At 32.6% G+C, this 72,089-nt stretch overlaps 4 protein-coding genes and 1 long non-coding RNA gene across 9 annotated transcripts; 1 reads left to right on the top strand and 4 right to left on the bottom strand.

The window, feature by feature from the left end:
• Positions 1-3,746: 3,746 nt before the first annotated feature.
• On the bottom strand, positions 3,747-4,803 carry LOC113401205 (uncharacterized). Its single transcript, XR_010309182.1, has 2 exons — positions 4,685-4,803; positions 3,747-4,494 (listed from the first exon to the last, which is right to left on the bottom strand). It is a non-coding gene; the product is annotated as an uncharacterized LOC113401205 (long non-coding RNA).
• A 24,556-nt stretch (positions 4,804-29,359) lies between these two features.
• Positions 29,360-43,974, bottom strand: LOC113401119 (PHD finger protein 14). Of its 5 annotated transcripts, none has more exons than XM_064215312.1 (21): positions 43,641-43,974; positions 43,395-43,562; positions 42,943-43,082; positions 42,758-42,866; positions 42,048-42,176; positions 41,780-41,862; positions 41,328-41,482; positions 40,673-40,825; positions 40,229-40,344; positions 39,051-39,169; positions 38,573-38,758; positions 38,096-38,286; positions 37,471-37,577; positions 36,895-37,048; positions 35,753-36,539; positions 35,135-35,246; positions 34,911-34,981; positions 34,745-34,798; positions 32,171-32,298; positions 31,453-31,561; positions 29,360-29,628 (listed from the first exon to the last, which is right to left on the bottom strand). In XM_064215312.1, the coding sequence occupies exons 1-21, from the start codon at positions 43,648-43,650 to the stop codon at positions 29,608-29,610; spliced, it is 3,102 nt and encodes a 1,033-aa protein (XP_064071382.1). In that variant the 5' UTR covers positions 43,651-43,974; the 3' UTR covers positions 29,360-29,607. The 5 variants fall into 5 exon arrangements, with proteins under 5 accessions (XP_064071382.1, XP_064071384.1, XP_064071385.1 ...); XM_064215314.1 differs by having other exon boundaries at positions 37,471-37,520; XM_064215315.1 differs by lacking the exon at positions 36,895-37,048 and having other exon boundaries at positions 35,753-36,000.
• Positions 43,975-44,418: 444 nt separating this feature from the next.
• On the top strand, positions 44,419-55,172 carry LOC113401332 (tubulin-specific chaperone D). The gene is made up of 18 exons (XM_064215288.1): positions 44,419-44,944; positions 45,125-45,284; positions 45,699-45,822; positions 46,193-46,443; positions 46,833-46,987; positions 47,483-47,690; positions 47,816-48,057; positions 48,463-48,732; positions 49,490-49,628; positions 49,920-50,102; positions 50,499-50,735; positions 51,153-51,428; positions 52,104-52,251; positions 53,044-53,284; positions 53,726-53,894; positions 53,994-54,133; positions 54,423-54,575; positions 54,827-55,172. The coding sequence occupies exons 1-18, from the start codon at positions 44,585-44,587 to the stop codon at positions 54,947-54,949; spliced, it is 3,579 nt and encodes a 1,192-aa protein (XP_064071358.1). The 5' UTR covers positions 44,419-44,584; the 3' UTR covers positions 54,950-55,172.
• Positions 55,173-56,184: 1,012 nt separating this feature from the next.
• LOC113401287 (putative defense protein 3) lies at positions 56,185-59,829 on the bottom strand. The gene is made up of 3 exons (XM_026641132.2): positions 59,525-59,829; positions 57,926-58,136; positions 56,185-56,322 (listed from the first exon to the last, which is right to left on the bottom strand). The coding sequence occupies exons 1-3, from the start codon at positions 59,721-59,723 to the stop codon at positions 56,232-56,234; spliced, it is 501 nt and encodes a 166-aa protein (XP_026496917.2). The 5' UTR covers positions 59,724-59,829; the 3' UTR covers positions 56,185-56,231.
• A 243-nt stretch (positions 59,830-60,072) lies between these two features.
• On the bottom strand, positions 60,073-68,904 carry LOC113401281 (uncharacterized). Its single transcript, XM_026641120.2, has 10 exons — positions 68,450-68,904; positions 67,614-67,751; positions 66,701-66,904; positions 64,467-64,638; positions 64,098-64,214; positions 63,416-63,675; positions 62,550-62,754; positions 61,998-62,205; positions 61,133-61,313; positions 60,073-60,901 (listed from the first exon to the last, which is right to left on the bottom strand). Exons 1-10 carry the CDS (start codon positions 68,516-68,518, stop codon positions 60,092-60,094), a joined length of 2,364 nt encoding a protein of 787 aa, XP_026496905.2. The 5' UTR covers positions 68,519-68,904; the 3' UTR covers positions 60,073-60,091.
• Positions 68,905-72,089: the final 3,185 nt, after the last annotated feature.

Genomic DNA, 72,089 nt, shown 5'->3' with positions numbered 1-72,089 from the left:
CTTGACCAATGAATGGAATTTAATAATGAGGGTTGGAAAAATAATAACAAACGAACATAACTTTTAATAACTATTTAATATATAACAAAGTAGGAATTGAAGTAAAAATCTCTCTTTTAATTTAGCTTTTTTGTACGGTATAATATCTCATTATTTACAAAATACAAGTTTTCTTCGAGAGGTAAAACGAAACGAACAACTTATTATTAGTTAAATCTATTTAAATATTGAGCTACCAACATTTTTAGTTAGATTGCATTTATTTAAAAAAAAATACAAGTTTAATTTTATATCCTTGCTAATTAGAGTACCGTAGTCAAATAGATAATCAAGGGTCGTCGTCGTCATCTTCGTCCATTATTGGACATAGACATATGACAAGGTGCGCTCTGCCAAGTTCCCGATTCTCCGAATTTGTGGACTAATCCTGCAGTTAGTGTCCACTGTTCGGCGTCGTACGTCAAGACAGGTAAGATGCATTCATTGACAACTTTAATATTTAAATATTGCTGTAAAGGCGACGTAAAGGCTTGACGAAACTTGCCAAATGATGTCCATCCCAAGAATATTCTTCGATCGGTTTCTTTCTCAAAATTGGTTCCACATACCATCTGCTAGACCTTTGGTATATAGAACATTTTAGGTGCTTCACAACAATTTACTATTTTTGTATGTTGCACCTGATGGTGATCGGTCACCACCGCATCTAGTATGTCGCTTTAATAAGAAATATTACCCATAAGGTGGTAAGATGTTATGTCTCTAGTACCTAAAGTTACACTAGCTTACTCACTCTTCAAATAGAAACACAACAATAATAAGTATTGCTGTTTGGCGCTAGGATATCTAATGAGTAGGTGATACCTACCCAGACGGGCAAAAACAAAACCCCACCACTATATTTTTATTTAATGGAAACTAATAATTAAGAAAAAAGCAGCTTACTATATATTTCTGTAAGTCTACGGTTAATGTAACTGCAAATAGATTTCTACAAAATATTTCAAAGATTAACTACGGAATTCTTCGTTGTCTCGGTCTTTCCTGTAAGATCAACATTCCAAAACGGCACTAGTTTTTACAAATTAAAAAGCCTTAAGAGAAGTTATTTAAGTAAGAATACACACATACGTACATAATAATCATTGAGGATTAAATTCTTGTCATTTTTTTTAATATCTACAATCTGAGACATATTCATATTATACAATATATAAACAAATATATATTGGCTGGCCAGTTGGTCTAGTAACTAGTTATAAATAAATATTGGACAACATCACATACATTACTCTGATCCCAATATAAGTAGCTAAAGCACTTGTGTTATGGAAAATCAGAAGTACATCAGAATCAGTACCACATACACCCAGACCCAAGACAACATAGAAAACTAATGAACTTTTTCTACATCGACTCGGCCGGGAATCGAACCCGGGACCTCGGAGTGGCGAACCCATGAAAATCGATGTACACACTGCTCGACCACGGAGATCGTCAGAGTTCGATCAGATCGATCCTGTTTTTAGTTGGTCGTCCTGTTTTCAAACGCCGTATAGAATTGCCACGTCACCCGTCAAATTTGGTATCTTAACAAAGTTATACCCTTTTTGATACCTGTTGTATTAATTATGGTATAAAAATTTTCGATTCACTTAATTGTTATTTTAACGTAAATCAATCATTAATTCATGAAAAATCATACATAATAATAGATATAATTTTGTCATCATTATTGTTATTATCATTTTATAAAAACGCAAAACAAAACAAAAAGAATAAATTACGTAATTACAGATAATTATGAATTTATATCTCATGGCTATCGGACTAAACATTATTCATAAAACTTGCAAGAAAAATTATTGTCTCTGACATTTGTTAATTGAAATACGGGAGTTGGCTGGATTTACGCGGACTCCTTTGTGATAAAACGGTGTATTGTGGCAGCGTTCGCTTCCAGATCAAATTAAACTGGACTCAAAGTGAGCGCCGTTGCTTCATTAAGAATGTAATCTCTGCTCCTGGGTCTATTAGTAAATTAATGTTTAAGATTACTAAATTGTCTTAATTTTAAAATGGCAAATAATTGTATGATTTACGGAAAGTTTGATGTAATAAAATATAACATTTAAATTAAAATTGTTCATTTTTATTTCGATTTTTAAAATAACAATAAAATAAGCAACCATCGTTTTCCGATTTGTTTAGCCAGATTAATTTTAACCCGCAATTTTCATCAATTTCTGTGAAAAATTTCTCATAAAATCCATAGTGAAGACTGCTTAATTAAACATGGCTCACAAGAAGCATTAAGTCATTATACAAAACTCAACTTTACCAGCCATCACAACAATCCTTCAAATTACATATAATTAGAATTACCAAATTTACTCATATGAAGGGATATCGTAATTTTTTCGATGTACATGTGTATTTATTATGTACATGTTAATTTTTAATGCTACATGATGCTGACATGCTATATTTTCTAAAATACCAGCCATTTTCTTTGACATCATACAGCTATAAACTACTAAGCCGATTATAATGTATTTTCACATGTTTTCACGAAGAACGCGAGTTTCAAATAGAAGACAGCATGTGAACTATAATCATTTTTCAATTTTCCTGCTGTTAGAACATCAGTCTCACGAATATGTAACATTGTAAGCCTTTACTTTATAATGCGATCGATTGTGGCTTAACTTTTCTTTACAATACTTTAATTCAAATCAATATCTTAAAATTTCAATTTCGTTTACCTGTGTACAAAATAATATTTAAAGATATTTCATGCTACATTGATATCGATTTAAAATAAAAAATCTTTTCAATAATGTTTAACACACGACAGATGTATTTTTTGAAGTAATACTTAATAAAAAAAACATGAATGAAACCAGTTATAAATAATACCCTGACGTTACAACCCGTCTGTCGTAAATGTCCCGCTGCGCTGCTCGGCAAAAGTATGAATTTGAACCTTCACCACGCTCTTTCACTATGAGCTCTTGAATAAACATGTGTTGAAAATTCTTCCGACATATCTAAGTTTCTCGCGTTATTTTAATTTACCATAGAGAGCCGAGATGGCCCAGTGGTTAGAACGCGTGCATCTTAACCGATGATTTCGGGTTCAAACCCAGGCAGGCACCACTGAATTTTCATGTGCTTAATTTGTGTTTATAATTCATCTCGTGCTCGGCGGTGAAGGAAAACATCGTGAGGAAACCTGCATGTGTCTAATTTCAACGAAATTCTGCCACATGTGTATTCCACCAACCCGCATTGGAGCAGCGTGGTGGAATATGCTCCATACCTTCTCCTCAACGGGAGAGGAGGGCTTAGCCCAGCAATGGGAAATTTACAGGCTGATTATGTTATTATGATCATAGAGCACGAGATGAATCAAATATACATATTGAATACTTGGAAAAGGCTACTAAAATTTAAAATTTAAATAAAACATACTTCGTTTATTGACCGGATTTTCTCGAATCATAACCTCATGAGCATGATACTATTTGTATATATATACTTGTTATTTAGTGAATTTTATCAGAGTATAGTCAGAAACTACACGTCCCTATGTCAAAGCGGCTTGATACATTTTTAATTAGCAAACGAATGAAATTTGTATTTGGATTTTATCCTTTAAATAAAATAAATGGATGACTTTTAAAGTAATTGAATTATGGTACTGTGGTCTAATAAAGTATACATAAATGTAAAAAAAATTAAAATATGTGTTAATAATATTTAATCTCAATTTGACAAGAATATACTTTTACTTTAACGTATTGTTCCGTTGCTCTCTTTACGTTCCTGTATAAAACTGTTTTCAGTGAAGGCAGCTCTGTTCACAAAACGTTTTATTTCTTTAGGCGCTGCACGATCCTCTATTTTTCTCCGTTTTTACAAGCGACACAATTCGGCTCTAAATCGCATCGGCAAACTTTAAAAGGGAGTGATCCGTCGAAAACCTTATTGTAATTCCATAAAACTTTTACATTACCTTCGATATAAGGATTCTCAGATTTGTTTCTTATTTCAAATGACTCGCAGTAAACCGTATCTCCAATCAAAGCCGCCTGCAGTATAACATCTTCGCCATTTAAATTAATCTCGCACTTCCACGGCGTGAAAGCCATATAAAGATATATTTGTGTTATTTTTACTGTTATGATGTCTTTCTTACCGCTTGCAAATGTTAGTTCTTTCGCTTCTGCAACCCGAGGGCAAAAGTCTGGTCCAGACATGAGAGCAGGAATTTGCGGTGGATATATCACGTTGTCGTTGCCGCAAAGTTGTTTCGTACATAAACTTTTGGTGACACACCATGTGCAAGTATTCTTAGAGATACATGAAGAGCAAGATGTAAATGTTCTACAATGGTCTTCTTTCGAAGTTATCACGATATCTCCTGCTAGGCAAGATAATACTGAAATTGAAAGTATCAAGACCACTATCTTTGGATGTAACATTTTGTATCTGTAAAACATAAAGATGCTCCTGTAAATATTATAATGACAATGGGGACAAAATAGTTATAATTTGTATTTTTAATTTGAGTAAAAATATATTAAATTAAAAATCATTTCCTTTTTATCAAAATTAATTAATAATTGACCAATTCCGCAAGACTATTGTGCATACTGCACGGCTGTGCAGTTAGACTCACCTCAGTCCGATTATAAACAAATTTGATTGCTCGATGAATATTGTTTATCATCAGATGAATCAAAAATTTACTGAGAAATAGTGACGATTGACGTCTCACTATATATAAGTGCCGGTTATCAATGAACGCAATATAAGAAGCATATAGCATTGCCGCAAAACTATTTAATATCAAACTTCAACGACTGTTTGAACGTCCGTCACAAAATATACTTTAATTTCGTCCAAAAAATCTACATAAATTTACCTTTTCACATAAAACGTTTAGAAGCTAAGTATACAATATTTCAATATTAAAATGACTTGTATAAAAACATCGAAACTTTTTGCATTTTATACTTTGTGGTTTAAATGTTATCAGACAAAACTCGATGTGCAATGACGTCTAGTTAACTCAGCAAGTACTAATCTTTGTCAAAGGTCAATCATAGCGTGTTATACTTATAAATAACATTAAGATAACAAATACGTAATGAGATCGTGATCGTACCTACACAAACACGTGTTAACTATTAACATGACCTCTCATAATGTTTAAACTTTCCAAGATGTTCAAGGAACAGCCCGTAAATGTCAGTTCGACTAAGATATTATTTTTCATCCATATTGTATTACCGTATCATAACAGGAACTAATTACATCCTAACTAATAATACAATGCGAAAATGAGATTGTTTGTTTGTTACACAATCGAGTTTCAACTACATAACTGATCATCATTAAATTTTTCACATAGTACCATAAACCAGTTTTACTCGGAAGTACAGAAAAAGGCATATGGTAACTAACACCTGCCCCAGTTTACGGCCACTTAGGGCAGACCAAATTACAGCCTGAATCTAGTAAGTAAAATCAAAATCAAAATATACTTTATTCAAGTAGGCTTTTACAAGCATTTTTGAATCGTTATTTAACAAACTATATTAAGTGAAGCTACCACCGCTTCGGAATGTAGATTCTCCCTAGAAGAACCAGCAAGAAACTCAGTAGTTACTCTTTTTCAACGTTCAAAAATACACTCATGTTAGTTAAATAAAATTATATATGTATGTAATATATCCTGTCTGGAAGTCAACAAGTGTTAATTCCACACTTTTTAAATAAAGTTGATGATAAAAAATGAATGATTCCCAAAAATTTCGACACGAATTATGTGCATACATTTAATTCTATACGTTCACAGCTATTTTAATACGTATTAATTTCTTTCTTACACTTGGTACCTGTTGATTCAATATCAGCGTACTCGAACGACAATTTCCATTAACAAAACCTACTAGCGTTTCGTGTTTAAATTAAATGTACACACAGTAGCGAGGCATCCTGATTAGACAGACATTTCCAATTAAACTGTTTGTATTTCATTCCAATACTATTATACACTGTTGTTCGACACTCTTATCGAATTGAAAGAAAAATATTTTGATTAATAAGTTATTCGTGTCATTTCTGATATTGACTGTAGTACTGTAGTTATATACTGTGGAAGCATCCACTCAACCAATTTTGAGCTACGGTGGCCAAGCTCAAAGATTACCTTTCTGCGCGGGAGATAATTTAATGCAAAAGTAATAATTATTATTAATGAATATTGACTATTATACATAGCATTCATATTGCATTCCGTATAACCATATTTAAAAAAAAAACAAAAGATAATATTATAAAAACTAAATGTGACACTGTCTGGTAAAAAAAACATACAGGCACACTAAATTAAAAAAAACATAAATTAAGGTTAAGAAACACGAAAGATACGAACAACATATGTGGAGCTGGAAATATAATAATAATCTAAATAAATATTTAAAAAGTATCTGGCAAACCTAGCATCTCTATTGACCCACTCTTTTTATTCAATAGAAGTACAGTTCGAAATTAACAGAGAGTGATCACTGCATGACCAGCGGTTTTTGTTTCTATCCGTAGCACGAGAGTGTCACACTGCCAACTTCCTAAATCCAGGTTGCTGCTAAATATAATACGTAATAACTCAACAACTTTTGACCACAACCTTTTATCTAATTTAATAGTCTCTCATATTACGAAGTTTTATTATATGAAATTACAAGAATATTCAACTCACGCTCGTCACGTTAATAGTTTTAATTTAAAGCGAGTGAAGTGCATCTAGTTATGTATATAATAATAAGTAGTAAATACTAAAACCTACTCCGAAAGTCGCTACAACTTCTGGTATAAATTTCATGTATATTTATCTAGATGTTTTTGAGTTAGGCATTACAAAAATAAACTAATTTATTAGTATAGATGTACATTATATACGTATATAATAAAATATCTTCAAAGTAAATATGAAAGAATGTTAATAAGGATAGGTGATGATTAATCAAAGAAATAAATTCTGATTTAAAATTTATAGAACCGTAACGTTAATTAGAATGCAATGAGCGCAAATGCTTTATACATAAACACTACAGGCGGAAACGACGCCATCTTAGTGGCGCCGCGACATCCTTTAAACACAAACTACGTCCTTCCGACGTACCGCACGTCAAGCGATGCCGTAAAGAAATGTTTATTGAATCACTAGTCTGATAAACCGAGATAGACTTTAAGCATTTTAAATGACAATCTTGTAGTTGTTGGAAGCGTTTCAAAGACATTCTGTTAATAACTTATTGAATAGAAGGAAGTATCTACTTACTAAAAACTAATTTATTAATTTCAGTCCTCGATCTCGTACATTCCTCTTCTTTAATTGAGTAGCTCTTTACAGAACATATAATTCCTATAAAAATATATATAAAATAAGTAAGTAGTAGACCAGCAGTAACTTTAAATTTTATTTAAAAAAGAAATAATGTTTCATAAAATAAATCATAAAACTTTATTGTATGACTAACTTTATAAAATACAATTACGTGAAATATAAAATCATTTAAATTTTAAATCCTTCAGGTAACAGAAATATTCAACGCTATTATAAAGGACTCGTCACACTGAGATACCTGGCTACATATCTTCGAGTGACGGGTTTACGACACAGTTTTACCAATAACGAGTACTGATTGAAGCCCGTAAACAAGCAAGCAAGCAGGTAGATATTCCGTAAACTCGAAATAACAAAAAATTTAAAATATCGCCTTGAAAACATGGTGATCATCAGTAATGGGAGCAACCAAGCCACTGGGTTATTTTTTTTTATTTGAGCCTTGATATTTCCTATACTGCCCACCATTTTCGGTTTTAATGACTCCCTATGGGTCTTTATTCGACAACTGCCTAGTGTGATAGTAGCCTAAGTTTTTCTCGAGTAACAAAGCAGCCGTCACGTTACAAATAACGCGAAACGCTTATGTTATCTGTGTTACATTTTACCATCACTTCCAAGTCTCTTCGTAATTACAAAATTCCTCTCATATCTTATAAGACGCTGTTTATTTAGGGCAGAGTAACTTTCCATCCTACATTTACTGTAGTTTTTCGCACTCAAGATTTTAGGTTAAAATTATGTATTTACACATATTATACTTCAATAAAATTTCTACGTATTTCACGTTTCTTCATTCTCTATCTAGAGCAGTGATTCACAAAGTGGTCCAGGTGGACCCCCAAGGGGTCCACGGGAGACTTGCTGGGGGTCTACGTAGGCGTGAATAAAAAATGGGAGTCCATAAGATGTTAATGGGGATTCACGAAAATGAATCTGCTTCGATAGTAAAGAGCAAAAATGTAAGCATAGTTTTTATAAGGGCCTACCTACATTGTTTGAAGTACCTAATTAAGCAGATAATATTTTAATAAGGCAAGCGACTGTTACTTGTCCAAACTTGCGTATTCGATATTACATACAATTTCGTGTACAGACTTGCAAAGCGCTATCCGCCCGACAATGCTTAATGCTTGTTCAGACATGAACTTGATCACCACTATAAATACTTGATGCCAAAGGTACCTATCTTTTTTTTTACGTCATCAGTTTAACAAATTCATAGATTTTAATTGCTGAAATACTCGTAGGGTTACTAAGTATAGAATTAAAAGCACCAATATTAAACAAATTTAAATTTAGTTCATATTTTAGTGTTTCTCTCAAACTGTGGTTACGGACACATGCCAATAGGTTGGTCCACGAGAAAAATAAGTTTGGGAACTACTGATCTAGAGTAACAGTTTAAAAATATATATAAAAATAAATGTATTTTTTTCTTAAAATGTATATAGACTGTATAAAACGGCCATTAATAATAGTTTTTTTTAAAGAATATATAATTACTTTTTAACAATATTAAAAAATTAAACAGCAGTATTAGGTAGTGCTATTAGCCATCTGGTGAAATAACTACCCTTTTTAGTGTGATAGTATAACTGTCACTTAAATTTTTATTTTCACCCAAAAAATTATTATTATTTTGTTTAATAATATAGATAATTTTACTTTTAATTTAATTTATCAAAACACAATTTTTATATAATATTATTGATTACATAAAAATCCGAAGTAAAGGAAGAGCTTAAAAACAATACCTACTGTATTTCAACTCTGTTAAACTGACCTATGTTCTTTTGCAGCATTACAACATTATACGTTAAATTAACATTATTTGGGTAGTGTGCAGTAATTAAAAATATTTCTTTACCTACAAACCTCTGCGTTTAATTAATCCAATTTTTAATAAAATAAACGTAACAAATATATCATTTGTACTTTTAGCTTCCTTTCGTCGTCTCATGAATACCTAGACATCTTGTAAGCCCGACCGTCACTCACTCATACTAATGGGTTCAGATATTAATTTGAAGTGGAGGGGCGCACCTACGTGAATAAATATATTATACTCATATAAAAATTATATTATATATCTATGAATATTACCATTAATTCATTCTATTTAATTACTTAAATTTTTATTCAATAGTTTTAAACATACCTTAAATGAAAGCTTAATTTTTTTTTCAATTGACGCATTCTATAAAAACATCGCAATATTGTTTGATACAGGATATTCATAACAAGTTTATAAGAACGTAGAAACGAGGCTAAGTTATACCCTACCAAGAGCCAAAGGTATATTATCTGACCCAAACACTGAAATGAAAGTATTACAATTAAATACGTTCAGCTTCTTTCACATTTCTTAACACATTTGACAAATTTGTAAACAAACACAATAATGTGACAGAAGATTAATCAAATATAAAAAAAAACTTTATCACGTTTTTTTTTCTAGTCATTATATAACACTAAGCCTCATCGCGATTGAGGTGTACAAACTGTATATAAACCGGATAATATTTAATATATTTATTAAGTTAAATATTATTTGTACAACTATCTGATATGTTGTATCATTGTGTGTAATTTCAATAAGCTCGTACTAAAATATGGTATTGATAATAAACAATAAAATAATATGATACAATGAATAATTTAAGTTATTATGATAACAAACAACAAAAACTTATAAAACTTCCAAAATAAAAAATTATAGAATACATTTTTATTTTAAAATTAAAAGGCATAGCTAAAGACCACAAAATTAAAGCGTTTGAAATACTCAACGGCCATTAAAGTCTCACCCTGTGATTGAAACAAAGAGCTTCCTCATTTTCATCTCCAGCTACAGATTAAAAAAGCAAAACTCTTGAAACCATAGAGAAACTTCTATTTTTTATTAATTAAAAACATTACCTTCGGTGAGTATGTGTTGTGCTTGTTAAAAGTAATAATTAGTCAACATTGCATACAATAGGTAATGAGTCGAGGTGCGCCCTAGTGGATAGAACACGTTTAGAACGAGTTTATATATATGATTAATTTAAACTTATAATTTATCTCATATTCGGTGCTAGAATGAAAAATTCCTGAGAAAACCTGACATTGTTATCCCCCGGCTGACATTGGATCAACGTGGTAAAATAAGTTCAAGCCTTTGTTTAAATATGAAAAGGCCCAACAATAGTACATTTACCGGATGGTACTCATGTATAATATAAAACTAATCTAATAGCACCGGATGCGTTTTTCTTGAATGAATAATTAAAGTCCATGAAATATATTTTGAAGAATATGTATATTTACCATCGCAGTAACAATTAGCAATTCTTATATGTTTGAAGAAAACACAATCACGCGGCACCGAAACATATGCATGGTTTTACATACTAACGTAGTATAGCGCGGCGTTTTCGACTTTTATATGATCGAACGTCCAGAACGCAGACCAGACCAAACCAACCAGACCGAGGCACAATGGTATGAATCTATCCAACTTCGAGACTTCGGACTACTCCTTAGAATTCCTTGAAGAAAAAGAAACAACCAATTTTTATTGGCTCGGACTGAGGTTGGAAACCCAGAACCTTCAAACCAACCAACCAAACCAACGAGGCTATCAGATATACCTATATTATAAAACAATAATATCCCAAAGTTGAATGAACCAAATAAATTAATGTATTTCGTAATTTTAAATACTTGTTAAGATAAAATTAATCACCGACTCGAACGATTTCATTAAATAACTTGATATATCACCGGAATAGCCGCTGGCTTTGAAGACAAAGGAAAATTTGATTAAATTGGAAAACTGATCTCTAAATCGTTGGATTTGATTTATTATATATTCTAACAGCTACAAGTTATTGAAATAAAAAAAGTGATGTAGATATATATAATAAAAAATAAATATATTCAAATTAGTTTTAAATTTTTTCAAATTACATTTTTTTTTTTCTAATAGTCTATCTATCTAATAAAAATAAGAAGCAGGTAGGCAGAAACAGTAATAAGGAAGACAAGAGTAGTTAAAATTAGAACCTAAACAATTAATTAAAAAATTAAAAATTAATTAATAACAAAAATGATTACATAAAACAAATTAACATATATTGATTTAATAATTCGTTAATGATCGTTTTAAAACTTAAAAGGGAACATGAAATATATATACATAATCAGCCTGTAAATTTCCCACTGCTGGGCTAAGGCCTCCTCTCCCGTTGAGGGGAAGGTATGGAGCATATTCCACCACGCTGCTCCAATGCGGGTTGGTGGAATACACATGTGGCAGAATTTCGTTGAAATTAGACACATGCAGGTTTCCTCACGATGTTTTCCTTCACCGCCGAGCACGAGATGAATTATAAACACAAATTAAGCACATGAAAATTCAGTGGTGCCTGCCTGGGTTTGAACCCGAAATCATCGGTTAAGATGCACGCGTTCTAACCACTGGGCCATCTCGGCTGGATAAAATTATTTTGGGCATATTTAGTTTTTATAAAAAATATTTTCACTTCCAAAATTCAGGGACACACATTCATTAAAATTTGGAAAATGTCGGGCAGTTCGTATTTTTTAATTTTCATAAAACAACAAAAGTATTTGCTATTTTTGCGGATAAATATTAGCTTCTGTGTTATAAATATATGAATCATAACATTGAACTTCAACAAATTTCTATCGTAAAAAATGTATGATATATTATAGACCTTCCATTTCGTGTGAAATTTTATTTTTTGCAAAATTTTTTATTAATGCACAAGAATACTAACACGGATAATTACTCAAAATCTTGTTCTTCTTAGTGGGAACCAAATCAGAAATTATAGAATTTATAGTTTGATAGAAGGTGTCAACTGCACGGGTAATATCACAATCGTTAAATACATCGTACCAATCTACAAACTCCAAAGCTACATTGATCGCAACATAATCTGCTTGACTAAACAAAGGTATTGTACGTGAACCATATTTATCGCGTTTAGATGTAGACATCGATACACATGACATCTAAATTTTAGTCACGTAAACTTAGATTTTAATAATAAAATCCAATAATTACATACATGTCATTTAGTATGACGGTTAGTATTGAAATCTTAAAATTTATTTTTCAAGGCAAATTACATCAAGTGTCTTATGATATTATTTTGTATTACATATACCACTGTAAACAACATATTTTTAAAATCAGTTATTATTGTACTTATAGACTTCATTTAAACTAATAGCCGTTCTTAGAAACGTTGTGTACCGGATGTTTTATTGAACAGTAATGTCTCCCTTTCTTTCTTCATTGATTTGACATTTGAAAAAAGAAAACACACAATCTAATCATAACCGAAGATTGGACCGAAGGGTTAAGGTTAAGGGGCCCTGGCAAGCAAAATTAAATATTTTCATGTGCTAAATTTGTATTTATCTGGTGTTTATGATGAATAAAAAAACTGTCACATGTCACTAACCCTAAACCTAGAAGCAGCGTGATGGTCTAAGTTCTAATTTTTTTTGTCTAAAAGGAAATAATGCCTTAGATTAGCCGTAGAACAGTTACAGGCTGTTATTTTTGTCTTTTATTTATTTAATTTCAAGACAATTTTGATAATGCCTGAATTATATTCTGGATATTAATATTTTCATTTAAAGATTCTCATAATCTCATTTTCTAATAGTAATCTCTAAATATTTAGAGTTGCATCCATCAATTTCAATAGCAAAATTTATTTAAAAGAGCACATACAATTTTAAAATCTATCATTAAATATTGATATTTAAATTTCTCCTCACTGAATAATTTAACAACTTATCTCTTTTTCAACTTAAAATCGGAGCGTTCGTTCAGTGAGTATTTACGAATATGAAATCGTTATAGTAGCAGCCATGCAGGCGGTTGTTTGCTCCGACAGACATTTTGCAAATATAATTATAAGCAGATACTTGATTATGGGGCACGACGCTTCGAAAAATAAGACATTGAATATTGAATCAAGTTTATTAATATAAATGCAATAGGTTTTTTTTTTCAATTAATAAACACTGATAGAATTTGTCTGCACTTGTCTTTGTCTCAACAAAACTTTTTTCACCAAAGGTTGTTTGTGTGTTTATGACAAAGATAGAGTGTCATCTCTTCTTTACGCGTCGTTCAATAAATTAAAATAAATAAATATCTAAAGCAGGTTTAGCGTAAACCGAGAAAATAAATATCTCAATGAACACACAGTAGCAATACGGCAACCGCAATCACTCAATCTATTCATCAAAATGTACTTAATTCTGTTAGGCTCATACAAGTTCCTTTTAATCGACATTTTATAGGATTATATTAAGCTGCAAGCTATCACCGGTTTGTAACATAGAATATACTGAAAAAACCAACATGAAACTCAGTAGAGTATCTACTTTTCCGAGAATTACATTTATCGAGTAATAAAAATATCATGAAACTGTGTATAGTATAGTAAACAAGAGATGTCAAGAAAACAATCACAATGTTGTGTAATTGTTAGTGATTATCTGAAGAATTGCAAAGTTACGTACACAAAAGTAAGAATTGTTTTTGACGAAACATAACAATTCGTCTTTTCAATGATTTCAGTAACAAGGTAATCTGTGGTAGAACACGAAGACATTCAGATGAGGTATCTCGATCTGTGTCTTGTTAGCAGAATATAAATATAGTTGCCGTTTCAATCTGTAATGTGTAATACTTTCTGTGGCCTTTAGTTTGGATGCCAGTTTTTTGACGTCAGTTGATATTCTCGTCTGATAACTCTCACTATATCTTTAGGTCCTCGAGTATATATTTGTTACTCACGTAGTTGGGTATATGACTCTCAATGTCTTGCCTTGAAACTTTTAAAAATCTCTATGTTGCTATTGCTAGAAACATAACAATGATGGAAATTTTAACAAATCATTATTATATCTATATTATCAATATATTTGAACAACGATTTTGAGCTACGAGTGACGTTACATAGAAGTGAATTCGAAAATTACGAAACGTTTTTAATAAGCACGCTTCTGAATTACGACTCATAGACAATTCTATCATCCGTCAGCAAAATATAAAGGATATAAATTACCAACCAGATACCGAATTTCATAATTTAGGCCGCCGAAAACGAAGTTTGAATTAGTTTTGATGTATACATCACATGTTTGTTTTTAATTAAATAATTACTTATTAAAATAATGGTAATTGAAAGCTGAAGCAATGGAATAATTTATAGCAAAGTGAATTGTGAAATTTAAATTAATTTATGCAATATTATTAATTAAATTATATAATTATTTTGTTCGGACACTGTGTTGGTCATTCTCCTTTAATTTAATTAATGATTACATTTAATTTGTGAGTTATCATACACATTTAACGGTATGCGTATGTTATCGGAATCAAAAAAAAGGAATCCAATAAACAAAATTCAATCCAACGAAATCCATAGCATATTTATTTAGAATGCGTGACCAGTTATAAAAATACAGCTCCGTATAACAATTTCAATAAAGCAATTAAATACCTACATAAGTGTAAATCAATTTAACGTTAGAAAAAAAATACATAGAATTAATCAAAATCTTGGTATAATTCAACATTAATTAATGCTCGATTAATATCGCAATCCTGTCTTAATTCCTGTCTTCGCCTGCGAGGAAGTTGCGTGTACTTTAAGGAGTCAAAGTAGAAGTTGTGGAAGTACTGAGAAAAGTACCTTATAATCTTAAATAATAATATAAACGTGAAAGTGAGTTCGTTTGTTTGTTACGCTTTCACGTTATACCAACTTAATTTCTTCATGATCGGTTCTCAGGGTAGAGAATAGGACATACTTACACGTCTAAGCCGCAGGCGGCAACTAGTCTTGAATAAAAGTAAAAAGTAAAGTAACAACCTGTTCCCCCACGCTACTCCATTGGGCAGTTGGGTACACATGTGGCAGATTTTCATCCAACACATGATTCCTTGCAATGTTTTTCGTCACCGCTGAGCACGAGATGAATTATAAACACAAATAAACCAAATGAAAATTCAATGTTTGCTGGGGCTTAAATTCGCAATAATTAATCAATATACATTTATTAATTTCTAATGCTGAAAAGGAAGATAATTTTACGCTCGATTTAATCCGCATGCAATTTGTTTTGAGTTTCCACTTCATCGTATTTGATCCAAGATAAACTTTTTCCTTTCATAAAATTTAATACGATTTAAATCTAGCAGAACAAAGTCTTTATGATAATTAATCTTTTGTTACTAAAGTTAAGTGGGTTTCAAGCCTTTATTTATACTTAATGTATATTAATCGAACTTTTTCAATGTTTGGTTTGGATGTTCAAGTCTCTGCTAATTTTGTGTGTGTGTGTGTGTGTTCGAAGCGATACAGTCATATTATCCTTTATGAATCGACTGTAAATTATTTTTTTTGTATTTCTAAAAAAGTCTAACGATATGTGTATAAAATGTAAAAGTTACAAAATGTGTAAAGAGGAATTTTAAAATTACCAAGACAACATCTCGTACGAGTATTAATTCGGAAAAGCTAACCGCTTAATGTAAACACACTTCGTCTCATAAAGATATTTGTTCTTTGAAAAGCCCAATGTCGATTTATGAAGTAAACATTTAGAAATACAGTCTTCATAATATGTTACACATACAGCAATGACGTTAAACATTTCTATATGAACTATAAATTCTCTACTTTTTTTACGCTTTTTTATATTCGAGTAGAAGTAACAAAGTTAGAAAACTAAAATTCTTTTTAAAGAGATGAAGCAATCCAAGGTAGGCATTATCGAGTCTTGTCCGGACCGCTCAGGTGTTCCCTCTATGTATTTTTCTCGTCTAATGAACACAAAGTTGACGTCGGAAGAGTGAAAAATATCTCGTTATAAGAGAAGATTCTGCTTAAAAACTAAAAATAATAAAATTATCTTTACCTGTCAACGAGCTGCTGGTGCCTCTATTTTTTGTCGACGAATTTACTATCTTTAACAAAATCTTTTAAGTTTATGTTTAGCTGAGTTATTACTTATAATGGAGCAATATGTTATATAAATAATAATAAATAATTCGTTGGCAATCTTATAAATAAACCATGAAGATTTAGATTAGTTCAAGCCCGACTCCGACTATTAAAAATATTTCCGTCGAGAAATTTTCAGTAGAATCTGAAAGTTGATAATGTTTACACTCCCGTACCTTAGAAAGGACATAAATTCGTTGGTTCTGGGACTGAACTCTTTCCGGTCTTATACACCATAACTGCAAGTTACGAAGTCTCTCCTGAGAATGGCCGTGGTGGCCTGAATCAATCAGGTGGACCTCAAACACAATAACGTCTTTACACATATGTATATAGTATGTTTAAGTGGAAGTATCCCTTATAATTGAACAATATTCGATGCAAAACGTTTAATAAAAATATTGTAAACATTTTCATCTTGCAAATTTAAAAATGCGAGACGGAAAAATATATTATTTAAAAAAATTTTTGTTTTTTTTTCCACAAAAATGCCTTAAAAAAAAAGACGTTATGTAACTTGTCCTGCAGATTATTTTAAAAACATAACCATTTTATCAGCTCTCCAAAAATGTATAACAACTAGGAACTTAGTTCAAAACAACCGAAATATAATGACCACAAAGGACTCTGGTGGAAATTCGTATTCTTATTCTTGATACTTTTTTTTAAATAAATTTTTGAAGTTGCATTTTTGACTTATTTTGAAAAAATCTATAAAATGTTATAACTCAAAAATGGTTCACTTTTGCATCATGCATATGGGGGTTAAAATAATCGCAAATAATCACCCCTATCACCTCCTAACGGGAATACGTCGAATTACCAATAACCCTGTATATACATGACCAAGCTTACAATTGACACTATTGAAAAGCCATTTATACGAATGAGTTATATGAAACGATCATCTTCATCATTGCATCAAGGGAATTTTAGGTTTTATTTATGAATAAAATCATATTTATGTTTAAACTGTTTAGCAGAAGTATATTAAAACTATATTGTGATACAATATTTTATTTTAACAAGTATTATTTTTGTCGACGGCGAAGGTCGTACGGTAAAACTTAAATTAGTTTATGGTTACTCTTTTCTTTAATATAAGTAATATAAGTTGACGTTGGAAGAGTGAATTAAGTATATTCCGAAGTAAATATATACGAATAAGTTAGCTTAGCCTGTCTTTCGTAAACTATTAAATAATATATATCTATACTTCTTGTTTTCCGTTGTTTTTATGTGTAACATTTCTCTTTTCGCTTTCCTGCAATCTGTAGGAGTGATTTCGGGGAATGGAACGGAATAGGAAGGGCAGTGCACGATGCTAGAGTTGGCCGTCAAATGGTACCAACCGAATTTCCGAAAGGATATAATGTTATTGTCACTTATTACCGCGGTGAAATGTCAATATGATGTTACACATATTTTTTTAATTTGGAATAAATAAACAGTAAAATTTAACAATATTATCGTTTGATAATATTTTACAACTAGAATTCTATAAAAACTTAAAAGGTATAGTCGATAAACGAAAACAAGAAATTGAATACCAAAGTAGTACGTACGAAGCGAAATAAAACGAAGCAATACGGAAGCAGTGTTAACTGTTAACTCATTAGTTTTATCTGCTACTCGTTTCAATTTATAAAAGCGAAATTCAAATACCAATCAATACGTTTGAAACATCAAAAGTATCGAGCAAGTACAGAGAATGATTGCCTAAAGTATTTATTCCTATATAATGGAATGTTTGTGTGAAAAAGGTAATTAACACAATATAAATAATTTTGTAATAAGGGAGTTCATGGATGACAGAATACCTTGAATTAAACGGTTGCCTCCTGGCTATTATTTTGTTTTATTGAAAAAAATCCTGCAATTATTTTCTTTTCCGAAACCATGGGAGTCTCTCTGACTAACAATAAGTATATTAATAAGAACATATTAAATAAATTCATTTCATTTTAAAACTCTTGAAGTGAATTAATCAATCCTCTAAATGTAAGTAAAATATTTTCCTACTGTATGAATATAGTACAATAGTAGGTATACCTCGAATATACTCGTAATAACTTTGATGTAAATCATGTTTTTGAATATAGCAGCTAAACTAGGTTCATGTTGATACTAATTTAAGAGACATGAAGGTAAAAAGAGAAATTCTGTCTTTTCATTCGTAGAAAATCGATTTCCAATTTTAAAGGTGTGGGGAAAATGAGTGCTTATTCATGTTGCATTGCAAGTGTGCAACCACTTAACCAAACCACTTCTATATTTTATTCTTTTGAATTGCTTATTCTTTGTTCTCTTAATTTATCAAACTGTCTTTTGTAAAAATAATATTATTGCAAGAGCAATATTCAATCAATAAACTAATAATAATTATTAATTTCCTTAAGCAATAATAATATGTTTGTACAAATACATAGGCTCTTGAAACTGAAGATTATATATCGACAAATTGCATTTCGAATACAAAAAAAAATTACATAATTAACTTTGAACAATTTTTAAATCTTTCCAAAAATAAGAACCGACTACAAAAATGTCTAAATGTACATTTCTAATAAAAAATTAACGTTCAATTAAATTCAGACGAGACCACCTTGGGGCTATTATACTAAAGCTATCGCAAAAAGAACCAGAATGTAATACTATACGCATTTATCCAGAAGAATTATTGTGAACCTCTTCCATTTTTGAAGTCACTAAAAAAGACATCACTCCAATCGTAAAGCAATAACGCCATACATTGTAACATGCTCGGCGTACGCCAATTTTAAAACAAAGCGCATCTAACTCGCCTAAGTGATTGTTCCTCCATCTACTGTACGAAACTTGAACAAAGAAGGCAAAGTTTTCAGGTGCAAGATTTAGTACCTCCCTTACACGTTGGTATAGAAAGTTGGAAGTAATTTCCTGCAGAACTTGCATCGTGACACGTTCATATTTCTTTAGTTTGAAAGTGCTGTACAAGCAGCGAACGGTCGTTTAATATTTAATAAAATCAACGTCAAGCATTATGTAGAAGACAATTACTTGTGACATCTTTAATGAAGAATATTTTAAAGCTATAATTTTTGCGTCGTGTACGGAACGTGGATACTGAATCGATTTTTGAACAGATTTGTATCTTATTTTATTTTTTGTAAAACGTTTTAAAGAAACCATTACAATTGATACATTAGTGACGATCCAGTGAATTTCTTTTAAATTCAATAAAATTTATTGAATCATACTTATAGAAATTTTGTCTCGATAAAAGAGAAAAGTTTCCTATAGTTATGTTATTACAGTAATTTGGAAGAAAAAAAACTCCAAACGGTCTTGCAATTTGAATATTTACAGGTCCGGTGAGTTTTCAAGTGCTTATTTTTTGCTGGGTGCAAAATACAAACCTTGTAAGTCGAAATGAAACGCAGCATGAAACTTGCTGAAATGAAATTTTAGGAGCTTTAAAATAAAGATCGAATCAATCAAATATATATATATAATAAGAATATACACTACATACATATACATACACAACATACACTGAAATTTTCCTGCAATATTTGCCGCTCTTTGTCAGCGGCAATAATTTGGCGCTATAATTTGGTTCTTTCTATAAAAATATATAATTTAGTAAGTATAATAAGTATATAATTTAGTAGTAGTATCGCCTATATAGTAATTATATTGATTAATAATTTAAGAAAAACAACAAACACAGAATAATAAAATTCTTCTGTATAATTTTAGCTTTATCACTTTACAGCGAAAAATGTTTTCAAAATGAAAGGTTACTTTCAGAGGATTTTAAAATTGACATAGCAGGTTCTTTAAGCGCTGTACTAACGAGTGAAGCACTTTCAGACACTAATAATACTAATTATTAGCAATGCACAGTTCTAACATTAATAAGAGGTTGCGGACACTAGACCTTCTTTACAAGCGCTATGTAGCATATTTTGGCATGAGCAAATTTATAATGTTTAAAATATTGGACAAAATATGTAATTTAATTTAGGGATATAATTTCTTTACAAATATTATTAGTAGTACTATCTTATATTTAACAATACATAAATACATCAACACTTAAAGTACCTCTATAAATTTACATTATAGCATGACATTTTTTTTCTATCACTATAACTAAAACTGTGAACAAAAAATCGGTCGAATACTCATTACCGAGACATATTATAGCTACAATCCTTATAAAATTAAACTAATTAAGACTCGTGACACTAAACCCAAGCTTTTATTGAAAACAATATTTTTCTTAAAATACAAATAAAATTCAAATCAATGGTACTGTTTTACCGAATCTGACCGTCTAGATCACATCTAGATCATATACGAGTACAAGGCCAAACTGAGGCCAATTTTTATATAAAAATCTTCGACTGATAATTTACGTTTAGTAAATACATCAAAAATTCGTCGACGACTTTTACTTGGGGTTATTATATTATACGGGACTTTTATCCACTAAAAACTCTGCGTTAGCTCATTGGTAAGACCCAGACAGGCTGCTTTTCGTATTACGCATCTGCTCGCTGTCCCTTCCGTGTCTCGTTTCGCTTATGGTTCGACTCTGCGAAGAACTGCCATTACAGAACCACTTACGGGCACTGCGCCATTATCCGTCCACCCCACTATGTCATCCACGATGTTTTTTTAGAGAAACTATTATCATGGTAGACTTTAATGAACCTTTTCGGTCAATTAGTTCATCACGGTTTATTCGTGATATCATTTATCATATTTGAATATTTTACATTAAAATATATCAAAAGGGGAATTAAAAAGAATATTTTACTTCCTCTTGTGAAATTACCTTTAAATATAACAAATATTTATAATAAAAAAGGTTTCATTGAATTGTATGAACTGAAGTTTGAGTTTTTATTCTTTCAATTAACTTTTATTCAATAATGGATACATGACTATGCCAGAATTTTTAATTGGAGGGACTTTTGTCTTTAGTGTACTATGTTAGCCACTAATTGCAATTCGGAAGAAATAATAAAATCTTGACTTGATCTATCGTCAATATTTACACGAATACATACTTTGAATACACTTCATGTAGTTGAGAATATTGTCTAACCATAAGTATTATCAGTATAATTAAAGTATTAATATAATTTATTAATAATTGGTGATTTTCATTTCATTTTTAGGAATATATGAAATCATTAAAAAAGTACTGAGTAGGTAAAATTGTCTATATTAAATTTCATTGTTTTGACAGAACGCAATATGTGTTTGAGTAGATTATAATAATTATTATGATAAACATAATTTATAGTAAAGACTTTAAGTTAATATCAACAAGAAAACAATTATTAATTAGGACGTGATTTTTAGTGTGTGGGAACTAGATTCACTCACGAAGGCTTGACCCTTCACGTTAATTTATTATAGCTATGCATTACAATGATACGTTTGATGTATAGCTGAGGGAGGGCCTGAGACGACTAAGAGTAAATACAGCAAAAATCAATCAAAATAGATTATATTTGTAAAATTAATTCAATTAATACGGAGGGGCGCGCCGTGCAATAACAGATATGTATCTGTCTCTCTCTCTCTCTCTCCAGGATAGATTACCAAAACATCTTTCATAAATAAAACTATAGCAATGAATGAAAGCTATATTACAGTAAACAATACGACAAAACTTTCAGTAAGATTGAATCGCATTAGGTTTATTCCAACTGGAATGAGCGTGGGACGTCAACTGTCACCCTCAGGTGTATTGATAAGTACGCCGGCAAATGTTATATCAGCACATCCGCCAACATATCTGCATCTGGACCGCACATTTCCTACTCCTCGCTAACATAATATGCATATATTTATGTTAAACATCTTTGCTGATTTGAGAAGTAATGCTGTTTGTATAGCTGTATCGTCTGGTTTCGCTTTATATTTTAATGTTTATATTCAAAATTATTCAGTATGTTTTTTTGAGCAATCAATCTAAATATAATTGAGTGTAATAATTATATTACAATAACATATATTTTGAATATAGAACATCATTTTAAAAAGTAAATAAATCGCTTGTGTGTGGGAAATATACACATTACATTAAGGCTTCTTCAACTTTTAGGAGAAGGTTTGGATTCTTAACTAATGAATAATGCTGAAGCTTAAGTATTAAGTCGATGAACAGTAAATTAACTAATTGATACATTTAGGATCGATGGATAGTCAGCTTACACAAAGCTGATGAATGACGAAAATTAAAAGACGTGCATCAAATGCTTAATCAAGTGTTAAAAATCATATGAAATAACTAAAATAATGTATAATTTGGTTTACACTATTTTGATTTCCGTAAAAAATAAAAAACCGTAGTGGGTTTTTAACTCATTACCTAGGCGCACTATATCTTAATGTTCGTTAATTAATCTACCTATTGTTAGCCCATTGTTCCATCTTCACTACATATTGTAAAGAAGTCCCTCCGCCGCCGCCGCACCGCTCTCGGTACGCGATAAATTCAAAACTACCGAACTAATTTTCATAACAATTATTAAAAAGTAGCAAAGAAGTGTAAAAAGTACCAAAGTTCATGAAGAAGGTTTAGGTACATAAATTATGAAGGTTTCGTGTAAATTGGTTAAATTATCACGATCATTGTTGATTATTGATGAACGACTATAAAAATATTGGGAAAATTATGCTGTCTGAGAACTTTACTGGCGTGCCGCGTAAACCCAGTGAGTTAATGATATAAACGTTTTATGAAGACCAATGATCTAAATGGTCTATATGTCGTTTGTATGTTTGGCGTTTTATCAATAAACCTGTTTTGGTACGCTTACATGGTCAACGGTGGTTAAATTTTTGCAGATATATCAATAAAACCAAAATAAAAATCGTTCACGAAACGTGCGTTCAGGTGTTTTTGGAAATTGAAACTTGCAGGAAGTGTTGAAGCCGTGGACAATTTTTTATCTATATTTCACAATATAAATTGTGAAATATAGATAAAAAAATACCACTCAAACCAATTTTTAAATTATTCATATTTCTTATTTATGACTTACCTAATATATAATATATATATATAAACTAATAAATAAATAAACGTCATAAAATGAATTAATATACGTACGGTACGTACTTCATATTTTCTTGTTAATCTCACTCTTCATTTTCTTTCAAGTCGAGGCAGTTTCATAGATAATAATAAACAGGATTATGTTACGTATCATTAAATGTGTCAAATGATTGATAAACTGCAAACAGAAAGCATGAGCTTGCCTCATGTGACTGTTAGCAACGCCGAACACAAGGCGACTCGATAAAAGCGGTCATAGACACACGCGTTACCAAACGGTAAAACGGTAGTGCACACGATCCGCCTAGCCAATAAAGGTAGAAAAGCATAGCGACGCCTAAAAATTCGGTTAAAACAAACAAGGTAAATTAATACATATATTTCAATAATATGTACAATTGTACATCGTACACTCCAAAGCTGGTCTGTAGTCGCTAAGCAATTTACAAGCTTCGTCTTACGTTTAGCGACGGAACGTCTTTGAACGGTATCATTTGGAAGTCCATTTTTCAAATTACATCTTACATTTAAATATCTCAAAGTTCCCAAAGTTTCGAGTCAATTAATTACTAGGCTATTCATTTGGTAATTTTGTGAAGACGACGATGTTGCAAGATTGCATACTCGGATAATAGTTTTCTCTACGGAAATAATGTGGGCGCCGCAGAACGCCCAGCAAATGAGAAACATTTAAATAAATACCTACACATTTATAATTATTGCAATTATATATAGCAACGAAGTAAATATACATGTAAGTACTACGGTGGAGGTTGGGCGTGACGGCATAAGTCGTTTGCCGTTACGGCATACGATTCGGAGCCCACAAGTCGCGCCCATAAAAGTTACACACCAAAAAATTTAAATTCCCAATACTAAGTGCACACTAATAGTGTGCGCAAGTAATTATCCTTAAGTAAAGTTATTGTTAAGTATGATTTACGTTTTACGATATTAATATAACATATTGTAGTTTTGCAAGATGTAGATAATCTATCATGGAAAAGGGACTGACCGTACTGACCATATTAATTTTCTTAGACTAATTTACATAGACGGTAATTTAAAGCTACTATTTTGAAGTATTTTAGTTTTTCCAATATCGAATATTTATTATTTAATTTAAAGATATTACTAAAGAGATCTTAAAGAGATTCGTTTAAAAGGACATTCGAATGTTCTTTGATTATAAGTTTCTTTGCTTACCTACTTAATGAGCAATCATGTTCATTTTAATAAAATAATATTCTACGGAAATCTATATAATGTTAATTGTCTTAAACAATATAATTGGCGGTCTTGATGGAATACCAGCTATACTGCTGAAGAAGTGTGCAGCGGAGCTGTGTTTAGTGTAAACGCGCCTGTCTCTGTCTCTTTCTAAAGGAAGTGCTAGCTAGTGCAGTTCATTATTCCCGTTCATTTGTATTGGCCATCTTAGCGTTTAGACTCCACTACTTACCATCGGGTGTAGTGGAGTCATATGCCTACCCGATAAATATTTAAAAAAGTACATAATGTATGTCCAAGTGTTATAATAATATGACTAATAAAGTTATAACACATATATAATAATGTAAGTTATATTTCGAATATATCTACATCATATAAAACCCGCAGCGTCGTGGAATATACTCCAAAACCTTCTCAAAGGGAGAGGAGGCCTTATCCCAGCAGTGAGAAACTTACAGGCTGTTGTTGTATATAAAAAATAAAGACGAAAGAGAAATTGTGAATAGTACTGTACTATGGAGAGATATGTTTAACGATAACGAGCCTTTTGAGCAATCCAGGCCACAATTAATTCGTACTTTCTTACTCTGCACTCCAATTTATGAGCTTAAAATTTTTAACCTTTAAGAAATGAGTATGCTCTTTTCTTGTTGGTTCCCAAGTCGTATCGGTTCGGAAAAACCGCCGACGAAAGCTGGTTCCTCAGTGGTTGTGCGAGGCAGAAAAAATATTTTATTTACAATATAACTTTTACTAAACTAGACGCCCGTTCCGACGTATAAAATTAATAAAAAGTGAATTGAATTTCATTCCATAAAGTAGGAATTTTCAAAAATCCTCTCCTAGTGGATGCTTACCTACGTTACAAAAAAAACTGTTCCAAATTTCAGCTTTCTAGACTTAGTCGATTTGTATATGCATTAGTCATTCAGAGCGAACAATTTTATAAGCATAGATTTTATGATTGATATGATCGAATGCTTGTTTAATAGTTTAAGCTTTAATGAAAATAGTTTGAGCGTCCCTCATTAACAGCTCGCGATTTTTTTTCAAAACAAAGAGTTCTTTTAATTATCTTATGATATATAATTATTTGAAATGTAATATTATGCGTAATTATCAATATTTTTTTACATACTATTTAGTTTCATAATTTAAGTAGAATTATACGTAAAATAAACATTTTACATCAATTAAAATAAGAACATATTTTGCTAAGTAACTTTGTTGGTTTCCTAATTGAATTGCAAATTGGAGCGTATTCAGTCGGATGTGAATTAAAAAACAACTATCATTTAATTTTTAAATACATGTAGGTATGTAATAGTTTTATTAAAAAATGCAATAAAATTCTTAACATCATGTAGATGATAACGACCAAATTCTGAAATTGATGTTATAAAGCGAGTCGGAAAATTTAAAAGGAAACTCTTTTATCCTTCATTTCTAGAGAATCGATTTCCAATTTCAGGAGCCGCAGTTAGAATGAGCGCTCATTCAAGTTGCATCGCAGGCGTGTAACCACCTTCCACCTTGCTTAACGACCTTATCAAACCTGTCTAGTGTTTTATTCAATTGTAAATCTAATTTTCCCAGTAAGTATTATTAATTCTGAAACTAGAATGACGCATGGTTCAGTTAGTTTCGAATAGAAAAGGTTATTTCAATCTTTTCTATTCTAATAATAATGTATAAAGGAAGAGTACCTACTCTTCCTAAAAATACATCCTAATTACCTAATTAGGATGTATTTTTTTAACTAGCAATAATGGGTTTCCTTTTCCGCATCTTTTTAAATCCATGGGACTGAAATAAATATTTCTCTTACATTTTCAAAAATTCTTTGAAAGTGTACATGATAAAAATATATTTTGACTAGTGTCTGCCTGTTTGTCTTGTTTCAGTACGTCCCTTTTCTGTACCGCTGACATTTATGCAAAATTTAATGATGACCGATGGACTAGTGAAGACGAAAACGTCACAAACTCATTTTCGCATTTATAATATCCGTTAGAATTAAATAATTTCCTCATATAAAAGAGCATAGATTTCTATTTCTCATGTTGTAGCATAATGATATTTTTTTGTCTACGATTCTTTTTATAAATATGTGAATATATCCGTCTGGATACGTAATAAAAAAACTCTTATATATCAATAAATATATCCACGAATACACCAAAATAATTTTATTATAACTAGTAGACAAATACGATTACGCACGGATTTTTTTAAGCGGATTACGCACGGATATTCGCACGGATTTCTTTGTGTAGAATACAATTTGATCTGTCTTGTTTCACATAATGTAATCTTACTAAATTAAATAAAAATTAAAGGAAAGATAGGAAATTTTAAAAACGACTGATTTGCAGAACGCTTTTCGGAAATTGTATTTTTTGCTACAGAATGACAATACATTTGTTTAATAAAAAGAAATCATTGTTATCATAATCATCATTCATAACAACGAAATGCGCAATAAAATAATATTCAATTAGCTTTGTCATAGTTTACCTGAATAAAGTATCTTGTTTTATTATTCTCATTATAATATTTATTTATTATTCGAGGGAAATAAACATTATTCGTCAACAATAACATACATGTCTGTCCTGAAATTTTATTGTAAAATAAAAATCCTTAAACTCGCCAAGTGGTTATTCTTCCATGGCGTGTAAAATTTATTGGCTCCATTTTAGTATAGATAGTGAAGTAATTTTCAACATACTGGTATCGTCACATTCCCTAAGTTTGAAGCAGTAAGGATCACATTCATAGTCAACTTTTTATACCAATTACTGAGGCGTTTTTCCTTTTAATATTAATTCAACGCCTCGCTTAATTTACACACAACCAGTTAACTTAAAACAAAACAACATTTGGTGTACGAATTTGAATATGTTTTATTTTAATATTAAATTAACTATTTATATAAATGTATTTGAACAAGACATCTCCTCAAAGGGAGATAAGGGCCTTAGCCCAGCAATGGGATTTTCAGTGACTGTTACTTTTTATTATATAAAAATACTAGCTGCCCCGTCCCAAATTCGTACATTTAAAAGAAGAATTTAATCCCGATATTTTTTCGGGCAATGGGATATAGGTAAACATTCGCCAACCGATATATTCGACCGTACTGTACTAATGCACGGTGCATGCATGCGCGCTTAACACGCCTCGAGTTTTTATCACACATTTATTGAAATATCTAAAACTACGAATTTCAAAGCAGAATAGCAACATTTTTGTACAAAAATAATATTTTATTCATTTTAATAAGGATTAATATTTTACAACGATAAAAAATAAATTTTATCGCAGTAATCGTTATTTTCCCCTAGCGTTATTTGGTACATAAAAACAAAACTTACCTCTTAATAATATTGTTATAATTCCATTTTTAAAAACCTCACGAGGCATTTAAAAGTATAATCATGAAGTATTTCACAGGAATATACTTTTGTAAATTTTATCGCTCTTTAAACACTTGAAATTGCGTTCTCTATCGCGTGAATTCCTAGCAATAGTTTTTTTTTTTATCTTAAGTTAGTTTATTTATTGCCGAGAAATACAAAACTGACTTCGAAAATGCAACGCTAACTTAAAACTTACATCAGAAAAGATATATAAATATTTTTTTAATAAGTATAAAACGCTAAAAATAAAATATATAAAACGATTTATGAATCCAAAAAACAAATATATGTGATACATAAGAAGACTATTACCTACCTGAAAAACTACTAAACCAATATACACTTATAACAGAAGATGCATCACGTTTCGGAAAAGGTTTTAGTATATTGTATGTCGGCGGAAAATCACGTATTTAAGAAAATTACGTGCCAGGAAATTATTGTTTTAATTATTTTTAATAATTGAAAACTGTTTGATTATTAAATTAATAATATTCAGTGAATTTGGAAATGTTAAATTAGTTTGAAATATTTTACCATCCATAAATAGGTGTTATATTGAGTGAATAGTGCCCCTACCCATTTTTGTTATAAAAGATCGAACGCCCGCCGGTATCCGGAGGCTTGTTTGAGCCGTCGGAGCGATCGGACCTCCTCAGTTTGGAATAAATCAGAGAAGAATATTTCCTGCGTTTAATTTCAACCTTCGTGGATGTATAGAAATCAAACCCTGACATTCGTGATGTGAGCAATGATGACGTCATGTTTTTTAAAAACAAGCCGGGACAAGCTACTCCTTCAAATATTTTTATACAAATGGCAGTGCTTCAGTTTCACCCGCTTTAAATTTACTCTTTTCTTTATCAAAACGCCAATAAAAGGGATTATCTATCGAAGAATCTCTATCTCTCCTCTTATAAGCTGGGGTTCCTTCAAACGAGGCGTGACGATCTTGCGGGCCGGCATAGCGAGGGTTATTTATACAAGAGAGTTCATTCCCTGACTGTACTTGCCTCCGCGTTTGGACACCACTATCACTTACCATCACGTCGCGTCGAGTGTTATGCCTACCCAGTTAAAAAAAGACGTGACAAGCGTATATTTTATGTCCTTCTAATATATATAATAAGAATATAAGATAGCATATACGTATATGACGTAAAAATAAAAAACAACATCAGGCTGTTAATATTTATTGTATCAATGATACATAAACACAATAATGCTGCAATTAAACTTATTGAGAATTCACTTACATTATATATACTTAATATATTTACTTTAACAACACATATATTAAGCAAATAAACTAACACAACGAGTACTTATATTCAACTAAGCACATCCAACTCCTAATAATTATTTTCTTTGTAATACTTACACGTGACACGTCACACTTTCTGTACTGGTTCTACGTTCGCCGATTTAATTGTTTTCCTCCAAATCCTTCAAGAAACGTTATATTAGTATACAATATAATAAAAACTAATATTTCGTCGTTACAATATTTTTTTATGATATAGGTAGGCGGACGTGCAAGTGATCGGAGAAACATTAACCGTTCCTTACATCGCCCATGGCCAACCTCGGGAATTAAGATGTTATGTGCCTTGTGCCTGTAATTACACCGGCCCACTCATCCTTCAAACCGGAACACAACAGTAGTAGGTACTGTTGTTCGGCGGTAGAATATCTTATGAGCGGGTGGTATCTACCCAGAGGAGCTTTGCCCAAAGCCCTACCACCAAATATAAACACCAAGAATAATACATACATCATCATTAACCATACTAATCGACTTTATATATAAAACGTGTTTCCACGTTATATAGAATTTAAATAAAAAAAGAACCTGAACGGACGTGCTTTGATTTCGCTAATAATAACAGTTAAAATAAATTGCCGTGTGGTACGGAAAGTTCGTGCCGATTTTAAAAACGCAACAAATTTATATTTTGGCTTATATTTATTAAATACGAGACGAAATGATTCAGTGACTCGAACAAGTGGTTATCTATCGAATACTGCTTATTCGAACTCAGACAAGCAACAAAAATTGTCTGTCTAAATCTCATTGTCTTTGTTAAGTATCTATAATATTTGACAATACGCCAGAAAGCTATATTAGAGTAGGGTCAATGCCGGTAGACTCTGTACTAGTAATCAGTAACTAAACACGACTAAGAACTAATTCGTGATAATTATACATTTATGTTTAAAATTAATTTTATACATGGAAACCTTCCTGTATTGAATACTCTGCCACGTGTCCATATGTGATCCAGCCCGTATATAGATAAATATAGCGTGATTCATTAAACTCCATACAATCAAGAGGATAAACCTTTGCCCAACAATTGCCCACAAAGATGCAAGATGTCTGTATTTTAGAATATGTCTTTTAAAAATCGACACGAACTTCCTAAAACCCTATATGCTCTTGAATGAATTAAAACAGAGCTTGAAAACGAGTCCAATTAATAAAATTATTATAAATAAATTAATAATTTGACTATGGCATTTATCTTTAATCTATATAATATTATATGATTAATACATAACTTTAAATGATTTGTTAAGCATTTAAGAGTACGAGAAATTTGTAAGATTTTTGTAAAGAGGTTTGTGATAAGTTTTATATAAATATTATCTTCTTACATTACAGCTGTAATTCATTAAAACGCTTTCAAGCACTTTTAGTAATTATTAGCAATGCAACGCTTTTGAAGAAAGAAATGTTAAACGCAGCTCGCGAACTAGGGTGTTTCACTCAAAACTATTTGCATTAAGATAATTTATATTACATTAGCATTATTAAAAAAAAAACAGTAAAAAGAATATCATGATAAAGTAAATTAAATATAACCCAAAAAGTCAAGTAAAATATTTCTATGCAAAAATGAACAGGCTGTGATTTATAAATATTTAATAAATAAAATGATTTCAAATTCTAAAAATAAAGCAAACAACTGACATTTTTTTTCATGCGTATAAATTCATAAACAAACTTATTGCTGCAACAGGAATTTTATATATTTAAATAAACAAACGTTTGGGCAATGAATTTATATAGAACAAATAAAATAAAAGCATCGTGAGAGAAAAGGAAAAATGAGACTTCAAAAATCAAGTCTTATTGACTTGATTGTATATAAAACAATTTAGATCCACCCTTGCCAACAAAATTAACAACAAAAATCTCTATATTTTCTCTCGAAAACGTAATAAAATAAAAACTTTGAACATTCACGAGTTAAGGTAAACACTCACAGTAGGATCGCAGTCGGCACAATGCCACGAGTAGCCTCGCTTCTTCGGATTCTTATTCAGAGGCGGCTCCAAGCAAGTGAAGTGGTAACGTTTGCTGCACTCGTCGCATCTGAATACAAACAATTGCTTGCTCGAGAACTAGAGGATTCCAACTATTCGTAACTCGTCGCTTAACTTAATAGATAGCTGGGAACTTGGCTACGTGTGTGTTTCGCGATTAGTTTAAATGCTAATGTAGTTGAGATTTGTGGTAGGTTTCGTTGAAGAATACATATCTCTGATACATTATACCGTTGTCTTCCTGCCTTTCCAATAAATATTTATTTAGATTTGACTAATAACTACTATAATATCATTTTGAGTATTGTACAATTCTATGTATTTATAATATAAACTTATGTATATATGCAAAATAGTGCAGTAAAATTATTGTTATTTTTCGTATCATTTTTCGAGGAACTGATGGATTCTACATTGTATGTTATCATTATGTTAGTTATTTCGTACAAACGCAAAACAAAATGCAAAAGAGCTCCTACTTCTGATTATATATTAATAATTTCTAAATTGTATTACACTATTTTTGAATATTCTGAGTATTTTATATTTAGAATTTTAAATTCTTCAAAATGATATTCTGTTCAGAAATACATACATGTGTATGTGTGTCTAAACAGAAGTACGACACGCAGTTTACACAAACACAGGACATATTCACCTGACGAGGTTGGCGGTGTCGCCGGGCTGCTGGCACACGTCGCAGTGCGTGAGCGGCGGCAGCGCGCTGGCGTGCGGCGCGGCCTCGCCGGCGCCGCCGCTCCTGCGCACGCGACTCTCACGCGAACGCTAGCCGTCAATTTTTTTTACTCACAGTACGAGACATGCGCGCTAATTGGCACCGGTGCGCGGTGCTCGGGCTTCGTTCGAGCACGCTTTCGTAGGGACTCTCAGTCACCCACTCATAAACAGTGATATTTTTCAGTACTATTTTTCGGTTTTAAGGGTGCGTCAGTCTATATTGGCACGGGGACGAAATATCTCATTTGTCATGGGCCTCATAGACGGTTAGTTAGTTAATAGTAATAGTTCACATATTATCTATCAGAATCAATCAATCAATCAATCGATCAATCAATCAGCGTCGATGTTGACTTATTTATCATTAATTATGCCTACTGCTAGTCCGCTTCGAAGAAACGCTACACTTGGTGGTGAATGTTTAGTATATACATTGATTTATAGGAAGCATACGTCATTCCTATCATTCATATAAGTTTTATGAAAAAATCTATGATGTCACAACCTTTCCGCCTATTACCCTAACTGACACGGCTATAAACCCTCGTAGAACCTCCCGGTTCTTTGCAATGATTTTTTACCAGACAGAAACTACTCGTATTATTATTTATAATTCACTGAATAAATTATTGATGTATATTTATGTGACGAATATTATTATTGTTTATTTAATTTTGTTTTTAATCTGAATTTATTTGTTATTTAAATCAATTTTTTATATAATATTAATAACAGAAGTAAAAACTACGTTAAATGTAAAATAAAATATCAATTGATTAACATTTCATTTGATTAACACTACCAGGAATGTTATGGACATGTATATTTCCGATTTGGATATGAATAAAAATTACATTTTACCGTTTTCAGATACGTATACAAAATTCTTTCGGATTGTCCAATTACTTCGGATAGTTCCAGTTACGGATATTACATAGAAATATTATAAAACAAAAAAACTGACAAGACATGAATTTTACTTTATTTGTTGCTTATTTTTATGGTTGAAAATAATAACTGAAAAAAAGGAACTTTAAAATTAAATTAGCTACTTTCTTTGCTTCGGATATCCAATAGTTACGAATACGGAGCAACCCTAGTTTGAACCCCAAGTAAGGTGGTTGAGTTGTTGTTAACTGGTATTATTGTAGACTACGTATTTTGAAGACAACCGACACAAAAACATTTTCAATATTCAACTTACGACTAGATATTTATATATAACAACACTAACGTTAACAACACTAATTCACTTCCAATTTGACACCTTTAGAGAATATATTAATTATTTATTATTTAAAAAAACCTTTTATATAAAATTAAACGAATAGATACTTTATCAAATGTTCATAGACTGATCCGAAAGCGTGACGTGTCCAGATTTTCATAATAACGTAGTCATTACAATACATTTCAAATGAAAAGTCAAAAAGAAATCCAAGAATACGTACACCATACATCTCTGGATATTTTTAAGCTTTTCGTCTCGTCCATTGTTTCGTCCGCGTAACAATACGTGATGCGATAACAAAAGATATCGCAGACCCCCAGCCTTCGCGAATGTAAAGTCTAATGTGCCAAGTACGTCTTTAGTGAAACACTTTTCTCCGGCATTTAGCCGTATGAATAACGTTTAAAAGGTGAACGTAAAATTATCAACTTCTTTACTAAACGGAACAAAAAATATAGGACAATATACACTAATTGTTCTAATATATATTCGCACTAACTTTAATTTCATATATTTTAAAAATCTATTTCTTGATTAAACAACCAATAGATAACATTAAACATATTTTGATTTGCAAACTAACATAATCAGATAACGTCTTAAGTCATTACATTAATATTTAATATTCGAACGATTATTTTACATAACATACGATGAGCTTCGAGACAGTCCAAAGTCTGCAATGCTGTCTTCCATGTAAAAGTTCATGTTTCGTGACTAACTGAGATAACGCTTATTTCATACAATAAAACGTATTATATCATATGTGAAAAGGGAAATTTTATAAACAAATTTGATCTTAAATTGACATGACGTCTTCGATCAAGATCTAAACTAACCTGTGCCATCAAATATAAGTCAAAATTAGTATGTTGAATATCCCTGAGTTTATTATCGAAATTAAAATTATGCAAAGTAAAATTAAAGCGAATGTAGATAAGAATCAAGAGTGGAATCATGTTGTATTATAAATAAATATGTATTAATCAAGAACAGTCTTGTAGTGTACAATATAGCTGAGCTAATACCAAATCGCGTGGAATATATAAATCTAATATTATTCATCATTTATTTTTTTTTGTTTATTATTTTTTATTTAGCAATTTGTTCTCGGTAGAATTTAAGACACATTTAATATAATCTTGCAAAATTACGATAAAAATGGCTATTATGAACCTATTTGAATAGATTTTAATTGAATTCAAATAATTATTTTATTTTATTTTTACATTCTTATGATACATCGGATGTTGTGAAAATTACCTTAGGTTTTGATATCGCAACCGGCTCGATCGGTTTTTCGTCCTGATTGGGAAGCTTGGAAATAATAGATTAAAAGTTTTTTATCGGATATATTTTATAAAATTTTTACTTATAAAATACCTATTTAATATAAATTTGAAACATATGTTATTTGTCATATACTCACGGATGTGTTAGCGAGTGGATCGGGAGTCGTCGGAGTCGCTGGCGGCGGAGACTTCGGCGCTTCGTGTTCTGCTTGCTGCGGACAAACATACATTTTTTAAACTATGTATAACATTCTTAAAAAAGCTTTTAAATTTCTCTTTTGCTTTCATTTTTTTTTTTTCAAGATATTTTAGAAATATTTTCTTAAAGGATCTTATTACTATATTTTCAGAAATATGTAACTTGCCTTTGATAGTTTCTTGATGACGGCTGGAGGAGGTCCGTCGTTGCTGTCCGTGGGAACGTAGAACATCTGCGTGTCTAGAGACCCGTCCGGTTTGGGAATAGGTTTAATCTGAAAAAATAAACTCGTTAGTATAACATATAAATACAAGATTATAAACAATACAAATATATTATTATTTTCTATTATTACTATTATCGGTTATAGAACTAATTTACTTCAAAGGACTATAAGAATCGAAAAACCATGCCAAATCTGGCAAACTGCAAGCAACATCAGGCGACACGGGGAGGAACCGGCTTAGTACTAAATAAGGAGATTAATTTTTTCGAATTTAAATACAGAGATATAACCTATTTCCACACTCTAAGAAGGAATTAAGAAAAAAATAACAAGCGAATAAAAAGTTTGCGAGCGAAGTGAAAAGGAAAGTGACAATAATATTGTTAAGAATTGGAAATATGAAAATAAATATTCATTTAAATGAAAACTATAAAAAATGTAAATGATTCTTACGCAGGCAAATTAACTAGTGACGAGATGTTTATTTTCAATTACACAAATACTAAATAATTATAGTATCCTGGTATAACTGCGATTTTTCAACAAAAACATACTTTGATTGTGATCCTAGGATGCGGAGGCTCGGGATTCTCCATATCTTGCGTCTTCTTCTTCCTCTTATGCTTGTGGGACTTCGAGGGCGATCGCATGAGATCGGGCGAGTAGCGAGACCTGTGTTTCTCCTTTCTCCGCTTCCTATTGGCTTTGTACATCGCGATGTCCGACGACAAATTAGCCAGGGTGTTCTCTATCGAACTCTCGATAGCTTTACTGTCCCTCTCCTTGGAATCGTTGAGGAGTGCTGAAAATGATAAGTTTTGCGAATAGAAACTCGAGTCTTTCGGCGGAACGACGTTCGCTGAATCGTTCGAGTGTTCGTTGTGGGAGTCGTTGGGGCTGTCCGCGACTATCGGAGTGATGGACATGAGTGGCGTGTTCGTGAGTATGGGCGACGTGAAGCTGCGTTTGTGAATCTTCTTTGTCGATATCTCGCTTTCGCCGCCCGATGTCGACGAGTAGTCCTTTTTAGATTTCGCCTTCTTCTCCTTCTTCGACTTTATTTCCGAACTTTCGTTTCCGTCGCTACTGAACTCGAACGGTTTTATCGTTACTTTTATAGGCGAAACGTTTTCTGAAGATATATTAATCTTTGTTTTCTCCACTTTGTGTATTTTTTCGGGTTTAGGCTTCGGTGGTGGAGAATTCGGGACTGAGCCTGGGCTTTGGGGTTCAGATATTATCGCACCGTCTTTGCTGTAGCGAATACGAGACCGGCGTGGAACTTTCTTTTCCAGCACTTCAGGTTCTGAATCTGATGTTTTGTCGCACTCAGAACATTGCCTGATAAAAAAACATATATTATTATAAACTTATAAGTTTTTTTACTGTTATAGAAATTAAATTAAGACAGACAAAAATAATAAGTAAAAATTAGTAGTTATAAATATTAGAAAAAATACTTTCCACCAAAACTTATATTGTTTGTACAATCTTATCTAACGGCAAAATTTGCAACAAAAGTAGTTAAACATTTTTGAAAATAGGTTATTTTATAGACAAGGAGCCATACTTTTGTTATGTATTATCTAAAAAACCACTCAAAATAAAATTTAACGAATTCCGCTAAGCGATACACCCAACAAATCGTGGACGTAAATGACCAGCGAGGTCGAGACCCGACGAAGCAGCAACTCACCAGCCGTAGAGCTTGCTCTTCTTGGGCGGGCGCTGCAGCGGCGGGCGCAGGCAGTGCAGGTGGTAGTGGTGGCGGCACGTGTCGCACGCCGCCATCAGGTGCTGCTCGCTGCTGCGCGCGCACACCGCGCACTCGCGGGCCAGCGCGCCCGTCGCTGCGCGCACGGGCGTTACACGAGTGCGCACGCGCGCACGCGAGCCGACGCGGGCGCGCGTGCGCACGTGCGCACGGCGACACGTTTGGTTCCAATTTTATACATCGATCGAATAAGACAATCTATTGATCTCGAGTGCCTTGTATTACGATGACTCATTCGGCCGTCGTATCAGAAACCGTACACAGGAGTACGAGCACAACAGGACTAGCGTTGTTTTTGCATACACAGTGCCAATATCTTACATCTATAGACTTAGTTGGGTTAAAGAAATTGTGTACAATACACAAACAAAATGTTACGTTAATATTTAAACGTTTGATATTATCATATGTACTGAGTAAGATATTTTTATTTACCACGTGTAATTTAAACTACAATAAGGTAAGTTAACATGCTATTAGTAATAATCGAGTACGGACCTTCTAACGAAGTAGACAGAACTTTTCCTTGGCGAGCGTCCGGGTTGTCGCTAAGAGGAAAACCAACGCCCATCTTAAGTGCAGCCGCGGTGGGTACAGATATCGACCTGCTGGCCCGCCCACCATACAGTACGCCCGTAATAACACGCGCTTGGTTCATATCCGAATACGGGACGGCAAGTTAAGATTTGGCTGTTGAGGGCTCTCTCCCGTCATTTGTCTGTTTTATGACATTTACAGGGAAATACCAAAATTCGTACTTAAAGAGATAGAACCCCCAAAAACCCTCAATGTCAACTTGCTATCCTGTATAAAGTACCATTTGCATATAATTCTGAACATTTTGATTTGGTTCATTTAGGATTGATAGATTCATCTTATAGATAAAAATAATCAATTACCAAATTTTCACGACACTATAACTGTTAATCTCTATTAACAGTTAATATTCCATAAATGTATTTATGTTAAAAGTTTCAAATTTACATTTTAATTATTATTTCACAAAATTTAATAACAAATTATCGACAAAATAAAAAAGAACTGAGTAAACTTTAAATGAAGATATAAGTGTTTAGGGTATGACTTCATAGACTATCAAATCATAATCAAAATAATTGCATACCGTTTGTGTAATTGCTGTGGGGTCACTTTGGGCGTGGATCGAGGAACTGTAGGCGGTATGAGTGGCTTTTCCTCCATTATGGTCGGCATCGTTTTCTTCGGTGATAAAGCTATAATCGCATCGTATATTTTCTGAAGGCCCTGCCGCGTGGACGCTAGCTCTGCTAAAACGTCTGTATTCTCTTTTGATGCCTATAATAGATCGATCGACTTATTTGTTTTGAAATGTTTGTCGGTCTAGACAGATTTTGAAACATACGAAATAACTCACTAAAAAGATAAAAGGCGGCGTATGTTACGAAGTGACGGTACATGATACTCCTAAATATTTTTAAGGATGTTTTAAATTTGTAACGCTTAAAGTGTACAAAAAAAAAACTTAAATTAATTTATTTAAGACGTCAAAACTCAATCGTCTTTTGATAAAATTAAATCAGGGTTCTTATACATAATATCAGCCGTCATATTTTTATATTACCTCGTCATAATCAGTCCTTAGTTTCTCATCGTCCACTACCAACTTCTCATTTTCCTTGGTGAGCCTCTCGAGGGATTTCCTCAAGGATGTGACGCGAGTGTTCCTCTCCAGGTAGTAGCCGACGAACTCGACGGAGAATGCGGGCGGGACGTGCCACCGCCGGGACACGTCCTTGAGAGCCGCCATCTTGTTGAAAACGGATGTGTTTGAGTACAATGAATGCCTGTGTCCTTGTTTGAAGTTCAAGCTTGCTTCATAACAAATTTCATCAATTTGGTTCAGTGGTTTAGACGTGAAAGAGTAACAGACGGATAGATGAGCATTATTTACAAGTATTAAAAAACGAGATGAATGGCATTTAAAAAGTAAAGTAAACGGATCAGCGCTCAGAAAAATTCCCAAAAAAATTAACTCTTTTAATGATTCTGTAATTGTGTGTATGTGTGTGTGTGCGAGTAACAATGAGCGCGCGGCAGACCTGCGCGTCCTGGAACTCCAGCGCGTGCGTGTCGACGCCCATGCACTGCGCCTTGCGCTGGAACTTGCGCATGGCGCCCGCGCTGCTGTACACCATGCGGGCCATCTTCTGCGTCGGCACTGCGGACGCCCAGCGCTCGTTATACGGACTCGCGTTAATAGCGCGTGTCTGACCGGTGAGGTGCGACACTTCTATTTTGTAAACACTATTCAATAGCAGTAAACAAAACAAGCAAGGTGTCCCGCTACTGAACCTCTCTCTTCTCGAGGGGAAGGTTTGAAGGTTGTTCTACCGTGCTGCTTAAATTCGGATCGGTGTAGCAGGTTTTCCTTCACCGCCAAACGCAATATGAACTATTAACATATTCACAAAATAATCACATAAAACTTAGTAGAACTAATCTGGGCTTGAACATTCTACGGTTACAATAAACATATTAATACTATATCGAGTACACAGCCCAAATGAATAAAAAACTTGAAAACATGTCTGAGTAAAGACTATCTATATGATTATGTTACTGGAACTCTAGTGGAGCAGACGCCTTCGCGTCTAACGTATTGAAGAAGTATCGGATTGTCACCAACGGTAGCTGCAACAATTGGCTATCGACTATTTTATTATAATAATAATGGTTTCATACGTTGGATAATTTAGAATACGGGAAGAATATGATACTTTTGACTACAAGACAGAGATTAGTTTGTCAATTACTGTGTCAGTGCCTTTTATACTTGTAAATATCAACATACAGTACTAACTATGTAACTATTAACCTAGGGTAAGACTTACGATAGGTAATCGATAAGGTTAAATTTAAATATGGAATAAGAATAGTAGAATATGACAATGCCATAATTCATGTTATCTACTGGCCACTGTATCCTACTCAGCTAATTGATAAATACTACTAGAATACAAAAAATTAAACTCTTACAAAATTGTCAATGTGTGAGTCTAGATCTAGTTCATTGAATGAACGAAAGAACAGTAAACAGAATAATATATATCTGAACTAATAAAAAATGACCGATTACTGATTAGGAAAATATGGTTTTCCTATAGCGACTCGTAGGCATTAGCACACGAATCGTTCCTTGAATCTATATCCAACGGCTGCTATTGAGCGGACATAAAAAAAATGTATACAAAATGTATAAAGATAAAATATTGTGTACCCCAAGGTGGATTCCTGTTTTCTTTCTGCTGCGAATATTTCTTTCTATATTTGATTAATTTTCGCTGAATCCTTTTCTTCTCTTCCGTACTTAATTTATTTTGCAAATCCAATTTTCTATAAAATAAAAAAAATATATTTATAACATTTACGTGGAAAGATATTGGGAATTAAATAATAAAATTTATACTGTGCATTTTTCCAACACTACAATATTATATGAGCGGCCTGCCCCGCTTTGGGTGAAATTTATTAATAAAGAAAAGTACTTAAATATAATGTAGCTTTCTTATCAGTAGAATAAAATAGAATTGTATCATTAGTTCCTTCGATTTTCCCCTAATCACATATAAACAAATTTTACCTCTTTATAATATTAGTATAGATATGCCTTGTCGGTTTATTGACTAGCTTGTCTGAGTACACGGTGAGACAAGGTATTTACCTTTTCTCCGTCCTCAGCTGCAGCGCCAGCCAATTTCTCTTGCGTTTCTTGACTAGTGCTTTGTCTGAATGCAAGCGGCAATGCGCGTAGAAGGGATCCGCTTGTTCTGCTTCTTCTGAATGCGCCTCAGCTAATAGTCCTTCACGTTGTCCACTATTATAACAAAAACATAAAATTAAACTTTAAAACTTAATTATTTTTTTAAATGAATACAAATGACACGTATTTGTGGAGTGGAGTGTTTGGGTAATAATTTATATTGCATATTGAAATCAGTATTATGTAGATAATTTTTTTTCTATTTTATTTGGTCGTTTTATACATATAACTGCTTTTGACACGCTTGACACTCTAGCTAGACATAAAAATAATTAAAAAAAAGTGTAGCGTTAATACTTGATTAATATTGACTTTCAAGCAGGATATATTATAATTATATGTATTTAACTGACATAACTGTATTTTAAATGTTGGAAAACTTTGTTGCCGGTTCCTCTCGGTAGAATCTACATTCCGAATCGGTGGTAACTTTACGTTTAATACAGTATACAAATGTGTAAAATGACGATTCAAAGGTACTCGTAAAAGCCTACTCGAATGAAGTATATTTAAATTTAGAAATATCATATTACGGTATAATAGTGGGGGCACTGACCAGGTGACGTGGAAGAAGGTCTTGCAGAGGCCGGCGTCGCAGCCCACGCACACGCCGGTGCGCGCCAGCGTGGCGTGCGCGCACAGCGCACACGAGCGCGCGCCCCACCGCGAGTACGCCATCTCGAACAGCGTCACGCCCGACAGCCGCTCCACCTGCTCCACACACTCACTCACCACCACCGCGCCTCCCACCCACCGCCTCGCTCTCGGCGGCCCGAGGTATTGGTGTTTGACTACAGGTGTCGCCTAAGTAATTATTACCTAGGCGACCCTTTTAGAACTTTTGTTCCAGGATAAGAACTCTTGGGAGGTTTATTTCGACGAGTTTCATCTTTTGATAATATTATGATTCAGCAAATATTTTATATAGTATAATATTAGGTAATAAACTTGTGATATATAAATCGAAAACAATGTGTGGTCTGCAGAATTAAATATAAGATGTAATACCTCTGAGAATGCTACTCCTGGCACATAAAGTGCACACACGAGATGAACCCATGCACCGACTTCAGTTTCTTTGAAAATACCACCTAAAACGAAAATCATTATAAATATAAAATTCATACTCTTTTATAGGTGCACTAAAAAAAAAACAGTCTTTTTCCTTTTTTGAATCCATTTTTAATGTACTTATACTTTTGTATTATATTTTTATGCATACAATATATTGAATAACCAAGAAATTTTAACTTTAGTATTTAATTTAATTATTTACCTTTATTGGGGCACAGTTCACAATTAGGATCTGTGACACCCGCTTTGCAAGCTTCACAGAACCAAGGTTCTGTTGATGCAGAACTGACTGTACTTGATTCACTTGTTACATCCGAAACTCCATAACAACCTAAAACAAAAAATAATCTCAATTTTCTATCGTCAATTTTTTTTTTATTTAAACAAATATTTTTTTATTAAAATGCCGAAAAATTTAACCAGGACAGGCACCTTCGTAAGTAAATAGACCGTAAGTATAAAGATTACTCTATTATTTGTAATTGACTTTACAATATACCAACAGCTGCTTTTTAAAAAAATATGTCATAGAATGAAAACAGTAATTGTTGTATTAAGTTTGGAAAGTAAATTTTATTATAATTTATATTTTCATTTATACTATCTTTAATTGGAAGTGCACATGCTGCATTCAATTTCACCTGAATTAGGTAGGTGAATCTACTTTAAAATTGGTTTATAGGATTTGACTAAATAGGTTAATAAGGCATACACTTAAATGCTTGTAAAAATACAGTAGCCGTTGCCATAGCAACAAAGTTGTTTACATAAGAAATATTTTACATACATAAATAATATGCTTTAAAATAAAAGAGTATTACTCTTTGGTATGTTTTTTTTTTAATATAATATCTCTTAACTATTAACTCATCTGTATAAGAAACTGTTTTATATAAAATTCAAATAATATACCTTCATGAACTGTAACACCACAGCCATCACATTCAACAATTTCATTAAAATCATCACTTCTTGAGCCAAGGCAACCCGCACAGATCATGACATTGGCTAATTCTGGAAACTATAATCAAACATTATAAAGAATAATTTATCTATTAGGGAAATTTCTATGAGAACAGTCTTTTAACTTTAAATACCTTAAATTCTTGTAATTTAGCTTTCTCGAGAAGATCTGTTACACTCATCTCTTCACCGAGTTTGCCTGTTGTGTTTTTGTATTCATCTTCACCGTCTGTTTCTGATTGTTCATCAGAGCTACCACTATTTGCATTTTTTTCTGAAAGTTGAATAATACTAATATAATAATTATTTATTTAAATATTTATTTTAAATTTAAATTATAATTGAACTGGCTCATTACTCTACTGGCTAGCTTTGAAGTCAGGCCAAGAAGCATTCCAGTTTTAAAACTAGCTGTGATTACCCCCCAGCACCTCATTTGTGTGGGATTTCCTTTCTATCAAATTGAGATGAAGCTTTATAATATGAGAAGAAGCACTTGAGTGCAAGAAAGTGCACTTGCACACACTTATACCATATATTAATATTTGATATACTATAAAATTAAAATATAAAACGCGTTTCATACTTTTATCGTCATCGTCGGTGTTTATAGAATAGTCGTCACTTTCCTCCGGATGATCTTCTATTCGAAAATCGGAATCGTCAGAACTCTCGCCCTCGCCAAGATCGAAGTCCAATAAGGATTGTGGCTGTTCAACAGGCTTAACCTTACGCTTTGCAGGACCTCTAGTCTCTACAATAAGTATATAATTAACACCGGCTAGGAAATAATCGCCAGATATCTTATACAGTTAAATAAACAAACACTTACGATTATTCATTTTTTATAACACGTCGCATTAAGGTAAAATTCTATAACTTAATAATGCGGATTATTATAGGGTAAATTTTACCTAAACATAATATTATAAATTGTTAACATGAGCAATAACACATTACATTAGGTACAGCTAGCGAAATTTTGACAGAAAAATATTCTCACACATTCGTATAATGAGAAAAGAATTAAAGCTCAGAAATTGGAGCTTTGTTTTGATTATTACTAAATCGCAACTAATATTAGAAATTATAAACTTTATTTATACAATTTTTATTAGTAATATATGACTTGATGTACACTTATCCTAATTTTAAGCATTACAGATTATAAAATATATTTAAACATATTGTCCGCTCTACACATTGATGTCATCGTTCTGTTAGACTTCGTCCTTCTAGAGATCAAATTATATTTATTAATTATATATAATTTGTAATGAAATAGTTGACTTGTTTATAAATAATTAAAACATTCATAAAATAAAAACAAATCTTGATTACAAAATACACTTTTCAATTAATAGAAATGCATGATTGACATACATAACAACAACTATTAAGATAATTTCAAATAAACAAAGCACAAAGTTTTGTTATTCAGGTTATTACTTGATACGTCTGCTTAAAGATAATATTCTTAAATATTTTATACACATAAACATCAGTTTCAAACAATTTAAAACTAGCATTCCAAGCTGTCAAATTTGACAATTACTCAAGATTCAAGAGTGACGTTTATATAAACGAAAAATTTGGTGATTTCATGATTTGAGATTTTATGATTCGTGAATTTGTCATAATAGTAGCCGACGAATCTATATAACTTTAAAATATTTTTTAAATTTGGATACATTCCTATTTAAAACAGAAAAATAACGCAGAGAGAAAATAATAAATATTGTTATATTCTAAAAATTGAACAATTTGTTACCGAAAATGGTGGCACTCGACGCAGATTTGAATAGAGACGACGACTGTGACAATATTGGTCTAGGCTGCGCCCTAGAACACTTTTCAGAAGTTGATGATGTATTAAATATGATAGACAATGTAAAAAATATATATAACACATCATCTTTGGAGGTTGAGTATGACAAACTGTATACTATACTTAAACAATACTATGAACAACCGCATTTACTCGATCCTCATTTGGAAAAAATTCTGGCTAAATTTATGACTATAATTAAGGATAAGGATTCCGTTTTTGAGTTAAAGCATGCCACATTCAACTACATGTATCAAATTATAAGGGTCAGAGGATATAAAGTTGTTGTAAGGCACCTTCCACATGAGGTAGGTTTTTTTCATATTGTTAAATACTTTAACTGCGATTTTATGTCTTATATATTGAAGCTAAATAAAATTAATTCTATTACTATTTTAAACCTGATATTCATTTTACAATATGTTTGTTTACTTTTTAAAATATATAATGTTTAAATTATAACTTATTTAAATTGAATAAATTTGTAGGTTTCAGACCTGCTAACTGTTCTGATGTATCTTGAGGCACAAGATCCCAATGACAAGGAAACTTGGAGAAGCAGATTTGTATTGCTGCTGTGGTTGTCAATTGTTGTCATTATTCCATTTCACATGAGCCGACTTGATGGTTTTGCTCCTGATCAACCAGGTACAATCATTAAATATAGCTCAAGGATATTTCTCTATTAGGTAAAGCTTAACTGGAGAGGTCCATTTAATGTTGGAAATTTAATCCATTATAATATTACACAAATTATAATGGCTTTGGGTAGAGGACTTGGTAGATGGGTGAAGTACCTACAGTAAACAAAGCCTTGTAGTTAACCAAAAGGTGTAGATCTTCATTTTGTTTAATTTTTTCATTTTGCATTTCTTAGTTTTTTTTTTTTAAATACATATTATTAATCAAAATACTTTTTTGTTTTTGGTGCAAAACTACTAAGGTAACAGAAGTGCTGTTATAATATAGTCTGCCTCTTAAAATCCCACTGCTGCATAATTCTTATTTTGTAGATTTTTTTAAATGGAAAAATAAATAAAATGGATATATAAATTGTTTTAGGTGCTGGAACTTCTAAAAAAATGACAGTTATGGAAAGAATTTTTAACATTTGTAAGACATATGCCATGAGCAAAGACAGTTGTGCTGAAGCAAGTGCATATCTAGCATCTAAGTTTTTAATAAGGTAATATTAATATTATCACCATTATTATAATAAAATGATAAAATGAGACAGTTAAATAATACATAAAATCTCAAATTACTCAAATCTATAAAGGTATACTGCAGTTTAAATAATCAAAGTCAGTTATTGAGTAGATAATAATCCCAAATCCTTAATATATTGATGTCAATTTTATTAACATATTTTTGATCGGATACCCACATGAGAAAAAATGTTAAATTGATTTGAATCCATGCAAATAAGAAAGTAACTGCTATTTCATGCATATCTGACTAAAGTCTTGGATGTCTCCTAAATTCATTAATGTATTCAAAAGCATACTGGATGAAAGCTCATTCTGATTATAAAATAAAATCTATATGAATTACAGGTCTGATGTTAAAGAATTGTACATGAATTCATTCTTTGATTGGGCATGTGATTTACATTCCAATATAAAAGAAGAAGACACAATTTATTATGGAGTGTTAGCAACTGTAGCAGCAGTACTCAAACACGGGAAGAGGGATGACCTGTTGCCATACACGCCCAAGTTACTGGAGTGGGTTACAACACAAAATTATCAGCAACATAATGCAATGTTAGTTAGAAAGTATGGTGTGAAAATTGTTCAAAGAATAGGTAAGGTGTAGTTTTATTGTACCCATTACAATCAAGGTCAAATTTAATATTACATACATTATCTTTGGTTTTTGCTCGATATACTATTAACTCCCTTATTGATCTAGTGGCTAGGTTAAATGGCTGCAGACCCAGAGGTTCTTAACTCAAACTCCAGCTTATGAAAATATAAAAGTTAGGTGAATTTGTCAAGAAATTCTCAGTAAGAAATAAGGGTCTCAGAATCAATAGTGTTTAAATTCCCATGCATCTAAAAGCATCTTGAGTTATTGGTCCTATAGGTATTTCAGGTCATATCTTGACTTCCCATCAGATTATAAGATTAAGTGAATAGATAGTAAATATATGCATTTATATAAAATAATTATTTATTGTGATAAAAAATCTAGGTCTGACATTCCTTCGTCCACGTGTTGCTTCATGGAGGTATACGCGTGGTTCGCGTTCTCTGACTGTGACGCTAGGTGGTAGTACAGCGGCTGCGGGGGATACAGAGCCAATGACCACTCCACCTGATGATGATGATCAGGATATACCACAGGAGGTTATATAATATATCCTTGATTACTTTTGCTCCTTTTGCCATATTGCTTAAATTTAACGAATAAATTAAAACTAGAAATGCAATACGAAATCAATTTGCGAAATATATTTTTTTTTAATCTTGTGTAATTAGTTTGTCAAATTTGTTTAAAAATAGCATTTTCTATTTATATAAGAAATATTTATGTCCAATTATATAGTACATATACACCAAATTTAATTTATGAAAATTATCAAATGCATTATGAAATGAATGATAGATTTTATTTCTTTACACATCTTCAAAAAGTTGCTGATTTTCCAATATTATATATCTAAAAAAATGTTAATATATTTATGGTGTCCAACCGAACCATTGGCTTCACCAACCTTTCGCAAAACCTTAGGCAAAACGGACTGCAATTTTGGTCAAAAGTTTTCTAAAACTTTGTAGTTTTATTCTATAAAAAAGTGCATTAAAAGGTATATTTTTTATAAGGCGTTTCTCGTTAGACAGGTAGAAGATGTAGTGGAGCTGCTACTGTGCTCGCTTCGCGACGAAGACACCGTGGTGCGCTGGTCCGCGGCCAAGGGCGTGGGCCGCCTCGGTGCGCGCCTGCCCGCACTGGCCGCCGCCGACGTGTGCGACAGCGTGCTCACGCTCTTCGCGGACAACGAGCGGGACACGGCGTGGCACGGCGGCTGCATGGCGCTCGCGGAGCTGGGTCGGTAAATTAAAATATGGAAGCTAATTTAATACCAATCTACTCGTATTTAGCGGTTAACCGTTTCTACTGAGAACTTTTTGAAATAGTTAAGTTGTTTATTTCAAAAAACACGGTTGTAAAAGGTCGCCGGGGACTGATATCCCCGCGCCAGCTGAGCGAGGCGGTGCGCTGCGCGGCGGCGGCGCTGGCGCGGGACGAGCCGCGCGCGTCGGGCGGCGGCGGCGGCGGCGGGGGGCGCGCGGCGCGGGACGCGGCGTGCCACGCGGCCTGGGCCATCGCGCGCGCTTACGACGCCGTCGCGCTGGCGCCGCACGCGCTCACGCTCGCCAACGCACTCATCGCCACCGCCTGCTTCGACAGAGAGGTGAGAAATCTTGACTGTAATCTCGTTTCTCTTAAAAGCCTGGTTGTGTACCCGATGTGATATCCCATCAGTAACATTATACAGAATCCCACCGATAAAATTTACAAAGGTTTTTCTTCATCTTTGAACCTCTATTTAATGCTTAAAAAAATAACACCTAAATACATATACCTAAATATATATATATGTATATGCAATTAAGTCAGAAAAACATGGAAAAATATTATTTTGAAGGGGTAAGTTCAGCAATATTAATAAAATAAAATTTGCCTTCATTTTAATTACATCCACATCATAATTTAATCAGTAAATGTAAAAAAAAGATAAAATTACGAGGATATCTCTAATACTTGTGCATCCATAATGGTAAGTATTAAAGTTACATTTACATAAGTTACATTACAGATAAACTGTCGGCGAGCGGCGTCTGCGGCCTACCAGGAGAACGTGGGCCGTCACGGACTGTTCCCGCACGGCATCGACGTGCTGACGGCGGCTGATTTCCAATCGGTGGGCCCACGGACCCACGCCTACCTCGTGGTGGCCCCTTACGTAGCCACCTACCCCGAATACACCCGTCCGCTGCTAGACCACCTTGTTGACCTCAAGCTGGAACACTGGGACTGCGCCATCAGGGAACTTGCTGCAAAGGCACTTAATAAGCTAACAGATAAGGTAATACTTTATTTTATACTAGCTGATTCGCGCTTTCACCTAAGTCAAATATTCATGCTTCGACCCCTGGGCCGTAGTAAGATGTTAATTAGCCTATCTCAAGATTTCGGATATATGATGTAATTTTTTTTTGTTTATATTCGACTTGTAGCTCTAGAGATTAGCCCGTAAAAACAAACAAAACAAATTCAGTCTCATAATTCTATTAGAATAGATATTATATTACAATAATTTCATTTATTGCAGTCAACCTTCGAATAATACTGGGTGGGAAATAGTACAAAGAAAGATGATAATAACATGATCTTTAAATACACATGTATGTGAAAATTATAATATAGCGATAAAATTCTAAATATCTTCTTCAATAGTCTTAGCTCTAATCTACCAGGGTACTTCTAAGTATCTGAGAAATCTCATGCAGTTTGTATATAAATCTAAAAATTTTCGAATTTCAAAGCTGGCCAAATCTTTTTTATTTTTATTTGTGGAACTTGTCAATGTCATTTATTATTTAATTAAAATATTATAGTTTAGCTGTATTAGATTTAAGATCTTAGGTTTATTTTTATTTATTAAATATTTTTTATTTATCTTTTTACAATTGAACAGTGATGTGTGAAGTAAGTAAAAAATTTGTAGTTCTACTAATATAATTTATGGTCTTTATTTTTCTAGAAATCCTACTTTAATTATGTAAAGTTATTTTTAAATGATAATGATTATTATTTTTAATGGTACTTAATACTTTTTCTAGACACCAGAATACGTGGCGCAAGAAATATTACCCAAATTAATAAAGAAGACTGAATCTATAGATCTCAACGTACGGCATGGTGCTATTCTAGGTATAGGAGAAGCGATACACGCACTTTCTCAAACTGTGTTGCCGGATGGTGAGTTTACTGATGAATCATTTTAACATTTTATTTTAAAATTCCTTTGTTTCTGAACGAAACATCGCAAACTTAAATTACAATTTATTGACCTATTTTAAATAAATATGATGACTATTTTTAATTTGATAAATTAATTTTACCTAACATGTTTCCCGTAAACGAATATTAACAAGTAAAAAAGAAAGCTACGACTCGTGCTCGAGTAGTAAACTACGGTATAGTCATCGTTTTCTAAATAATTTCCAAGTAATGTAATGGAATGTAACCGTGCGCGTGCGGGTGCGACAGGGCGCGGCGGCGCGGCGCTGGTGGGCGGCGCGGCGTGGGGCGCGGTGCGCGCGCTGGCGGGCGGGCTGCGCGCGCGCCAGCTGCTGCGCGGCCTGGGCGGGGAGCTCATGCGCCAGGCCGCGTGCCACTGCGCCGCGCGCCTCGCTCGGGCCGGCGCGCCGCTGCACTGCGGGGACACCGTCGGTGAGGACTTCTCGACGCTGTGACGTCACACATTTTATTATTATTTAAGGCGATCTCATTTTCAGGATTAATATGTCACACATTTACAAAACCGAGCCGATGTTAAGACATTTCAAACACTTTTTTTTTATTTTAACTGACTATTACATTTCGACAAGTGGATTTAGGATCATTAGTCATTTGAAATATTCATTTCACACTTATTTTTACCAACTTACTTACATTTTCTTACTCATTATTAAAACTGTAGGGGTCGATTTAGCTCTCATAAATTTAAATCGGCTTATTCTCAAGTCTGAGACATTTCTTGCCAACTTGGTTGTTGAATTATAACAAACAATAAACAACGGTAAAGCTTCTTATATTTAATAATTATTTTAACGTTGATCTATTTAGATGAATGGTTGAACCTCATCGAAGAATGTCTCGCTCATGAGGTTCAAGCGATACGCGAAAAAGCGATCGAGGCATTGTCGCCATTGTTTGAGCAATACTTGCAAGACGGTAATCTTCAGTACGGTGATATAAACGCTAAACAGAAGAGGATGCAGCTCGTGGAGAGATATTGCGAGCAGTTGAGCAACACGGGTGTAAACGGACTCGTGCTAAGGATGGGATATGCTCGCGCTATAGGTAAATTATACTTTTATGTTTACTCGCCAAAAAGTGCTTACGATATTATATACATAGATTCTTTTTACATTCTCGAAAGAATAATAAAACCATAAATATTTTTTTTTTTTATGAATCGACCGAGAGCAAATTGGTATATTTTCTTCTCAAAAATAAAATAGATTCATTAAATTTCAATTTTAACTACCCCGTTGCCATGTAATTAATAAGGATAGTTTTAAAAATAAAAACAAACTGGACTTAAGTATTGTGTTTGGAAAAAAAACCTTATTACAATAAGTGTAGTTTGCAAGTTAGGAAATGCGAAAAACTAATATTCGAAAAGGCAAAACTATAATAGCGCCAGCAATTAATTATATATATTATAACAATGTATAATGTTAATAATTAATAAGATCTTTAATTAAATACTTGCAGGTTCATTACCAAAGTTCGTTCTCGAGGAACAGATGCAACTCGTAATCCAATCACTAATAGACGCCACAAAAGTCACCGAGGGCACATCGAAGTGGGCCGAGGCTCGGCGGGACGCGGTCATTGGGCTCACCGAAGTGTGCCAGACGCTGGGCCTGGGCGGGGGACTCGACAAGTTCGTGCCGGACATCCGGGCCGCCTTGCTGGAGTGCCTCTCCGAGTACACCGTGGATATGAGAGGAGATATCGGAGCGTGGGTCCGAGAGGCGAGTATGACCGGTAAGTTATCTTAATGTGTAGATTGTAGAACATAAAATTGTGGTTGAATACCATTGCGGTTGCAGTCTAAAGCTTAATTAATTATTTTCAAAGTCGCGCAAAATACCTATGTATAATTTGTAGAATCTGTTTTCTAAATAACATTTTGGACCTAATCTTATGAAAGTCGCACGCGCACCAGTAGGTCAGCTTTTTATGTTACCTAAATGCTTATAGTTTGTGTCAATGATTATAATCCGTGCGTGATTAGTTTATACTAGTGACCTTTGAAAGTGTGTAGCCTTTTGAAACTGAGACACGTAGCAGTAGCGTTGTCTAGCTCGCGACATTTTATATTTTTTGGTAGAGAGAGTTAACAGAAAAGTAAATCGCATTATGTTAAAATCATGTCCCCCTTTTGGCTTTCCTAGTGCCGGATAATTATTGTTGAGAAATTCTTTCTGATGTCCCCTCGCTCTAGTACTGTTATATTAGATATAGTTTGGAAAAGTTCCATCCCATTTTCATAGCGCGCGGATTGTACGATAGCGAATTGTCTCGGATCGGACTCACATTCCGCGCGGGGTACAGGTACGGGTACGGGTACGGGTACGGGTACGGGTACGGGTACGGGTACGGGTACGGGTACGGGTACGGGTACGCGTACGCAGTCGGTACACGTGGTGGGTTGCGCAGGTCTGCTGTCGCTGTGCCGGCAGTGCGCGCGGCGCTGCGTGGCGCACGACACGCTGTGCGTGCTGCGCGGCGTGGCGCAGCAGGCCGTCGAGAAGATCGACCGCACGCGCGCGCACGCCGGCCGCGTCTTCACGGCGCTGCTCTACAAGTTAGTGTCTTACAGCTGACTCCTCGTCGGTCTAGTGGCTTCATATAAGGCCAGATCCCGTGATTCTGAATTCAAACCAGATCAAAAATTCTCGGTGCCAGCCTGAAGTCTGTCGTGTCGTGCACGTTAAGCCGGGTGTCCGATGTGATGATATGTCGGATTTGCCGACCCATCGGATTATGAGAGTGACTAAATAGAGAGAGGTGGTAAACATAGATGGTTAATGCCCACATTTGGCCGCCGTGACAATCGGCTGGAGGACATAATTCCAATGGAGCTTAATGTTCCGTCGACACAGTCAAAATGTTTATTAAATATATTCTAATTGATTATGTATATCAGAAAAAAATCTATAGGTAAATACATCCTTTCGATCGAATATAAATATAAATATTCGATCGACTCGCCTAATCTGTCCATGTTTATGTTGGTTTACTAGCTGTCCAAAGATTTCGAGGCACTGGGTTCAAATCCCGTATCTGGCCAGTAAAAAGTTACTAAGTTGTTGCATTAAGAAATTTTCAGCGTCCCAGAGTTTGTATATTAGTTTTACTTCCACTTCCGTGGCTTGGAAAGCCCGCTTTCTTCGATCGTGTTGGACTTCATTGTGACCAGATTATGAGAGTACCAAAATCGAGAATGCAGCTGGGTTTTCACACACAATTGTGCACCGTAATATCATGGCTAGTCTGAGTAGCATATGTGATCAACATTCATTGACATGGATAAACTATGATAGTGATGGCATAATCACTAATTATAAAATATAATTAATTTTTTCTTAAATTCCAGCGATCCTCCGATTGAAAACATACCCCATCACGAGGCGTTAAAACGCATATTCCCCTGTGAGGAAATTGAGATGCGACCCCGGCACGAGGAAGCGGAGACCAGCGAAAGTTCTGCCGTCGTGTTATGGCTGTTCCCCGGACACACCATGCCACGTTTCGTGCAACTGCTCGCCTTCCCGGAGTATCGCTATCACGTCGTCAAGGGGCTGGTGGTTAGTGCCGGCGAGTTGACGGAGAGTTTGGTAAGCAATGGTAAATTTTCATACGTAAAAATAAGATAAAAGAGCAAATAGGATCACTGATGGTAAGTAGCTACCATCGCCATCACCTATAAATAGCGGCACTAACTATTCCATAAGTAAAACTAACTATTCTGTACAATGTAAATGTACCGCCATACTAGTGATGACTTGGAATTCTTTCTTGTTATTACGTAAACTTAACGTAACTTACGTGGAACCAAAATACACACAAACATTTCGAGTGTTTATTTTGCCGTAGAATAGTCGATGATTGGGTTGTACCTACAACCCAGACGAGGTAGTATATTCGAACTACCTAACTACTATCAGTAATCTCAGCTTAATTGCTGCAACAACAATACTTTTTGGAAACCAGTCGTAAAGTACAATATCGTACTATTTTTTATTATGTATCTTGATTTTATCTTTTATATGTTCCAGGTCAAACATACTACACAGTCTCTATTCTCGTACTTGAACACACTACACGACGACAAAGAGACGCTGAAGAGTATTTGTGATACTATAATACAAGTATTCGCAGACAACTTACACGTCAAAAGGATCACTGGACCTATGTTCAACTTTTTAGATAGATTGTTAAGTTCTGGTGAGTAATTTATTAAATTAAATTTTATGGTCAAATTGATATTAATATCCTTGCAACTACTGTTTTGACTATTTTATTTACTAATACACTTCATTTTAGGTTCTGTATCGCCGATACTGGATGATCCAGAATCGACATTTGCAAAAGATATATTGAAGTATTTGCAATTGGAACTAAGGGGTGGAAAAAATATTTATAAATTACTGGACTCTATAAACGTTCTGTGTCAACTAATTCAGGTGAATATTAAAGTTCTAAATTACATATATTTACGCGTCTTGTATTCATGAAATGACGATGTTTTTTGGATATTCTCTGGAATATTATTTTATATTTATTCATATTTTAGCTGTAATAGCTTGTTTAAAGTAGGTAGATTTCAAAAGTGTTGCAGAACTGCCTTGTTGTCTAAATATACCCTATATACTTGCTCGTATGTAATTTTTATTTATTGTCACCTGATTACCGCCTCAGTTATAAGATAGGTGTCGCGTAACGTTGTCGTTAATTGTGCGTGCATCTGTGCAGGTGCGTGACGCGTGGCGGCTGTCGCTGGGTCAGCTGGCCATCTACGTGTGCTACGCGGACCGCTACGTGCGTCGTTGCGCCGCCGCCCGCCTCTACGAAGCGCTTACGCTCTACGGAGACGTGTGCGACTTGCCGCAAGAGAACCTCGACCAGGTATACTCTATAATCTATATATACATAATCTGTATTCCAGTATAAATTTATTCATTCAAGGTTTAGACTCCAAAGCCAATACAATTTCTGTAGTAAAATATATTACATTTTTTTGACATTCTTATAGGTCATTCTTCAGCCTTCTAGGTTAGGTTTTCTACAAATTATTTTTGTTACTGTTATTAAAAAGCTAAATCAGAATGATCATGAAGGGAAATATTTGCTTGATTTAATATATGTTTATTTTTCAGGTTATGACAATCCTGGCTGAGACTGATTGGGAAAAGGATGTTAGCGAGTTAAGGCCAATAAGAAATGAGATTTGTGACCTTATGTCTATAAAACGGCCAGTGATGAAGCAGAAGACACCTTAACCTATGATTATATAATGTATTTTTTTATATTGATATATAATAGCTTGATAGCTTCGAAGATTAGCAGAAGAGTATTAGTTGCTTCGTGCCTTTACAACGGTATAATTATTTTAATGATATTAACTGAATATGCACTAATATTTTTGTTTTTTCTAACGTCTTTGTCGAGGCAAATTAAATGCATACACGATGTAACAATTAAATAAAATGCTTATTCTTATAACGATTCTTTTATTTACAATTGTACAATACTACTTTATTATTAATAATAAATGATACAAACTTCATTAAAGTTGAAGAAATACAAAATATATCCGTATATATTTTTATTTATTTCTGTAGGTGCTGCTGACCTTACAGACTTAATTAGTGTCACCGTCATCACTTTCGAGGGTTGAGGTATTCGTCTCTGTTAATTATCGTTATTGTATATCAGTAAGCGTCATTTTGGAGTTACGTGTAACGAGCTATTTGAAATGAAATGAGTCAAGTTTTACGCCATCAGTGACATGCGACTTCAAACCTTAAGATACGTTTTTTATAGGGACAATTTTGAATTTGGTCTCGTAGCTAATTTAACCATAATAAAGGAATCATTCAGAAAGAAAGGTTGTAGTAAAATGATATGAGTTATATACACATAAATTAATATGTACCACAAGAATATATCGTGTCTAACTCACCTCCATTTTCTGAAATGGTAATTAAAGTCAAGTTACTCATTTGTCTTTAATCTGGATGGTCATTGGTCGTTGGCAGCTGATGACGTAATAGAGGACCAATGAACTTGCAACAGTGTTTATATAACATGATATATATTGCATAAGTCACGACCCAAGTAGTACCACAGACAATTTACTTTTCTTTCACAACGGTTAAAATCAAATAACCCGAATCAGTGTCAAGTGCGCACTTTATATAATTATTTATGTATAATGAACAGAAAAAAAAATAAAAATATTATTGCAGCCGAGTTTTTTGGATCTGTCGATTTTCTTGATTATATGATATTTTTTTAACGAACTTAAATTTATTATTTGATTTGATTTATCATGACGTCGTAAAACTGTTGCTCCTATTTTTTAGCTCTCGCTTGGAGGCAGGTCCCTGCCGTCGAATATTTGCACGTACACAAAATTTAAAATAATTTAATATTTTTCTGTCTATCACATTTTTTGCAAAAAATCCTAACTTAAATAACATATAATTTAGGATTGTATGAATAAATTAAGACTATTTATATTATGTTCGTTACGTGCATTTTTTAGAAATAGAGTAACTTCTAAAAAAGATTTTGTAGAGCAACAGGATCTTGTGGTGCTTCCGCAATGAGATTCGCCCAAAAAGTTCCATAGTTTTTCAAAACTGTGCCCCTGAAATGTTACAAAAAATTACGTTTCAATACAATTAAAAATTTACTGTTAGTCACACAAGAACGGTACGGGAAATAGTTGCGAAATAAAGTTACTGTACTTTATCAATGTTATTGTTAAAAAGAGAGATGAATAGAGAAATTCAAATGAAAAAATTAAAAAACCCATCTTCATCTTATTTCTCTAGTATAACGTATGCGGAAATCGTCGAATTTTTTATAAAAGTTATTATATTTTAAATCATTTAAACATATCGATTTAAGTGATTAGTATTTTTAAAACCTGGATTATTTTTATAGAAAAATAAAAATATACCTCTAATTGTTAATTAAAAAATAACTCAAAACCTTTCCCTTTAAATCCCCGTCACAATAAGTATGTATAATATTAGGTGTTACTTATATTCTGTAATTACTCTAATGCTATTTCCGTTCAACGAATGAACATTTAGTTTGAGCTAAAGGTCTCGGTGATACCACATCACACATATGTTTCACAAGACGCTATATGGGTCGAAGTGAAAGGTGCTTAGTCAGGGGACGGGTTAACGAAATCATATATTTTTTAACTTTATTAAAATCTATTATCGTAATGGTCATATTTTGTCCTTTCTAATTTATCACTAAAACATTTTGTCTCAAATTGAGGATCTGGACGATTTTTAAAGGAAATAAGTTATCTATTGCGTAGACGTTTATCAATAAAGCCAATGCTGTCAATACAAGTATTATTTAACAGCAGGATCAACACCATCTTTTACTGTGACTTTCCTATTTAAATTTGAAATATAGTCACATTTACATATATATCTTTTTCGTCCATTGAAACACCACATAAAACCTACAAGTGTTTGACTGTAGAAACCAATTATTATTTTTTCTACCTAGGTACATGATTTATTCAATTTATGTCAGATCCCTTATTTATCTCCAGAGTACGTGAGCTGACTCGCGCTGTTTATTGATTAATGGCTGGGTGTGGCACAAGACAGCCTGTTTTTTTATTTAAAAACGTATTCCAGTTTCTAAGTTGACATCATTATGTCTAAAATGTACGATTGAAACATTCTATGTAACCTACCTTAATAGGTATCGCAAGAAAGGCCCGGTAATTTGGCATACAAAAATAATATATTGTTGTTTAGTTTATGCTCGTTTCTAGATGTACAAGGCTTAAAATACTATATTTTTTTATCATGAGAACCGTATGTAATTATGATTGTTTTTACAATGTGAATTTTGTATTTTTAATAAAATCTCGATTTAGCGTTAAGAACAATTGAAGGCTTAACCTTAACATTATTAAAATATTATTATAATATGATGATCAACAATGAAGTATAATATGGGAAAACTAAGTAATAATAGATATATATCTATATATATATGCCCGTCTGGGTATGTTATACGTACAACCCATTTATCACGTTTGAAGGGTGAGAGGGCCAATGTAATTATAGCCAAAGGACCACAAAGTTTCAAGCTTGGTGGCGTATATATATATATATATATAATATTTCTGACAGCGCCAATATTTATGGTGGTAAACATTTACCACCAGGTGGTCCAATTGCTATTCCACAAATATAAGAAATATCACTTACGTAAAGTAAACGCGGCCATGAGAATTATGTGGCGCTTTCCACACGATTGTAGCCTTAATCTTTTCCCTGGGGTCTGCATGTGTGACTGCCGAACACTCGGGATGAATGCTGGTGTTCGGAGTTTCCTCCCACGAGCCGAGCCACTGATTATTTTCGACTGACCGCGCTTGTATAAAAAAGCCTTTGAAGGGTTCCGCACCCTCAATGGTTACTAGAATTATAGACAGTTATTTAAATAGTTATTTTAGTTAAGCCAAGTACAAGTACCTGTGGAAAAAATGGTAGCCTGGGTAGAAAAATGTATCGAAGTGTGAAGAAAGGAGATTATTTATGTGTCGGAAGATTTTCTTCCAAATGTGTATTCACTGATCGGCACTGGACTCTGGTATTCTAAAGCAGTGATACATGAGGCCAGATTGCCCAAGTACATTTAATTTTTTTAATAACTGTTACTCATAAATCTATTAAGTATGTATACCGAATTGTTGTCGTATATTCGCAATACGGTCGGGGTGTATGATTATATTAAATTATATGATTAGACTTCATAAATAATATCCAGTTTTTTCTGAGCAATGTCAATGAATCTAAAAATGTCGATCTATCTGCCCCAAAGGAACCGGTCGGGTGAACCGAGACCATAAATGTTTGACCTACAATGCCATCACTTTGAAACTTGCACAATCCAAACATTTCGTACAAACATTGATAGTACATATCAATGAGCTCTAAATTCAATTTAATTCCTTTAAATAAAATAATCTAAAGAAACTGGATTGATAAGAATCAAAATATATTTATGTAGCAAGTGTTTGTTTGTGTGTATTTTCGTAAGTAATAGTTATGTGATATTAATAAAAAATATTGCTTTTCGATAAAATAGGTAGAATTGTATGTACGAAATATTAAGTATTTAAGAAATAGATAAGCATTGCAATTATGACTTTCATAATGTTATGTTGCAAAACCATGACCCGTCAAAACTCGCTCGACGAAAACCAAAAGAATTGTGCAACATTATCGCAGCATCTGAGGCGCATAGCCTTACATTGTATGTTAAACATTTTACTTATGAATAAATAATATATTCAAATACTAATCAGAACTGGCACAGAATATATTTTTTTAAATTAAGTATGTTTTTATTAATTTCAATTAATAATAATAAATTATAGACCGATCGCGACTCTAATGAAAAGGCAAATTTTATAAGAAGATATTTTAATTACTATTTATGTTAAAAAGCACTATATGCTTCTTTATATAGTCTATATTAAATGCAACATTTCCACTTATTAATTTATTCCCGAATAATTCTTAAAATACCCGTTCGTTAACATATTTAATTTGCATAAATTTAGCCTCGATCGTATAAACATTTTTTAATTTACAAAAAATGTTTTTTTTTTTTTAATTTTAGAATTGGTATTGATAGTCATTTATATTAAATATTTTTAAAACATGAATTGTAATTAAATTTTCTACTAACAAGTTTAATTCTTTTAAAAAGAATGCCATACCTATATGGAATTATTTTTGCATTGACGGTATGTTTGGTATATAATATTATATTCATAAACTATTAAATAAAAATCGAACCTGTGATCCTGGTATTTGGCCCATAGTTGGCAGATGATGCCACTATTCTGTAAGGTAAAGTGGAGAGTGGTTGCGTGCGATGTTGACCGTGATTCGGCTGATTCGCTCGATCCTTTACACACGCGTCTACGGGAGCACCATCGGGAAAACTATCCACTCCCATACAAATTAGTAGAATCAAAGTTAATTTTGCAAACATTTTAAAATATATAAATTTTCAAGTGATTTTGATAATCTTTACTCGGAGATCCAACATAAACTACGCGTACGCAACAACTTACGCTCACTTTTGTAACTCAACTTGGAAAGGGTTTCTAGTATTTTAACAAGCTGTTCAATTAACTTTTGAACATGTGGTCGCTTAGGTTGCAACATATTTGGTAAAAAACTTGGTGCAAAAAATATTTATTTAGTCTAACGTATTTCATATTCTCAAGTTAAATATCATTTTATTTGGTAAATTAAAAACGTGTTGTTACTACAAATACTTTATTAATGGATAAAGAAAAGTTATTATTACAAAACATATGTTTGAATATTATATGACTGAGCATTTAAAACACTATTTCATTCGTCTAAAAATATAATTCTATCCGTTTCAGGTCTGTTTGGTGATAGAAGATCGGGATCAAGTTTGACGTCTTCGCTGCTGCTATTAACCATATATTGCATTATTTCATCAAGCATAGTTTTATTACAGTTTTTCAATTCTATATCCATATCTTCCAGAGCTGATTTGTTATCATGTTTAACCGCATTCACACTATCATATGAAGAACGTGGTTCAAAGGAATCTTTATAATAGTCTTCCGGTAATTTTATATTTTCCTCGACCTCTTGATTACTTAATATATTCATTTCATGGTCTGTCTGATTTTTATCGGTTTTATCCTTACCTTGTGATACATCAGTCGTGGTAACGGAGTTGTTATATTCACTACCATTTGGCGAAACACATTTAAGCCAATCGGGACATCCAATTGATACACTTGAAGCGTTTGTAAAACCATAGTATTCTTCGACTTTAGAATTTCTATTTGGTATGTATCCGGAGTTATTATCGCAGTCGGATCGTTCTAAGTAATCGTAGCCTTCGTTAACCATACTAGTATCGATAGTTTCGTATATTGGGTCGAGTATTTCAGCTAACCGTTCGCTTGCCTGTATCGAAATTATTTCAGCGACATGTAATTTCGGTGTGATTGTTGAATATCGATTTTTGATATACTCTGTGTTCTGTGAGTGGAGACCCGTGGTGTAAGTAAGTCTTCGATCAGTATTGGGATCGGTACTGAATCTAGGATAGTTTGAATCTCGGATGCCCGACACCACTGTCTTTTTGGCCTTTTTGTAAGTTGCCTTAATAAGTGCTTGGACCTTAAAATAAAAAAGCCTTAATTATTTCACTCAAAATAACAAAGAAAACGATGACGAATATGACTTACACGGAAAAGTTATTAATATGTATTAATAAGTAAATTCCTTAGAAATAAAGAATGATTGCTTTTTTTTTAATTCAAAGTCAGTACTTTTTTTTATAAAAATGCATAAAACCTATTTCAAAGTATTCAATAACAGTAAGATTATTATAAGTAAGACTCTATTTACCTCTTTATTCACGTAGCAGTAAAGTATAGCAACCACGAGTCCCTGCAAGCCCTCTATAGTATAAGCAATAAAGTAATACGTTTGCTCATATGTACAATCAGTCGTCTTCGGTCTGATGGCGGTAAAGATGAACTGCGTTCCGAAAATAGGCATCAGAAATAACGTTGCCTTTACAGTGTTTCTGGATAAGAAAATAATAATTCGAATTAATATGAGATTCAATGATAAAAGTAAATAGATATGCATCTGTGTTTGCCCACACCTTTATGCCATATAATAATATACGTGTGTACTCATAATATTATTGTACTAGTACAATATTTTTTGACTTTAAGTTGAAATTTATTTTTTTAACATAAAATTATGAACATTGATATCTTAATCCATAGGAATTAATCATTAATTCCTATGGATAAAATCGTAATTACGATGTCTTTACCCAAACAAAAGTACAGCAAAATTGATTACTTTGATACAGTGAACCAGTAAAGATAAACTTGAAAAACAAGTTTATCGACCTCTTAAAGTCAAAAGGTTCTTCCTGGAGCAGAGTATTCCATTGTGATAAAATGTTGCACACAATTTTACATTACCAATACATAAATAGATTAATAAATATGATAAAATTTCTTGGAGATTTTCATTCAGGACATATACATTGTATATTATGATAGATTTATTCATTTTGTCTAAAATAATAACTATCTTTTCGATCCTTCTCAGTGGAATCTACATTGCAAATCAGTGGTAGCCTTTAAATTAAATGTATTAAATGTAGAATTACGATATATTTAAGCAATAAATATTGTTTCAATGAAAATTTGTTTAACAATAAATTGTATTCAAATTCTGGCGTCATACTTACAGTTGGTTAGCATTTTCTGAGTTCCGTATCTTAGTTAACAAAACCCTTAAAACATCTATGAATAAAATCGTGTTGAGAGCAAGAATAAAGATGCGTGGACCGTCAAGCGCCCACTGAATGTGGTCCACCGTGTACACCACCCAGCATGAATGGTCATTGTGTAAGCCCATGACTATGGCCCATGCCACTACCGGCAAGACGGCGATCACTAAAAATATATAGTTATATTATAATATAAAATACAAATCTGGGCTAAACCTTAAACCGTCTTAACTTTCCTTTGGACGTTAGGAGCTTATTCAACTGCAATACGTGCAGTCATCTACTATGTTTTACTTCAGGACAGAGCACGTGATGAATTCTCATTGTATGCTCGAACCTGACATATTCGGTTATGACTCTACTTTGCTATTACGGTAATTATATTTTAGTCTTATATTTCATAAAGTCATTTGTCTTTTTATTCTATTCAAACGCGCACGAAGTCGCGGGCACAGCTAGTAAATAATAAATAATTTTGTCTAAGTAAATACAATTTGTTTGTCTACAAACCTGCTCCTATTGCATACAGCCATATTATATTCAGTTTCTGCCTGAAGACCGCTACGATCAGCCTGTGTAAGTATATGCCTTCCACTAACATGCATACAAACACCGCGTTGGCGGCGATGCGCTCCGATACAGCTAACACTCTACAAGCGATCCCATGCAACGACATCGCCGTATCATCTACGGTGATCAATTCATTTATGTAGATCTAAAATTTAAAAAATCGCTATAGACTGTTTGTTTATAAAATAATATTTAATTTTCTTTTTAAGATAGAATCTTACATAGTTGGACTTTTAACATTTCTTGGTGGTAGGGCTTTGTGCAAGCCCGTCTGGGTAGGTACCACCCACTCATCAGATATTCTACCGCCAAATAGCAGTACTCAGTATTGTTGTGTTCCAGTTTGAAGGGTGAGTGAGCCAGTGCAACTACAGGCACAAGGGACGTAACAACTTAGTTCCCAAGGTTGGTGGCGCATTGGTGATATAAGGAATGGTTAATATTTCTTACAACACCATTGTCTATGGGCGGTGGTGACCACTTACCATCAGGTGGCCCATTTGTTCGTCCGCCTACCGATATTATAAAAAAAAAAAGTAACTATCAGGCTCTGAGCATAGACCTAGGCCCTACACTTGGCCCACACTGTTGCAACAGAACATTGTGTAGCCAAGTTCTGGATCTTCATTGCGAGGCTTGAAGATTAAATAAACTGGCAAAATATTCATAACATTTTAACTTGAAGTTTTTTTTATTGAGAATACCTACCATAGTTATGATAATGAAAAAATTTGGACAGATTGTTTTTGCTTATAAATAATATGAATATTATATCTTATTTTTTATATATTAATATAATAACTCACCTCGCTTCTACTGACAATAACGAGAATATTTCTCATCACAATAGCGATGAGCAAGTTCCTGTGCAAGGCGACTCTGATGACGCGAAGACGTTTGTAGATGAAGAATATGAAGATCGCGGGCAAGCACGCCGCGATGGAGAACGCGAGCATTGCGATGTGGTAGCGGTAGCGGCGCAGCAGGCGCGGCGTCACGCTGCACGTGCTGTAGTCGGTCTGCTGCTCCCAGGTGCCGTTACCGTAGCACGGCTTATTGCTGTAGTCTGAAAATTAAAGTATTATAAAGAAATTGTTAGGAATTCTACTCACATGTACAGCCTGTAAATTTCCCACTGCTGGGCTAAGGCCTCCTCTCCCTGCGAAGAATTTTAGGAGCATATTTCACCACGCTTTTCTAATGCGGGTAGGTGGTGTCACATGTGGGAGAATTTCGTTGAAATTAGACACATGCAAGTTCCTTCACGAAAATTCAGTGTATTAAATAAATATAGTGGGATCAAAAGGCAGGGCTGGATAAAGAAGGGATCAAGAAATGAACGATAATTGGGCTACCTACTTCTTAAAAAGTATAATACGTAAAAAGAAAATATATGAAGTATATCTATAGATAAAGCTTCAGGATACGTCATAAATTCTAACCATACAAAAATGAACTTTAAATAAAAGAATACTTAATGAATCGTACGATAGCAGGATGGGCCAGTGTTGGAGTAGGCGAATTCCGGACACACGGAATTGGCGGTTGTGCCGTTCTTCGCGGGTAGCCAACAAGTCCAACCGTCGAATGTCGGTCCACATTGACCTGGAAATATTGTATAATCATTTAGTCAAGAATTAACTCATTTAAAAGATCTTGTTAGATATTTTGTTCCTTTATATGCAAATTTTAGTATTCTGTTTGGGCGTTATTTTATTTTCCTCTTTACGGTTATGTCAGAATTGCTAACGCATCGGATTTTAAAGTGTTCATTTGTCATTGCCCACAATATCTCAATACCTCCGGTGCAATTGACTCTTTATCTAGTCTAGGTCAGGAGGACACATGAATCCTTACCACTTTCGTAAATATTTTCATTCATAAAATGACTACAGCAGTCACTGGCTGCGTAGTAACAATTTTCCCATCGTCCTTGAGCCGATGGTATTAATGCGTTGCGTACTGCAACTGCTACTTCTTCGAAGTTAGGATCAAATGGATAACATCCGCATGTGCCATCATCTCGAGCCTAGAAATTGGTACTCTTAAGTATAATAGGCAAGCGTTATAGTATGATGATTTTATAGTTAGACGTACATATGTATGTTAAATACCTACGTCTTAGTCCGTTTAACATGTTCCTGTGTATAAAAAATGATTGATGTACATATATGTATATCATTGTTTTTCTTTTAAACCTGTAGGCGTATCTGGATAGAACATTATCATCGCTTCATAATTTTAAAAAAAGTCTTAAAAGCCACATTTTATTGGAATGTTCTTAAAATTCAATTCAATCTTAAATAAAATAACCGCAAATACATATAGATGTAACTAATATAACATAATATCTAATAACACTATACTACAGTATACTTGAAACAGTATTAATTATAAATTATATAGATAGGCACTTTATGTAAAATAACTACTAAAATATTTATTTAACATTAAATTACCTAAATTACCTAATTACCTATTTACATATATTTATTATAATATAAATTATAAACATAATCATAAATAAGTGCACACATTATATACCACACATTACCTATAAAAATATATATACAATAAAAACTACCAAATTAAAACCATCAGATAGATTTAATATGTCACCTTCCTTATTTATCATTATTTTGTTTACGCACTACATATATATATATATATATTAGTAGACTACCCTACATTTACATCACAAAATATCCTTGTATTGTTAGCACTGTACTGATATTATTGGGTTATTGTAATATTACTCCTATTATGTATGCCTATTCGACTTAATTTTTATACTAATTGTTTTGTAATTTTCTCGGTAAGTGATTAAATCTTTTGATGAAATAAATGTCTTTAACCGTAGGTATTCTAGCGCCAGAAGCAATACTTCGTATTTCTTCATTCATTAGATTGGTAGCACAATGTAAGGAGTCGTTAATACTTCCCACAGACCCATGATCATGATCAATTATCTGAATAGATATTGGGTCTGTGAGAAGTATTAACGACTCCTTTCAGGTGTTCAGATCATTCAGTTTCTTACAATCTCAATAGATTGTAAGAAACTGAATGATCTGAACACCATTCGTTCACTAAAATAGATACTTGCAACATTGAACAACAATATGTTTAGATCGGATTAGTTCTCATTATTATTTTTGACAAAATTAGGCATGGCTTATTCAATAATTTTAAAATTCGAATAATTGTAAATAATATTTTTTGTTCAGCAGAGCGGAAAAATAAACGATACCTAATAATTAACTTGGATAAAATAAGGAAAGAGTTCCACGAACTAAACATCTCATCAAGATATAAAATGATACCGAATCGTTAAAATAACGATTTTCATCAATATTATCGTTAATGATGATGATGATAAAATACTCCAAAAAGTTTCATGTTTCATATTTAGTCTGTATAGAAAATATATAGAACTTAAAAAAAAAGAATAAAAGACGTCCTCAATCAAGATTATTGGAACATCGATCAACGAAAATTCTAGATTTCAAGATATTATAATCAAAGTACCTATTGTGCTCGTCAATATTATTGTTCGTATTTTACGCTTAATTTTTTATTTTAATGTTTTTATACTACTTTCAAATTACTTTACATCTATACTTGTGTAGCAAATCAATTTTATTTGGGTTATTGCGATTCGTAACAAAACCTTACTTATATCTGTAATTGTTCCAAAATAACCGTATCGACTCGTGACTTAGCAATTGCATAATAATTTATATTTATATATATTGAATAATAATATAATTATATAAACGCAAACTAAATACCTACATGAAAATTTAATAATGGTTTTGAAACCATTATTTTCGCTTAATATTCACGTGTAAAATGTAATGGAATCTTAATTATTTCGTTTAATTCAGGTTAATCAATTGTAATTTTATTTGAATATATATTTTTTTTATTTATTAAGCATTTATTCTTATTTTTAATGAATATTTGATTACCTTTAATATTATGCGAATTTAGTCATCGTTATTTGAAAATTTGAATGACTTTTACTATTGTTGCAATAATGATATTTTAAATACTAATTATATAATTGTGCAGAAGGAATAAATACTTACTATTTCCAAGCACGGCGCAAAAACATTCCCATATACACATCTTGAACTCAAATTGATGGGGTTCCTACCTCCTACGTAAAGGAAGTTTGGAGTATAGAGGAGACACCCCCATCCTGCGACCCACTTGAACACCTGTTCATGGTACCAAACATTCCGAAAGTTGCAGGTCTTGCCGCTGTCAACTGGAATTGCATCCAGAGGTTCCTATAAAATTATAGAATAGTTGTATAAAACTAAAATAAAAAATACAGTCTTTGTGAAGGATTTATTCCTCATAAACAATTGAACTTATGCTACTCTTGACCTCGCTATTCGCGTATAGCCAATAATTGCAAAATTCGGAGAATATAGAAAACTATTATAGAGAATATAAAAAAAATAGAAACGAACATGAAAATAAAACCATTTAAAAATAGAACGAACATTTTTCTACACAAACAGTCAATATCTTCTCAACTTTTATACAATTGGATACAGTAATTCTAAATTACTTGGTAAAGTTATTTGTCATATCAGATCGATCGGAAAAGATAAAAAGTAGAGAAAACATCTAAAAATGCAAAGCTATTTGCTTGACCTTTAGACTAGTAGACAGCTCCAGTACGTACATAAATGCAACGATATTAGATTTCGTACGGGTGTCCACAGTCAGATGAATTGTGAATGTATCGCGACTTTTTCTTTGGAACTGTTTGACAATAACAATTCCACAATAATTAATTGTACTTGAAATTTAATCGTTTCGAGGGGCACGATTTTTACGGACTTCATCGACCAATATCGTCATAAAATTAACTAATTAGCACCAGTCATAAATTATATGCAAACCTTATTATCGATATCGCCAACGTGCGAGTAGTCGCAGTGAATGACTGATTCATAATATGTATACTTAATCTATAAAAAAATATACCTCGCATATATAAATGTTAGGTTTTTCACATGCCAGCTCATTATTTTGAGGAGCCACACGAGGATTGCGTTCATATTGATCCCATACTCTTGAGTCGAACGTCACAGGATTAAGACCATCGTTGAAGTAGCATTTAACCTTGAATAATAAATATAGTAAATAAAAATAATTCCCAAATAAAAACGGCTTTTCGTTACTGATATGTTCATAGTATTAACAAAGCATCTTAAAATTGGGTAGGTATGTCTTAAAAACACTTTTTTGCTCTCATTATTTTACAGGCGCGTTCAGAAATACTATTTTTTTTAGAAACAAGTTTTTTAATTGAACCGGTCTACAACAGACTCTATTCGTATGGTCTCAAAAACCCTTGAACTATTGCAATTATTCGTATCTGATCACTTTATATTTAGTTTAATATTTTTTTTTTCTAAGCTATTATTAATGAGCTAAACTGCGATGTTTTTGTACAGCATTAATCACAAAACAAGGAATTGACAGTAGTGTGAGGACGGCATATAATATTTAAATTGTTATAAAATAATTGATTAAATCTAACAGAAAAAAATACCTCCCCTAATTATGAACAAGATTATTAATATACACTAATTTAATACTCCGTTTTTATTTGACGGGTAAATAGATATAAACTTTTGACGTGATTTGTTTTCTTATATATAGATTTGACTTTTTAATTTTTATATATAAGAATATTCTGATGTATTACTGATTGAACATAACATTTATTCAAAATGTTGTAAACCTTGTCTAGAGTAAAACGATTATTTTAAACAAAAGAATATTATTGCAACGTTTATTAAAAATGATCATATTACCCGAGCATCACTAGAAATCCAAAATATGTAGAATGAAACGGTTAAAAAATTATTTATTTTGCACATCATTAAATGTAGCACTTTTTCCACACAGTAAAATCATAATTAAAATTATAGCACATTCCTTAGGATGTGTCAAATTGTAGACCACAAAAATCGTTTGACACTTCGTAATAGGGAACTCTGTACTAAACGTATTTGAAAGGAATTGTCGTCAGGCATTCCAGTTCGAAGAGAAACCATAACAGTTTAACAATTGTCTTCAATATTGAATATATTTTCTTTCGCATACACTACCACTGTTGCAATTGTACTAAACAACTGTTTACAAATTATCATCGTTACAATCTATTGTTATCTTAGATTAATCATGAAAAGTTCCGTGATTCGTACATTAAAATCTTATCAAATATTCCACCCATAAATTACATTGATTTTTATTAATTCGATTCACTGCCCATATTATTGAATATTTCGGTAGAGAAAAAATATTTAAATTAGTCGTTTTTATTAGGTACATGAAGATTGATAAAGATCATATTTATTGTTCTAGCAATTATTATGATTATAACGTTACGGCAAAAAATGAAGCTAACTTGTATTGTACGGTATAATGAGTTAATTTGCATTTAATTTAATGCGAGTTTATCAAAATTATGCACCATTACCAGTTTTCTTTATGTGCCTAAAATTAACTATTAGAGTTATAACATTTACATATAATTATTACACTTAATTTATGTAGCTTTATGTTAAGTGTATTGCTATGCTAATAACTTATATAATATATATATACTTAAGTTATATAAAATAGAGAAAATACGCAGAGTAATTTTCAGTTTTTGAAACAGTTATCTAAGTCAGATGAATCAAGTTGACTTTATTTTAAAGTAAATTTCAAACAAAAAAATAGGTTACCTGAGCCTGACGAGTATCATAGTTATAGTCATCGTCGAAGATAACCGCGGCTATTTAATACCGAGGGTCAAAACGTACCTACTTGGTCAAGAAAATGCCAATAGCTAGGGACCATCCTCAATCGGAGTGCTGAAAAAATATATTATTTGTTCTATGAATTTTTTAAAACCATACAGTGTATCTTGATATAGTTGATAGAACTAAGAAAGGAATTAATAAATAAATAAAATGATGCCTGGTTATGACGCTATAAACAACCAATGAGCATTCAGTATTTAGTAAGATGTACTATGATACATAATACATATATTTTTCATTTTTTATGCATAAGCCATGTTGGTAGGTAGGAAATTTTAAATTTAAATATAAAAAGAATATTTAAAACGCATTACAATTACCTACGATAAAGGTTTATTGATATTCAATCAGATAATTATGTTATTTTTAATTTTATTTTTAGAACTCTTCTGGTAGAAATACTTGTAAAAGAATGTTATTTGATTTTCTCATACACAATATACCTACATATGATGCCATCTGCACTGAACTCATTGTCTAACATACAAAGCGAATGAATAAAATATTTTTACGCTTGAATACGTAAATGTAAACTGGAAATCATTCTATGTATATTTTTTAACCCTCGTGTATGAAAGTTAAAGTATAAATGACGGAATACATATTGATAACATTAACACGTGTTAGATGATTAATTACTTTCTTGACCTTATTAATCATCAGTTAATATATCACAGACAATTATTGAACGCTTAAGTAAGTATAAAGTTTATTGTCCTCAACCAACACCAACGAGTCAGTTAAATATTTTAAGTATACCGATATTTTATACCTCCTCTCGTCCACTACGTTCTCTGAGATCTCAGTATGGCTCTTGCCTATCTAATATTATAAATGCGTATCTATAATATAAATTTATTTCTTTGATACTTTGTTACGATTTCACTTATTAAGTACTCATTGGATCACCACAAAACTTTAGTCATACACAAACATTTTAAAAACTATAAGAACGTAAAATAATAGTAATAATAATATTTACAGATTACATTGCATAAAAACATAACTAATTTTCATGTAAAAATTAATTCGTATATTCATTTAATACGGTGTTGACACAAAAAATTGCGCCATTTATCTCATCATTGTATAAAAATGTTGTTTTCAAAACATAATGATCATTTAGTTCAATGAATAAGGTTATCTATGATTGCTGAGAAATATTGTCATATAATTCTATAATAGCCTAGTCACTATAATTTCCCTACTGATCAGGCCTGATGACTGTCTTTAATAAACTTGAATATTCAATACATTCCTCTTGTCCTTAACTATATATATAATAACTATAACTTCTAATCAGAAAAAAACTCTCGCAATAAAAATACCATCCTTATAAATTATTAAGGAAGTATTTTAATATATTGTAAGTAATATTAGATTTATTTTAGTATTCATATTTGCTTATAGTGTTAGGTTTTGTAACTAGCTAGAGCTTCTTAATGTAGGTAAATATTATGATTTATTTATCTATATTTTGCAACACTATCTTTTATTTAGCAGTAGAAATAATAATAAAGCAAAAAATTAATAACAATAACTTCAATAATATCACTTACGTAGGTGTTTTTGTAGTTTAGTACTGGCTTCAGCGTTGAAATCTGATGCAATCTGTTATTCTGTTGACATAGTGACAAGAATAGAAAAATTAAATAACAAGATGGCACATAAACAAAATATATATTTGTAATGATTTCCAATAATTAATGTATTTGTAATATTATCTTATAGGTACGTCTAATCCTTTATTTTTAAAACAAAAAACATGAATCACTTGAAACATCTGAAACAAATTAATATTAACAAAACATTTTTGAAACTTTTTAGGTTTTATTTTCATAACTCATCATTTTGTTACTTTATAAAATTTTATGTGATGGAAAAACTTATCACAAGATTTTCCTGTCTGTTTTTATGTTTTTTTTACTTAGAATTAGTGACGTGAAGTTATATAAAATGTAGGTATTCTTATAGCATTTGATTTTTTTATAAACATAAAAATTAAGAAAAATTTGTAACATACGAGTAAAATTGCAAGGTCTTGTTTTAGCATATATATGTTCTAAATGATACTTTCTGTCGTTGGTGAAAAGGTTTCATATCTGTCATGTGTAAAATAAAGGTGTATAAAATTCCTAACATTAAAATAACTAATGACCTGTGGGGTATTTTCCTGTACGTATCGCACATATCGCTCCGTATACAGCCTGAATTTTTAACATTAATTAAAAATGAGTTAATGTCCTGCTTTATTAAAATGTAGTTAAGTATTACTACTTTTTAAGAGTGGAAACAAAAGAATATACATAATCATAGAACAAATTGCCTTTATTAAGGGACCGATAAAATACAATAATTTACGTATTTTGTGATTTATCCAAAGCATTTGATTATGTAGTTCACGAAGCGTTTTTGTACAAGCTAAATCTTTACATAATTAAATCAAAGAATTCTACAATGCATATTAAGCAATAAAGTATTCTGAATGTGTACTAAAAATTGATACCCAAAATTGGCACTTATGGAACCACAGGGGTCAATTTTAGTTTATTTTTGTTATATATATAAAAACTTCCTTTTTATGACTATAAGTTCTTTTGTAATAAAATCTATGTAGTCTGATGAAATTAAACGATGTATAATG

The sequence above is a fragment of the Vanessa tameamea genome, chromosome 7 (assembly GCF_037043105.1).
Source record: "Vanessa tameamea isolate UH-Manoa-2023 chromosome 7, ilVanTame1 primary haplotype, whole genome shotgun sequence".
NCBI lineage: Eukaryota > Metazoa > Arthropoda > Insecta > Lepidoptera > Nymphalidae > Vanessa > Vanessa tameamea.
The sequence above is the reverse complement of the archived record's forward strand: the minus strand, read 5'-3'. Positions and strand labels throughout refer to the sequence as shown.

What these genes read in the sequence shown, in the direction of transcription:
- LOC113401119 (XM_064215312.1), bottom strand. An exon ending in CAGCTGAGGACGGAGAAAAG is followed by an intron (nt 40,345 to 40,672) that starts GTAAATACCTTG and finishes TTTATTTTATAG; the next exon opens with AAAATTGGATTTGCAAAATA. An exon ending in TAAGGACTGATTATGACGAG is followed by an intron (nt 38,287 to 38,572) that starts GTAATATAAAAA and finishes GATCTATTATAG; the next exon opens with GCATCAAAAGAGAATACAGA.
- LOC113401332 (XM_064215288.1), top strand. Translation starts at nt 44,585, where the DNA reads ATGGTGGCACTCGACGCAGATTTGAATAGAGACGACGACTGTGACAAT. An exon ending in GCATCTAAGTTTTTAATAAG is followed by an intron (nt 45,823 to 46,192) that starts GTAATATTAATA and finishes TATGAATTACAG; the next exon opens with GTCTGATGTTAAAGAATTGT. An exon ending in AGATAGATTGTTAAGTTCTG is followed by an intron (nt 53,895 to 53,993) that starts GTGAGTAATTTA and finishes ACTTCATTTTAG; the next exon opens with GTTCTGTATCGCCGATACTG.
- LOC113401287 (XM_026641132.2), bottom strand. Translation starts at nt 59,723, where the DNA reads ATGTTTGCAAAATTAACTTTGATTCTACTAATTTGTATGGGAGTGGAT. An exon ending in GCCAAATACCAGGATCACAG is followed by an intron (nt 58,137 to 59,524) that starts GTTCGATTTTTA and finishes CTATAATTCTAG; the next exon opens with TAACCATTGAGGGTGCGGAA. An exon ending in CATGGCCGCGTTTACTTTAC is followed by an intron (nt 56,323 to 57,925) that starts GTAAGTGATATT and finishes GTAACATTTCAG; the next exon opens with GGGCACAGTTTTGAAAAACT.
- LOC113401281 (XM_026641120.2), bottom strand. Translation starts at nt 68,518, where the DNA reads ATGATGTGCAAAATAAATAATTTTTTAACCGTTTCATTCTACATATTT. An exon ending in CTAACATTTATATATGCGAG is followed by an intron (nt 66,905 to 67,613) that starts GTATATTTTTTT and finishes ATAATTTTATAG; the next exon opens with GAACCTCTGGATGCAATTCC. An exon ending in TTATTGTCAGTAGAAGCGAG is followed by an intron (nt 62,755 to 63,415) that starts GTGAGTTATTAT and finishes TTTAAATTTTAG; the next exon opens with ATCTACATAAATGAATTGAT.